The sequence below is a fragment of the Pteropus medius genome, unplaced genomic scaffold (assembly GCF_902729225.1).
Source record: "Pteropus medius unplaced genomic scaffold, Ma_sr-lr_union100, whole genome shotgun sequence".
Taxonomy (NCBI): Eukaryota; Metazoa; Chordata; class Mammalia; order Chiroptera; family Pteropodidae; genus Pteropus; species Pteropus medius.
In genome coordinates this window covers 812902-884990 of record NW_024342473.1, presented here as the reverse complement: position 1 = coordinate 884990, position 72089 = coordinate 812902, and the positions used below count along the sequence as shown (strand labels likewise).

At 40.9% G+C, this 72089-nt stretch overlaps 1 protein-coding gene across 1 annotated transcript; it reads left to right on the top strand.

Moving 5' to 3' along the window:
* Window positions 1-16867: 16867 nt before the first annotated feature.
* On the top strand, window positions 16868-64734 carry SLC7A14 (solute carrier family 7 member 14). The gene is made up of 7 exons (XM_039864993.1): window positions 16868-17171; window positions 38385-38621; window positions 40392-40609; window positions 48973-49119; window positions 51570-51778; window positions 53676-54553; window positions 64282-64734. The coding sequence occupies exons 1-7, from the start codon at window positions 16868-16870 to the stop codon at window positions 64602-64604; spliced, it is 2316 nt and encodes a 771-aa protein (XP_039720927.1). The 3' UTR covers window positions 64605-64734.
* The last annotated feature ends 7355 nt before the right edge of the window (window positions 64735-72089 follow it).

Here is a 72089-nt window from a genome sequence, read left to right as displayed (position 1 = left end):
TTCCAGTTTCAGGCCTTGGACACATCCCTCAACTTCTCCGATACTCAGTGTCCTCTTCTGTAAAGGATACTACTACCATTCTGATGTTGTTTTGGAAGTTAGTAAGCACAAACTCCAGAGCTGTGTTGTACAGTGTAAGAGCCACTAGCCACATGTGGCTATCTAAATTTAAATTAATCAAAATTAAATAAAATTTAAAATTCAGTTCTTCAGTTGCACTAGCCACATTTCAAGTGCTCAATAGCCACGTGTGGTTATGGCTATTGTACCGGACAGCAGAAGAACATTTCATCATCATAGAAAGCTCTGCTGGACAGGGTTGCTCTAGATGGCCCACTGCTTTGGAGCCACAGAGCCTGGATTCAAATCCCAGCCCTGCCACTTAGTAGCTATGTCACTTTGAACAAAGGCTTTAACTACTCTGGGCTCCAGTGTCCTCATCTTCAATTTGGAGATGGTTAAAAATGACATCTCACTCATAGGGCTGTTGTAAAAATTTAAATTGATATGTAAATCAGTTTAAATCATGACTGGCACATAGTAAGCATCATATAAGTGGTGACATTTTTAGGTGAAGGTTACCCAAGATAAGATATGGGCAGCATCTGGTACATAGGAGTGGATGGGCAAATATTTCTACCTCAGATGTGCAAACATAGAAGGCAGAGAGGGAAGACCCACTTTGTTTAAGCACTATGATTTGCATGTTAGACATATAACCATTTAACCTCTCAATTTCTAGACTCATAATAAGAGATTCTAGTTTTTGTCTATTTTACCCCTTATCTTATAAGTGGATAATACTTATAACAAAATGAAACCCAGAGTTCAAAATAACGATGGGACTGTTCCAACCCTGTGATGTGCCCCAAGGGGAGTTCTTCCCTTTTTATTGGTGATTTCAGACTCAAACCACAAGCAAGAAGGATTTACACTGTCGACACTTGCCTATGATTGGCGGAACCAGTTAAGCATTCTCAATCCCAGGCTATGAACGCAGACGCTCATCTGTTGGGCGTTCTCAAAATATGAAATGCAATTTGGCCCATCCCTTTCCCATTCTGCTTAGTCCTAGAGGGATCGTGCTTCTTGGGGATAGAGGTCTGTGAGCTCAAGGACCTCGCTGATGCAGAACATCTTGGGCTGATTCTAAATATCAGGCATCTGGGCCAGCATCTTCTGGGAGAAAGGAGGAGGTAAAAGGCACCAGAGAAGCAGGTTCACCAGCCTAGCTTGGCAAGGGTACTTTACACTTTCAGTCTGAGCTTCGGCTCTCATAGAGGGCAACAGTCTCAGGCAGGTCAACTCCAAGCATAGGTCAAGGGGCAAAAATGACCAAACAGTCCAGATGTACCTGAAAGTTTGTAAACCATCTGACCCTCTACCTCAAGGAATATTTATATTCTTGTTCATATTTGACAAGCAAATTTTCCTTTTTTTATTTTCATGTCGAACTTAAGAGCACTCAGATAGTACCTTTCCCTCTACCCAACTCTTTCAGCAAAGACATTCCGGGCATTATAACATAATGTGTTCCTGATGTTGACTCACACTGTCTAATACACGGTCACATCTAAATCTCATTCCATGATTCCATTCTGTGATTAATAGTTGTCATCATATTAAGGGCTAAAAATGTACCAGCAGTAAGGATCTTCTGGAGGATGTGTTATTCCTTTTAAAATTCCATTATACTGAAAAAGAAAAAAAATCACAATAGCTTATTCCTAAAAGAAGGATGGGAGAGCACTGTCAAGTTTGCACTTGACAGACACATACAAAACCCATGGCTCTCACTGTTATAAGAGGAAATGAGAGCATTTTAAGAGGGAGGACGTGACAAATGTGTTGAAGGCACTGGCAGATCATGTGAGGGAGATGAGGGCTAAAATACAGTCATTGGGTTTGGCAACATGGAAACTATTGATGACCCCAGCAAAAGACATTTTGGTGGCAAGGAAGATGTGAAGGACAGAATGGAGAGCGCTGATGACTGACAAGATAGGAAGAAGTGGAGACAGCCTGGAGGACAATAGCTACAGCAAGGCAGTCCTAAAGAAGGCATGGAGATTGTGAGAGGAGGGGCATTTTTACTTGTTTTGTCAGATGAACCTGTTGAGAATAATTAGAATTCTTAGAACAGTCCATGAAATTTTCAGAATTTGTTGCTTTAGGGGCATGGTCAACAAGGAAAGAAAGTAAACCAAGCTAAGAGGAACCAAGGTCATAAAAGTGAGGTGTTTGCTTTAAGGGCAGATCTTATCTTCCCAACAGGGATGTGGCAACTGAGAGAATCCCATCTCCAGGCTCGTGGTGATTCAAATGTGCTAAGGAAAGTTGATTCTGTAACCAAGTTAAAGCTTTCCCTGTGCCTGAAAATTCAATCTCCAAAGTGAAAAGAATGATAATGATAATGATAATGTTGGCTGTTCTAATTGTATGGGGGGAACAGATCCTAAAACAGTTCCCATAGTGGAGATGCATAGACGCATAAATATAAAAACCGAGGATTTATCTTCCTGGCTGGGAACAGAAGCATGCTCATTATTCTGGGATCTTCTGTGTTTTGTTTTTTAATTTTTTTTCTGATTTTAAAGGAATAGAAACTGGTCACAAAAAAAAGATAACAATAAAAATCTCCTAATCCCACCATACATAGATCTATACTTTTAACATCTTAGTGCACAAATGAAATTGGATTATACTCTATATACTATTCTATATCCTTTATTATTATAGTTGCTTTAATTTTATATCCTCAGTAGTTCTTATGTCCATAAATTATTATTTTAGAACAATATTTTAATGTTTGCTTACTATTTTATTCTTTGAATGCCTCATAATTCATGTTACTCTGTCCTTATTTTTGAACATTAGGTTGTCTCATACTTTTACCTCTATAAATAATACTGAATGGATGCCCTTGAGAAAAAAACTTTTTGCGCCTGATTATTTCCACATGATAGATTTACTTTCCAAAAACATTTATGTCCGTTCACACTCCCACCATCAGTGTATGGAAGTGTCATTTCTTTGACCCTTCATCAGCAGTAAGTATTTTTATTTTTTTAACCTTTGCCATGTTAATAAGAGAAAATGTCTCCTTTTATTTGACATTTCTTCAAATACTTGTGATAATGGGCATATTGTTCCATCTTATTGAATATTTAGACTTGCCTTAACAATTGCTCCTTACGATGCTCTATGAGGAATAATTTGAATTTAAGAACTTGTAATCTAGAAAATTTTTAACTCAACAGCTTAGAAGCAAACACTTTTCAGTCAAATAGCTTGGAGGTTATGAATGCATTTAAATGTCCCCAAATGAAATCTGGCATTCCTCTACAACTTAGGGCTATTGGCATTGAAATACGCTTTTCATCAGGTTTCCTAATGAAAAGACATGAGGATAGTCATGGAAGGAACTTGCCTCCAGAGAGGAATCCTCTAGGCTGTGGATCCAGAGAGTATACCCTGAGGTCCTACAGACTCGCAGATCCTGTGTAGGCGCCATCCTCAAAGTAAACTCTCAAGCTAGAAATGAAGAATGTGCCCACAGGGCAAAGCAGATCTATAGTTTTCAAAAATGTGTTAAATTTGCAGGCTGTCAAACGTCTGTGATTTAGGAGGTTTTTACTGCTATAATTAGATAAAAGACTGAGGTCTCCAAGGAACTACATGGACCGTCTACAACAAAAAGTACAACTCTAACCTTAACTAAAATTTACTATTAAAGATTTAATATTATAATACTGTAAATTTTTAATTATCTTCCCTTGCCTTAATGAATATAAAAGAATCAAAATATAGAGAGATAATTTATTTATAATGACATATACTATTTACAGACAATTTAGTTTCCCAAAGGGATCTGTGAAGGCATTCAATGAAAAGTGTTTTTACATTTGTGAAATCTGAGACTTGGATCGAATGATTTCTAAGGGTTTGTCTTCTTTGATTTTATGCGCAAAAAGTAATTAGCAAAGAAAGTCATCTTACATTGCAATAGATGTCTCAACATAGCAAGAATTATTATAAACTGCTATTGTAAGTGATATCTTTTATTAAAAAAATATTTATGCCCAGTATTCTTTTTAGCACTATAGAGGAATCTTTATTCTACAAATATTTGTTGATTACCTACAGTGTGCCAGTCCCTGCTGTGGTCACTGGGGATTCAGCAAAAAATAAAACAGGCAAAATCCCTACCTTCAAGGAATTTACAGTCTAGAGGGAGAATACAGATAATGAAAATATAAATAAATGTCTAATAAGAATAAATTACAAATAAATAAATAATAAATAAATAGGTAGATAGGTAAGTAGATAGATAAATAGATGGATGTATGGATGGATGGATGGATGGATGGATGGATGGATGGATGGATGGATGGATGGATAGAACATCAGAGAGGCAAGATGAAAGAACAAGGCTACTTTTAGTTCAGGTGGTTCAGGAAGGCCTTGCTCTGCAGAGGTGACATTTCTGCTGAGACCAGAATCATGAGAAGAAGAGAGCCATAAAAAGACCTGGGGCAACAGATTTCAGGTAATGGAAATCAGTGCAAAGTCCTTGAAATAACAGAGAGTTCAGTGTGTTTCAAGAACAGAACGAAGGTCGGTGTGGCTGAAGGAAGACAGGGTGGCAGGAGATGAACTGGATAAAGTAGACACTAGACTGCATAGGGCCCTGTAGGCCATGGTAATGAATCCAAATTGCATTTTCTTTGCAATACAAAACCAGTTTGAGAGTTAAGGAGATCCTAGCCCTCAAGTGTGTAACAATCTGTACAAAGCAATTTAATAAATGCTGAGTTGGGGGTCATCTAGGAAATCAGAAAAGAGAAGGCCCAAGTGATTAACATACATATAATAACAAACAGAATATCAGCTGAGTCCCAAAATAGCATGAAAATGTGAATAGCTTTGAGGGAGAAAGGTGAGAAAAACAGAGAAAAGTAAGGCTAATAAGTAAAATCATTGTAGTGAGTGGGGACACCTGCTGTGTGTGTCACACTAAATGGTCCCTTCATTGTCAGATTTATCTTCCCAGCCAGCCTGGGAGCTCCTGGTGGGCAAGGGTCCTCTTCTTCCTTTCCCTGTCTCTGCATCTTGTATACATGGTGCCAAACATTTACTAGGTGCTCTGAACACATTAAAGCAGAAGGTGTGTGTTGAGAACAGTACAAACCAAGAATAGAATGGAGCTGGTTGTGTGGAGTCAGGCTTTGTTGAGAACTGAAAGCTAATGGAACCTACATAAAATTAAGATTCTGTCCACTTGCCTGTTTATTGCTGTATCATATAAAAATGGCCATTATCAAAACTTGAAGGGTCTACTTGAAATTATTTGACTTAAAATGCAGATGATTTAGAATAGTAGAAATTTCCTTTGGGAGCAGTGGAAGGAATCTCAAAGAGACAAGTGGCAAGTGTCCAGAATAACTTAATCCAAAATTCAAAAGAAGCCTGGGTATATAGATTAAGACACAGTGAATAGAAAAGACAAAAGCAGTTTCAAATATGAGCTCCGAACACAAAATCACGAAGTCAGTTATCCAAATTGCAGTTATTGATGTGTGAGGGGGCTTTTTACATGGGCAACAATAGTTATCATATCCAGGGAGAGTAGCTTCAGAGATGCACCTATTTAAGGATTTTCCTGTGCAACTCTGGGGAAGCCAGATGGTAATAATGTCAATAAAAGCATTTAGAAGACTCCTGCAAGAGTCATGCTTCTCCAAAGTGAGACAAAGGAATTTCTATAAAGGTCAAGTCACTACGAAGAGCTTTGAAGAACATTAAACGCTCTTGTCCTTCCCTCAGCTCCTAGGAGGAAAATATATTTTAAAAGAACATTACCACATAGAAAACGGGAAAATACCTAATTTTCCTTTGGGGGTCATCCCAAGCTTGACATGAGAGTGATATTATACAAAGAAAATGTAGGCTTCATTCCTCTTCTTAAATACAGAACAGCAGGAGAGCACTGGTGTGGAAGTCAGGAGACTGCTATTACCTGGTGTGACCTTGGATAAGTCATTTCAGTGCTCAGGCTCCAGAGCTGCTCATCTGAAAGTAGCTGACTGAATTATTCTACCAAGGGCATTCTTGAGGAACAGTAAGCAGATGTAGTTTTAATTAAGTTTTTGTCTTAATTAGGGACAGAATTTTGGAGACAGGGTATAGAGAAATGTTGAGTCAAGTTTTTTCAGGCAAAGAGAGAAGAGTGAAGTTTGCTATAGAGTGTAGACATATGAAGAGAGATATTTCTAAAGAGTGGTTCTTAGAAGGTGTATAGGCTGAATAATGACTTCCAAAGATGTCCACATCCTAATCTCTAGAACCTGTGACTACATAACTTTACATGATATAGGGGCTTTGCAGAGGTAATTAAATTAAAGTTTTTGAGATGGGCAAATTATCCTGAATTAAATGGGTGGGCTTGATGTGATCACAAGGATTATTATAAGAGCAGGGCAAGAGGTCAGACAGGAGAGAAGGTGCTATGCTGCTAGCTTTAAAGATGGAGGAAAGGATGGAGTCAAGGAATGTGGGTGGCTTCTAATTTCCAGAACCTAGAAAAGACAAGGAAACACATTGTCCCTTAGAGCCTCCAGAAGGAACTCAATCCTACAATCTCAGAACCGTAAGATAATAAATTCGCGTTGTTTTATACCACTAAGTTTGTGGTCAATTATTACAGCAGACTCAGGCAACTAATACATGAGGGATTCTTTGTGACATGGGAGAGCATTTCTCTATTTCATCAGTAAGGCATCAGTAAAGTCTCCTTACCCTTCAGAACCTTAGGAGTCCAGTTGGAGTGTCTGTCTGGGGTGTGACGACGTGCTGAGATAGGCTTCCAGCCCAAGTGGGTGCAGGTTGGCTTCTGGAGGCTTAGCAGCATCAAATTAATTAAATGTGGCATGAAGGTGTTGCACTGGATGATCTCCAACACAAACACATTCCATGATTTCATTATTCAAAAAGGCCTCTCTAATCACATTTAAGGAGGAGAGATAAGAATTTTTGTGCAAAAATTTACCTTAGGCATCACCTACGAATGCATTTTGCAACCTGTAGTGTTGCATTAAAAAGTAACTCATCATCTTTTTTAAATGAGAAATTAGAATCTTCAGCAAGCTATGGCTTACTCGAGGTTTCTCCAATAGCTTCTGATAAGGCTAAGTACAATACCTGAGGTCTCCTGATTCACAATGTAGGCTCATTGTATGATGATGTACTCCTCACCTTTCACAGTGTTAAGTTTTAAAATCTGCATGCATCTTAGAAATGGCCTAAGGGCTTACCATATTTCCCAATAACTTTTGCATGCAGTTGAACTCCCAGTAACTAGAACACTTGGGAAATATGTTCTAGCTAATTTTTCTGGCTAACCAAATGTGAACTAGAAAAAATATTGTTGTACTCTTTTGTCCAGAGGTTTCACAAATTTTAATAGTTCACTATCCTATATTGATATGACCAGCAAGGCAAAGAGTTTTTAGTCTATTTTTTTTTCCTGGTGCAAAATATCTTTTTTTTTTAATTTTAATTTTTATTATGATGACATTGGTTAACGAAATCCAGTAAGTTGCAGGTGTGCAATTCAACAGTAAGGCATATATACACATTATATTGTGTGTTCACTGCCCATAGTTAGATTTCTTTCTGTCACCACGTATTTGACCCTTTACTGTGTCTCAGCCATCGTTTGAGGCATTGGTCACCATTTCAATGCCTACATTCATAGGCTGCTTTGAAGTTTCTAAACTTCATTCATAAGCATCAGTTCATTAAACCCTCATGACAATTCTACAGGGTAACTATTATTACTCCCATATTTCAGATGAGAAAACTGCAGCTCAGAGATTTTTGAGACTCACCCAAAGTCACACAGCAGAAGCAGAGTTCAGACCACAGTGTTCTGTTTCAAACCCAATGTCTCTGTAATTGTCCTGGATCCCTCCCAGCCCCAGGATGTTCCCAGGTATCAGTCAGAGTCCCAACAGGAAGCAGATGGAGCATGTGAATCTAGTAGTTTGAGGAAAATATAATGAAAATAACTATATACAAAGATGTGGGTAGAGCAATCATGAGTCACAGTGCATTTCTGGGGGCACCACACTCTTCCTGAAAAGACAAAAGGAGAGAAGAGTTATCAAGACTTAGAAAGAGAGAGCTGTGTGGAGAGGACCACCTGGCAGGAGCCATGTGTTCTAGTGGATGGACACAGCCAACCCACAGAAACCCAGAAGAGAGGAGCTGAAGATAAACACCTAGCCTCCCTCTCCTCCACCCTCCCAATTATCTGCTGCTGCCTCCCATTGAACAATCCAGCATAGGGCCAAGGAGTCTTGGATGTGTTCTTGGAGAGAGGTTCTGAAAAGACAAACAGAGGCTGCTTGCACCCCCTGAGGCTGCCTTGTGTCTAAATTCCTGATATTCTATGTCTAATAGTAATTTCTGGTATGACTATAACAGCTGCCATTGAGCAAAACGCACAGTAGGAACTCATTAAATACTTTTAATAATTAAGTTAATACAATTTCTTAGATCTTTTACAGTGGCACGGAAAGATTAACTGACTTTTTGTGTAGCTTGCCTAATTCTTAAAAAGGGGTTTCCCATTGAAATCTAATTAATAGAGAGTTTTTTCATTTCCCCGGGCTCTGGTTTTGTTAATATCACTAAATGCAAAATGAATAATACATACTACCATGTAGAGACCTGAGATCTTTGACCCGGGATCAGTGGGAGAAAAGAGTGGAAGGTAATGTCAGGCTGTGATTTTCTCCCTGACTGGAGTGCTGGAAGAGAAAAGCGGTATCTCAGTTCTAAATAACTAGATGTCTGAACAAGCTTCCCTCACTTCTCCTGCTAAGTAGATGCCAGACTTTCTCTTGAGAGTGTTTGCACAATACTTTCTGCCAAATAAATACACAGATAATATTCTCAACCCCTGGAGTGTTGACAAAGAGAGAAGCAGAATGGGAAATTTTTTAAGCAGAAATATTGTCTCGGACTAGGTAAAGATCAATCTTCGTAAGATTTTTAAAAAATGATTTGTTTATTTTGAGCAAATAAATTTTGAATGACATTGTTTTGTTCTTCTCGGTGTCAGAAACAGATGAATTTTAGATTTATGCTGATTGTTAAAGGAAATAAATATTTATACAGTTACAGAATTAATTGTAGAAGTACAGGAATGAACAAAACAAAATCTCTTTTAGTTTATACCTCAGACTTAAGCCCATTCCAGGAAAAAAAAAAATCCTCAAAAACAAAACACAATTGCTTTGCCTAGTACATAGCAGGGGTTCAGTGAGATAAGTTATATAATCATCACAGCTATTCACATCCTTCTTTATAAGAAAATTTACAACCTCACCCTTTGCCACATGACTCACCTGCTTTCTATGGGAGGGGTATGCAACCCACCCCATTAACTTTGGACTCAATTATTTAACTTACTTAAGCCAATGGAAAGTCCGTGCAAATGCCACTTCCAGCCAGAAACAGAAGAGGCATTGCATGTTTCTACCAGTCCCTTGTGCCTGGCCTGTGCCAGAAAAGAACATCATGCGTCAGTTAGAGCTGCTCCTCCAGCCTGACTTCCACAATGAGAAGACATGTGGAGACTCACAGTCCAGATTGGGGGAAAGACCCGAAGCCAATCCACAGCCTGGAGTAGAGTCACGGCAAGAGATAAATGTCATTGTTGTGACATATTGAAATTTGAGGTTGTTATTGCAGCAAAAGCTGCTTAATACACTCAATAACTTATTAGAAATAGAAAAAGAAACAGTAAGACTTGAAAAGGAAGCTGAATTTGTGCGACCTCTTTTGCATACCTAGTTAGTTGTCAGAGTTTAAAACTCCCCTTTAAAAACATTTCCAGCAAAACAAAGCCATCTGTGTCTGAGATTCCACATACAATATCAATGTGCTAGCATGGTGTTAAGCAATATGGTAAGTGATCAAAAAATACTTGAGATGGATTTGATCTATCAAATACTTAGCAAAGATTAGTAATCTGAAAATCAGAAATCCTGATTTCTGATACAATATATAATTGTATATCTGAGTGAATTTTCAGGCACCAACATTGTATGATTTAGGAGGCACACACACAGACACACACACACACACACACATACACACACACACACACACAGGGCAAAACATCTCCCTTACCACTCTGTCATGATCCAAAAATGTCAACCATGATAAACTGCAGTCTGCTCAAGAATTACAAATCAGAATGTGATTGATTTAGAAGCTATAACATGGGAGACACTGCCGAAGAAACTGAAGATGATTAGTCTGGGGAAAATAAGATTCCAAGAGATAAGTTAGTTGCCTTCAAAAATTTGTAGATTTTTCTTGTAAGCAGATTAACCTTAATCTGTATAGATATAGACAGCAAAATTGGGGACAACAGAAGAATTTACCAGGACACAGATCTCAATTCAATTGACTAGGGTGTTCTTTTGGGTTTGGGCAGACCCTGAGATTCAGACACATCTGACCTGTATCTGGCCACCAGTGTAAAGTCATGGAGACTGACAGACAAGCACATCCATAGTCAAGGTATAAACACAGCCATATCTGGCAAACTTGGAAGGACTAGAAGAGAGCAACAGAAGCAAAGGCCTCAGCAGAGACTCTGCTGTCAAAGACTGGCTGAGTGAGCCACAGGCATAAAGGTCAGAAGGTGTCATGCTTTGGGGCATAAGGTGGTAGCTGTAAGTGAACCTATCATGTCTTAGCCACCTGATGGTAGAAAAGTCAAAGGTATAAAAAAGGTATAAGCCCCTAATGGCCAAGCAAATCTTCGGAGAGGCCCTTTTAGGTAATGAAACACAAGAAAGGAAAAATCCATTCTCTACAAACATGAGAAAGGTAAGCATGAGCCCCTTGCAGCGAAAGTACCAGGGCATTCAGTCTTTAGCCAGAAGAAACTCGGGGGAGTTTAAGCAGAGAAAAGCCTAGGGCCTTCTGAGAGCTGCCTAGGGTATTGGAGGTAGTGGGAGAGGGTGTTGGATTAGGATACAAAAAGATTTGGTCGAGGGCCTGAGCTAACGCTCCTATGGCACTCATGCATGCTGTGCCAGGCACTGTGCTAACGCTTCACACATATTAACTTCTTCCCTTCTTAACACAACCCTGTGAGCTAGGAACTCTTATTATCTCATTTTATAGATGGCAAAACTGAAGCATACAGAGGCTTTGTCCAAAGTCACTTAGCTAATAAGGGCAGAGCTAGAATTTGAACCCCAGGAAACTGGCTGAAGAGTTATATGTTTAACCAAGAGCCAGGAGCTCTGCCCAAAGGAGGAAAAGCAGTGAAGCTGGTGAGGAGAATGGTTAGTGCAGGAGCCCAGGGTACAAGAGTGGGAAGAGGCCTCAGAAGCCTCCTTCAGACCCCATAGTCACCAGTGGGGCTCATCAAACCAGGTACCTCTCACTCCAACTGTAACCTTCATTTGCCAGAGGATATTGATTTAAAGAATTTTGTAGCAATCATAACTGTCCAATCATGTGAAGGGGCTGCTTTTGTCAATCAATGTTCCCTGCTACTCCAGATGTTCCAGCAAAGACTAGACAATTACTCAGGGAATGTCATAAAGGGATTTCTGTAATCCTTTAGTATGTTTGCAAAATCAGGCAGGAGTGATTTTTGGCTGTTTACTGTTTTGTTATCCTTCATTTCCTTTCTCTCCTCTTTTCCAAAGGCAGGCTCCAATCTAATTCGATAATCCTACCTCTTCTGTGAACTTCTAAGCCATAATCATTTTCATCCTTACCCAAACCTGCTTTTACCATCATTATACTTGGAGCCCACTGAACCCTAAAGCACCCCGGCAAACACCACAATGATGACTGTCTTCTCCCAGAGGCCTTGTAAGCCTTCTTTAGTTAAAACTGTGAAGTATTTTGAGAAACTTGAATTAAAGTGCTAGAGAAAGCACAACACACATTTATTGCTCATCTTGGAAAGACAACAACAGTGAGCTTCCAAAACTGTCTTTGATTAACATAATCTGGGGGTAATGAATATGGATATTGTCAATAGTCACTTAGAAGCATGTTTTCTTTTGTACATTTTGTTCTTCCCAGTAAATTTCCAACCAAGACAGGAAATGCCCTAAGCCCCTGCTTGCATCAATAAAGCAAGCACTCAGAATAATTACACGGAGGGAATAGAACCAGGAAGAAATTCTCACCATCCTCAACTTTTGTTTTAGTTGATTCTCTCTGTTTTCATCACAGTTTCTAGTTGTCTATTAAATAGAAGCCATCACCTCTCTAATAAGCCTTGTTCACTTCTCAATGTCCTTGTGACAGTTTCCAATGAAGGGCTCATCAGACAAATATCCCAGAGGGTGTCTCCAGACAGCACAGCATCCACAGTCGCTGCCAGCAGAAGACAGCTGCTGAGAGGCCCTGCTACCTGCCTAGGAAGATAAACAGGAAGGACCTGCCAGACTTGTGGCCCCCTGGGGAAAATGACAATGATTAGTCAGGGTTCTCCAGAGAAACAGAATCAATAGGATATATACAGATATATAAGAGGGGATTTATTACAGGAATTGGCCCACATGTTATGGAGGCTAAGAAGTCTGATAATTAGCTGTTTGTGTGAGAACAAGGAAAACCAGTCCGAATCCAAAGTCCTGAGAATCAGGAGGGACCAATGATATACGTTCCACTCTGACTCCAAAAGGTCAGGAACCAGGAACATCAATGTCCAAAGATGGGAGATGCATGTCTCAGCTCAAACAGAATCAGTGAATTCACCCTTCCTCCATGTTTTTGTTCTATTCAAGCCCTCAATGGATCAGGTAATGCCCACCCATACTCTTTACTCAGTCTACCAGAGACATACTCACACACATACCCAGAAATAATGTTTCACCACCTGTCTGTCATCCCTTAGCCCAGCCAGGTTGACACGTAAAATTAAATAACACAGGTAATATCTAGTTTTCCATACCCAGCACTTCAGTCATTACCAGTGGTGTAGGGCAGTGGACCCCAACCCTGCCTTGCTAGACTCACCTGAGGACCTTTAATGAATCCTAAATCTAGGCCACACCTCAGACCAATTAAACTGGGATTTCTGGAGCGAGGGCCAGGCATCGGTGTTTCTGAAAGATCCCGGAGTAATTCCACTATGCAGCCAAGGTGCAGAGCTCCTGCCTCCCTTGGCAGTAGGTGCACTCACTCATCTTTTTACATCCATCCTGGGACCAACCTATCATTGGGCATGATTCCTCAGTTAACTGCACAGCAACTACAATGAGCTTTTAAAAATATAAATCATAATGCATTGCTCATCTGAATAAAACCCTCCAATAGCTTTAAATTGTACTTAAGAGTAAACTCAAGGCCCTCGTCTTGGCTTGAGAGACCCCAGCAGTCTGACCCTACATACCTGAGGCAGGAGAGCCAGGAGTAGGGACATGAGTTCTGTAAGCAGACACCCCAGGGCCGAGTGCTGGCTCTGCCTTAATGGGCTCCACGACTTCTGAGAAGGTACTAGACCTCCATTGCCTCATCTTTAAAGGTAGATTTGTTGTAAGAATTAAATTAGTCGACACATGTCCAGCTTTAACACAGCACTCAGATCCTCCCCTCACCCCATTCCTGTCTCACATAGTTCCCAGAACAGGCTCCCTCTGTTCTCTCCTCTGAACCTGCTCTACAGGAAAACTCTTCCCTGACACCTGCCACAAGTGCTCCTTGTCGTCACTCAGGAGCCAATGCCATGACCACAGAGACCCTCTCACCCCTTCGTCACTCGATTTGATTTTCTTTATAGCCTGTATTCGTTAGCCACAATAACGAAGGGCTTTGAACTGGGTGACTTAAATAACAGAATTTTATTTTCTCACAGTTCTGGAGGCTGGAAATCTGAGATCAAGGTGTCATCAAGGTTGGTTCCTTCAGAGGGCCATGAGGAAAGATCTGGTCCATGGCTCTCCCCTAGCTTCTGGTGGTTTGCCAGCAATCCCTGGTGTTCCTTGGCTTGTAGATGCATCACACTGGCCTTTGCCTTCATTTTCACATCTTGTTCTTTGTGTGTATGTGGCTCTGTGTCTAAATTTCTTTTTTTAATAATTTTTTTATTTTTCAATTACAGTTGCTATACAATATTATATTATTTTCAGATGTACAACACAGTGATTAGACATTTATATAACTTATAAAGTGATCACCTTGATAATTCTAGTACCTATCTGACACCATACATAGTTATTATAATATTATCAACTATTTTCCCTACACTGTACTTAACATTTCCATGACTTTTTTTATAACTGCTAAGTCGTACATCTTAATCCTTCCTCTTTTTAACCCATCACCCAACCCCTTCCCTTGTGGCAACCATCAGTTTGTTCTTTATATCTAAGAGTTTATTCCTGTTTTGCCAAATCTCTTTTTATAAGGACACCAGTCAGATTAGGTGCCCAGCCTATTTCAGTATGACCTCATCATAAGTAATTACATTTGCAACAACTCTATTTCTAAATAAGGTCACATTCTCAGGTACTGGGGAGTGGAGCTTCAACACATAACTGTAGGGGGACACAATTCAACCTATAACATAGCCCTATCTCTCTCTTGAAACATCTGGTTCTATTTCTCTACCTGTGTATTGTATTTTCTTGTCTCTCCTCACTGAATGTCATTGTTTATATTGTCTGATTTTTCTGCAATAGCCATGCTATGCTTTTGTACGAGGAAAAAAAAGCTTTCCAGAAAAAAACAAACCTCCTCCTTTGCATTGTGACTTGTTTGTCCGTCATCTCCCATTCTAGACTTGGCGCTCCATGAGACCAGGTACCACATCTAATACCATGCATGGCATATCATCGATGCTCCATACATGCTGGCCGAGTTGAAATTAAATAGATGTATAAATTAATTTCCCCACAAGAGCTCAAGCAAAGCAATTGTTCTTGCAGCCTTTCTGATATACATGTGACACATTTTCTCACAAATCTGAAAATCTTAAAAAAAAAAAAGTGCTAACACTCTAGGTTTTAAATGACTTCGGCATATATAGTGACACTATCCTACTATACTGATATTTAAGGTGTTATCAAGAGTTAAAATACAGCCAAAATCCAGTATGAAGCATCATTGTCAAATCCAGGAGGAAATTAAACCAGCAGGGCCATCACCCAACCCCTGTGAACCAAACTGCCACATTTCGCATGACTCTTCTAATTAGTTAGTGTTTGCAAAAGCTTTAGAAGCATACAAGTGTTACATTAGGTGCTAAGTGGTATTAATTAATAATATTGGTAGATTACATGAACTGGTACTTACTATAAATGCAAATGTCCTAGGCTTAGCAGCACATTTAGCCATACCTCAAAATTTTCTTTATAGAATTTTTTAAAGCTTCTGGCTTCCAAAGAAAATCGCTTTATATAATCTTTGCATTTTTCTAACTGGACAAAACTTTTGAAATCATCTAATACAATAGTTCTCAACTCTATCAGACCCAATACCTTTTTTGTAATAAGTGTTTTCGTTACACCCCTCTTTAATGTTTGAAGCAAAATTCATGGGTAATCTACCTATATATAGCATATTTTAGTATGTAAACACTCTGTATATAGTAATCTACCTGTATATAGCATATTTTAGTATGTAAACACGCAGGCATGTCCAAATGAAGTTGTCAGACACATGCACTATATGGAAAAATACTGTAAATGGGCCAGTTCCAAACAGCAGGCTGCTACAGTGTGCTGCGTGGGAGATGCAGCAGCACGGTAGCATTGCCGTGGGGGCCTTGGTTTTCTGAAAGTGTGAAGAAGTCCTCTTAAGTTCCAAACTAAGGAATTTGCAATCTTCCTTCAATTTATTCTATAGTGGCATATCTGGAAATTTAAATGTACTTCTATATTAAAATCCTCCCTAAAAAATCCCGAGTGTTTATATGATAAACAGAGTTAGGATTTAGGTTCAGATCATCGCAACCAGAATTTTCGTCTACAAGGATGTCTGATGAGATACATTCTCACACATTCAGCATCTCCGGAGCCTGCTCACCAAATACCAAGGACACTCCCTCCCTCCTCAATCTTTGAGACCCCCCCCCCAAAAAAAATGCTCAAAACATTTTCATTTCATTGGAGAGCAAGGCTCCAAAACCTTCCAAAGTACTGCCCCTCTTGAGAGTCATAGATCTAATTTTACATCCTTGTGCAAAACAATGAGGCTATTGTGTCTCCAAAGAATATGCCCAAGGATCACAGACAAAGTCTTGGCCAAACCAGGTGAAAAATACTTAGAGTTTGGACAGATTAGCATGTTCCATGTGCCACACATTGTCTTAAGCTTGGTTCAGATATACTCTAATCTTTACTAGTCAGACTTTATTAGCCCCACTATATAGTTGAAACCGAAGTACAGAGAAGTGAAGTGACTTACACAAGGTCCCAGAGAAGTAAGTGGCAGTGTCCTGACTCAGACCATTCTCTTCAGAACAACTATGCAACACAGTGCAAACTACAGACCGTCATTTAGCGCTGGAGAGGACACCAAGGGAAAAGCAACCTTCCTGCGCGTGAGTACACAGGATAGACCGGTTCTCCCAGTGCAGTGCATGGACCTCCAATCCTGTCCCTAGGTCATGGTTTGTTTCCCACCTGGTCTCATCTTCTTTTTTCTTGTGTTTTTCCTACAGACATTCATGCCCAGGAGAAGGCCGCTTTGGGTCCCTCTGGACCTTTCCTAAAAGGGAGATCTCCGTGCACTAGATGAGTTCCAGAAGCATCCACTAAGGCTTCCATAGCCCTATTCCATCAGTTGACCTTCACTGTAACCCCTACCACTCAGGATGAGTGGCTTCCTCGCCTCCCTGGACCCCCGGCGGGTGCAGTGGGGAGCCGCCTGGTATGCTATGCACTCTAGAATCCTGCGTACCAAACCAGTAGAGTCCATGCTGGAGGGAACAGGGGCTACCACGGCACACGGCACCAAGCTGGCCCAGGTGCTCACCACTGTGGACCTGATCTCCCTTGGTGTTGGCAGCTGCGTGGGCACTGGGATGTACGTGGTATCTGGCTTGGTGGCCAAGGAAATGGCAGGACCTGGTGTCATTGTGTCCTTCATCATTGCAGCTGTTGCATCCATATTATCAGGTAAGTGTCTCGGAGCAGCAGAAGGCCTGCGGAAAGCATGCTTGCCGGGCTGTTCGTCCTACAATTCTAGAGTATTTAGTGATGAGCTGTATGAAGTGGCAGAAGACGGGTCATCCTGCTTCCTTTGTGCTTTGACTGCCAGGGAGTTCAGGGTTACGTTTTGGTTCAACTGTAGTAGCTTCCCTTTTCGCTGGTTTTTTGATACAAATAATTGTTCTGGTTCCCAGCCATCTCCAACTTCTCATTTCCCATCATGTCTTAATGGCTCTATTTTTATTATAATTCTCCCTTTCATTGGAAGATAAGTTAATTTTTTTGTGTGGTGAGAGGGAGGAGATAGCCATGATATAAATAATGAATAAAGACTAGGCAGAGTAGCAAAATGAGAAGTCAGTAAATCTAATATGATTGGTATTTGATGAGCCTCAAATTGGCACTGTGACTCTCAAAAGGAGGAAACCAAGATGAGAAATGTAAAGCCACTGCGAGACTCACATAGCAACATCTGCCACAGAACTTCAACAGACTGATATTCTACAGAGGTAGCTAAATTAGCACCTTCTCTTTTCTTCAGAAAGAATCCTTTTAAAAAATCATTGTTGTTTTTTTTTTTTTTTAAATTAAGTACTAGGACCTAAACATTTATCATCTGTGAAACAGCTTTCCTATTTCCTTTGCCTTTCCCTCCTCTTCCGTTGTGATCTATGGTACCTTCCCAGAATGCCAGAGATAGATTAAAGAACAATTTGAAAAAGAAGGAAAAAGAAAATTTTCTGTTTTTTGGTGGTTATAATGCAAAAGCATCAGGCAGATCATGTGGTTCAATCCATGAGCGGGAGAATGTCATGGTCTTTTCAAATGTTTCGTAAGAAGTAAGAATGCTAACTTATATGGGAAGATCTGTGTACTAATACATGCCATTGCAAGAAAAGTTCTGCACTAATATTGTATATCTAGACTAAATAGTCTTCACTCATGTGGGATGCACAGAGTAGGAACGTGTGACCAGAAAGTACATTGGTTTACATTTGACATTTTTGCAATTTGATGAGAAAAATATTTCCAGACTGATTTTATTTATCTCCTGTCATGGCTTATTTCCTTGTTGGTTTTACCATCTCCTTTTTCTGAAGCCATTCTCTATTATGCATGAATATCCTAATAATTGAAGTTGCTGCAGAACAGAGGATATTTTTTCCTTATAGATTAAAATAAATTATTCACCTGGATGAATTTCATGGGTATTTGAAATTCTATTAATCTGATTGCAATTATTTTCAAACTCATTTGGCAAAGAAATTATGTGGGAGAAGGTGACAGATTTTTACCACAAATTTGTAGATCTTAAAGTGTTATCACATGGAATGGCCCAGTAATGGTAGAACAAAAGGCAGACATGTAACTGGGGAGTCCCTACAGGGGTCACAGAGCCAATGGCTAAGAGTCCTCCTCAGTTAACGCAGATTGCTCAATCTTCCCCAGATCCGTCCTGTTATGGCCCATTCCCCAAACCACAATGATTCCTGAGGACGAATCACCCAAATGTTACCCTTCATGATGTCACAGTACATTTAGAAACCAGAACAAGACCCAGTCTCATTCTGCGAGGCTGCCCCCTGTCACAGCGCCCATGAGTGCTGTATAACCTAGGCTTTTCTGCTGCTCAGATGGACCTGAGCTTGGACCAGCCAGCGTTGTACAGGAGCCTGTTCCTACCAGCTGCCAAAGAGCCCCGATTGTGCACACTTCTCAGCTTTGCATTCAGTGAGGTCATGTTAACTTGAAATTGGTTATGATGGGAGTATTTATACCACAGAAATTGGCAAATGCTACAAACCAGAGTTAGTTTGTTTTCAGAGAGTTGGTTGTTTATGCCACTGAAAGCCACTGTACTGCCCAGTAACTGATGACTTCACCAAAGCTCCAGGCACCAAAAGAAAAGACTGCACCTTCCCCAATCAAGGACCCCTCCTCCACATATGGCTACGTCCATAACACTTCTCTATGCTTTATGACTGATTCATCTCCTTGTCGAGGCCAGCCAGAATCCTCCTAGAGCCCCAGCCAAGGTCAAGACCAAAATAGCTTATGCCAAAGTTAGCATATTTATAGCCAGTTTCTTCAACCAGACCTCTTACTCGGTGTCACTCAACTAGAGAAAGTCCCCTCCACTGTCTTCTTTCCACTCCTATATCATCATCTCCATATTGCCTCTTCCTTGACAACTTCTCCATGTCGCAATAATCTAACTCTCTTCAACCTTCAGACTTTTTAATACATGGTCTTTTTCTCTTTCTGGCCTTAACTAAAACTTGGATCAAACTTAAAAACACTGTTGCCCTGCCACCCAATCTGGGAAAGATGTCATTCCCAGCCTCCTGGCCACTCACCAGATCAGGAGGGTCTGCCTCCCCACGGCCCTTCCAGAGCCCTGTCCTTCCACCATCACATCAAAGCTCCACCCTGTCTCACTGTAGTGTGGCCTGCAGAAAGCTACTAAACCTCTCAGAGTTCTCAGTTTTGTTTTCCTTATCTGCAAAATGGGGATAATAATAGTGCTTAACTAATGGTGCTATTATAAAGAGTAAATATGAAAATATATGCAAAGCTTTTGGCACAATGCCTGTCAGTGACAATCGCCTTCCTGAGGCTCATGCGCCCTGACTCACAATGCATACATACCCTGATGTCTTCACTTCCTCAGTCACTCCCTCTCACAATCTTTCTCTCCAGCCCAGCTTTTGTCATAATCCCAGACAATTTGAACATCCAGGTAGCCTAGCTATAACTGGATATTGTTATGCCCATGACCCTCGCCTCTACTGGTGCCACATCAGTCACCATGCTCATGGTCACACCCTGCTGTTGTCATCACCCAGAATGGCTTTGTGTCAAGAACCTTAAACTAAAACTCCACTCTCTGACCATAGCTCATTCCTTCACTATACATGATCCTAAACCTTATCAAAAATTCCCCCCTCTCCCTTGACTCCCTGTCCAACACACCGCCTCTGAAACTGCCCAGTAAAATCCATCCCATCCATCCCAGAATCTCTGCCTTCTCAGGTCTGCACCTAGGTAAACAAGAGCTCTTGGAAAAGGTCACTCAACCCCACAGAGTTGTGGTCTCCAGCCTCCCTCTGCCGGGCCCATGAGTTCTTTCACTTGCCCTTTGTCAAATCTTCTCAATGAGTTTTCTACACTTTCACTGCTCTCTTCAAGCCCCGCTCCATGCATAGTTCCTAACTTAGAGCAGACAACCTTTATTCCTTGAAGATAACTGCCATGAGCTCCCTAAACATTCCACCACCAAATCCATATCCAATCATCACCCACACTTGCCACCTTTCCTCTCATTCCAGAAGGTAAAATGCCCTCACTTTCAGTTCTTTGTTCCCTTAACTCTATCATCGTCTACTCTCAACAGTCCCCCTTTCCAATTGTATCTTCAGCCTCTCCTCAACAGTCTTATTCCCCTAGTCAAGTCTCTCCTATTCTAAAATATAATTCTTCATTCTCTTCTATCAACTTCCAATCTTTCTCCTCTCCTCATTCAAACTCCTCAAGAATTCTCATTGATGGCTCTTAACCTCCATTTCATTCTTCATCCTGCTACTTTCTGGCTTCTGCCCCCACTATTTAATGAAACTAACCTAAATGAGGTCACCAATGACATCCTCTTTGCCAAGTCTTATAGATATTTTTTAGAACTTATGTCACTGGAACTCTTGAAACATTTTATATTCTCTAGTTTATTCTCTTCATAACTCTGATCATTTCTTCTCTGTCTCCTTCATGTCTTCCCTTTCTCTACTTTTTCTTCAAATGTTGGTGTTTCTCACTCTACATTCTCTCTAAGGTAATTATGTTCTCTCTCATGGTTTCAACTGCCATCGTTAACCCCACGCTTATATTGATTCATACCTCAGCCATATACATGTCCTCCAAGCTTCACACTGCCTACCAAACATCTCCATCTGGATGTTCCAAACATAGCTTCATTCAACATATTCCAAAGGTATCCTCTTCCTCCACACCAGGTTCCTCTTTCTATTTATTCTCTCTCCTCTCTCTCTCTCTCTCTCTCTCTCATCCAGTATCCACATATCAAACATCAATGAAAGACTCTGATTGGCTTTTCTTAGGTCAGGTGTTCACTTTTATATTGCTAGAATATTAAGATAAACACAGCTAACACCTTTGCTAATAGATGCCTAGCAGAGTGTACTAAATCAACTGCCCATTTAAGATTCATGGTTAAATTTGAAGGTGAGTCCAGTCTCCAGAGTCTGCACTTATCTTCAGGATAGATGTCTGCTTGGTTGCAAGAGTGGAGTAAATAAAACGTTGAGATTAACGGGGTTTAGCTTTTTCGAGGCAGAGAGGAAAAAGCAATGAGGTTAGGGGTGTTTTCCAAGGAAACAGTGCAGGACCACACAGTCTAGGTTGAAAGTGAGAACATAAGAGTAGTAGAGATTCATGAGAAGTGGTAAGGTCAATGGAGATAGGTGCTCTCAATGAGTCCAGGAAATTAAAATATTGAAAAAGTGTGCTAGAAGAGTATAAATGAAGTCAAAGAGTGGGATGTTTGAAATTAAGATTTCAGAAGTGGTACAGTAATGAGTAATGTTAATTTTAGATTTGAAAACTGGCTCAGCCACTGACCTGTGAAATCTTAGCAAGTTCCATAAGTTCTCTGAGCCTCACCTTCTCCACTTTGAAAATGGTCATAGTAATAATACTTACTAGAGTTGTGAAGACTAAATGAGATGTCTATAAAGTGCCTAGTACAATGCCTGATATATAGTACTAAATAAGTGGTTATTACTGTTTGGTGCCAAGTTCCACATTAGGAGTTTGACATATGTTATCATATTTAAAACTCATAATATCTCTTCAAAGTAGGTTTTATTGTCTGCAGTTTTACATGTGAAGAAATTAAAATTTAAATAACAGAACCTAGATTCAAATTTGTTATGCCAACAATATCTTTCTACCTTGACTATGAATTTAAATCACTTGGGCAACTTTTTTTCTAAATAACAGATTGGGGAAGGCGGAGTTAGCTTTATTGAGTTATAATTACATACAACAAAATTTACCCTTTTAAATATACAAATCTATGACTTTGACTAACACATACAATTGTGAAATTCCTACCACAATCAAGATACGGAAAGTCCCATCACTCTCCAAATAATTCTTTCATGTTACATCTTTGTATTTTTTCTCTCCTCCCTCCCTCAACCCCTGGCAACTACTTGTCATATAAATGGAATTATTCAGTATATAAGCTTCTGAGTTTGGTTTCTTTCACTTAATATGATGCAACATAAATTCATATTGTTCATATCAGTGGGTTGTGCCATTTTATTTCTGAATAGAATCCCCTCGTATGGATATACCACGGCTTGCTTATCCATTTACTAGTTGAATGACAATTGGGTTATTTCCAATCTGGGGTCATTATGAATAAAACCATTAATAAATATTTGTATACAAGTTTTTATGTGAACACAGGTTGTCATTTCTCTTGAATAAATACCTAGAAGTGGCATTTTTGGTCTTTGTGGCAAGCTTTATAGTACACTGGCAAACATTTTTCCAAAGTAGCTGTATTATTTTTCATTCTCACCCTCTATAAGTGAGAGTTCCAATTGCTCTGTACCTTGCCAGCACTCACAATTGTCATGTGTTGTTTTTTTTGTAATTGTTTTGTTTGTTTGCCATTTTAAAAGTTATATTGCAATGATATTTCAATGTGGTTTTAATTTCATTTTCTTAATTACTAATATTTTGAACATCTTTTTATGTGTTTATTTGACATTCATCTGTCTTCTCTGGGGAAGTGTCTGTTCAAATGTTTTGCCCATTTTTTATTTGGGTCTTCATTTTCTTATTGTTGACTTTTAAGAGTTCTTTATACATTCTGGATATGAGACCTTTATTAGATATGTGTTTTCGCAAATATTTTCTCCCCATTTATGGCTCATCTTTGAATTCTTTCAATTTCTTTTTAAAAATACTAATGCTCAGGCTCCACCCAGATATTCTAATTCAATTGGACTGGGGTAGAACCCAGGGGTTGGTATTTTTTTAAGTTCTCCAGAGGATTCAAATGTGCAGCCAGAGTTAAGAACTACTCTGTTATGGGAACCAAAACCTACCTTCTCTGCAGCCATGACCTACAAGAAGAGGAAACGTATGTTAGGATAGAAACGATCTGGCCAACAGGTTTTTATGGGATTTTCTTAGCCTTGTGGCATCATCCCCTATGCCATGTAAACCAGCTTATAACATGAAACAAATCTGATGAGGAGAGAGAACCGCTTTCTCTACAATTTGACAAGATCCAAAGTTACAATAACTTTCTAAGTTCCTCCTACCAGTCCTGCATCTACACCAGAACTGCCCACAGCCCTATCACAGTGGAAGGAAACTTCAGATGCAGGAGCTTGTGCTATAACCTTTACCCTTTGTCCAAAATGTCTTATCCACACTTTAATAGCTCCGCGACCATAACCAGACCCCAAGCCCATTACCAAACCTGAAAAAGTCCTTTCATATATACCAGATGAAGTAAACTAGGTGGGGAAATTGTTTTTCTTCCTAGTTCCTATCTATAGCCTTGTTGAGAGACTGAGGGATGGAGGCAAGATGGTTTACAGAAATTCTCTAATTCACTTGGCTAGGATAAAACACAAAGCAAAGCTCTCATGCCAGTGATATCTGACAGTTAAAAGCAACCTTCCCCAGGATGCTCCTATGAACTTGAGTTTGTATGAAGGATTGCCAGTTTAACTTTTTTTCTAAGTTTATCTCCAGTTCTCTTTTAATATTATTAAAATTGAAACTCAGAGAGAATATAGGTCTGAATTACTCTTAAGTTTATTCACTTTCTATAATAACCCTCTAAGCCCATATCCCAAATGGTTTTGGTAAGGATTAAATGACAGTATGTATTCACAACATCGGTCCCCTGCCTGGTTCACAATGCCAGTAATTTTTATCACCTACTCATAATAAATAGTTGGCAAAAATCTAGTAACATATAGTCCAGTAAAGATGTGGTAGGTACCCACCATATACCAGTCCTGGGAGAGCACCAAAAATAAATAAGAATTATCTCTACCCTAAAGGACTCATTGCTTATTAATGGGTCTTTTATGAACACCAAACCTGGCAAGTAACTATGAATATAGTAGTAATAATAGTAATAGTAGCAGAAGCAGCTACCATTTATTGAGCACTTACTATGTACTAAAAGAGTTCTAAGTGCTTAGCACATTGTTTTGCTTAAACCTCACAAAAGCCCTATGTGATAAGTGGTATTATCATCCTCGTATTAAAGATGAGAAAGCAAAAGCTTCTGAAAAGTTTGGCAACTTGCTTAAGACTACTGCTTAAGAGGTGACAGAGCAAGAAATAGAGTGAAAGCAAGGAATAGAGTGACTCCAGAGCCCACTCTTTAATCACTTTCTAATTCTGCTACTATATTAGCAGATAAGGATTAGGTTCAATTGCATACAATAGAAAACTAAAAATGAGAGATAACTTCACTTGTCTTTATGTAAAAGAAATCTGAAGGGAGGCTGCTATTGTGCTCCCATAGTCATAGGGACTAAGGCTATTTGATCTTTCTGCCCTACCATCCAGATGCTTGGCTTCCATCCTCAAGGTGACTTCAAGATCCAAAATGGCTGCTGGAGCTCCAGTCAGTATGTCTCAGTTCCAGAAGGCAGGAAAAAGAACAGAAAGTTGAGGCAGGTCATTTCCCACATCTTTGTCCTCTTTATAAAAAGGTTACTCATAAGTTTGTTCCTACAACTTCTACTAACATTGGCTAAAACCTGGATACTCAGCCACAACAATCGAGGCTGATAAATGCAGTCTTCAGACTGGTTATATTGCCAATCTCAGTATTACAGGGATTCTGTTGATGGGAAAGAAAATGGAAACTGGCTGTCACTGCCAGATCTACAATGGATGCACAACCCTTAAGCCCTCCGGTTTGCTGAGGTCAAATTGTTCTGAAATATTTAAGTAAAATTTGTTTTGATTCCCAGTAACGCACAAATAGAAAATCTAGAGCCCCTAGGGAGTTGTGAGGCTTCCTTTCTCCCAGCTCTTCCAATTCTAAATGTCTATTTCTACAGAGTCTCTGTCTCCAGCCTGCATTTCGCTTCCAGATGTCCCTTTTCTTCACCTCACCATCCAGCTAGATGACACCCAGATCCTTCCTCCTCAAAATATCAGGAAGGCAAGATTGTATGTGCAGTGGACTTTATGGAAAGTTTGGGCCAGAGATGGAAGATACAATGCAGTCCATTCCAACAGACAGCAAGCTTACAATTAAATATAAGACATTCCAATTCTCCCTGCTTTTAGAGAATGGCCACCAACCCTCTCTTCTTGGCTCTAGCCTCCAGCCCCACTGATGGGCAGCTGTCTTCCTTCAAACTCCCTAGCCTGTTCATTGTCAAGCTCAAAGACTCTCGTCCATATCTTATCCAGAGCAGTTTGTATATGGCTATCTCACTCCAAGTTCATCCTGGCCATTCTCCAAAATCTATTATCTTCTAAACAAAATGGTCCATCAAGATATTTCACTAAATGAAACAGGTTCTTAGAGAAGAGATTTGGGGGCTAAGACAAGAAGGTCAGATACTATTCCATAGGCACTGAGAAGTTCAGTGACATGACCAGATCTGTATTTTAGTAACAATGAGGAGAGAAGAGGGCTGGAGAAGCTGGTTATGTGCATACTGTATAGAACAGGCAAGAGATTGTGAGGTCCCAGGCCCTGACCGTGGACATCAAAAAGAAGCTTAGGATGGAGAGGATTCGGGCATGGGTGGATGAGGAAGGCTGAGTGGAAAAGATATGTGCTTTCTCTAGTTCATAATAAATGAGAATGTTTTTGAAATACTGTCATTAGAATGATGGATTTACAACACCATTCTGGTGACAGACAGTGAAAGTAGAAACAGGAAACACTAGTATAGAGGATCCCCACAGATGCCAAGAGGGGGAGTAAACTAACCCTGTGGGCAGGACACTGCGTATGGTGCTGTCAGGTAGCACCTCCTTTCCACTCTCACCAACCCGGTGGAGGGAGGGGTGACTTTAGTTCCACCCTCAGATGAGGAGCCAGACAGTCAGAGGTTAAAGTAACTTTTTGAGAAGCAGACAGATATTTAGTGGCAGAGCCAGAACTAAAATCTAAGACTAGTAGACTCCAAAACTCATGGTCCTCTCTTCCAGCAAGCCTCCTCTGAGATCTTCGAAGTCAGTATTTCTCACTAAATGTGGATTAATAAATGCAATCAATGAGAAGGATCTAAAAGACAATAAAGAATCACCACACTGAGCGGCATTCTGCTTGGCACTCTTAGTTTATGGTTTAGCACTAGTGTTTGTAATTCATATTTCCTACCATCCTCATTTGTTCTTTAGCATCTTCTAATTCATTATCGGGTAACTGAATCCCTGGGGAGGTGGTAAGGGAAGCAGAGCTCTGTCAAACAGATGGCTTTCCCCCAGGTGAGGCTCCCAAGTTCTTCCCTGGGCTGGTTCTGTGGACGTTCGCAAAGCTTAAGCAGAGTCTCCCCATTCCTGTATTCATCTCATGTCAGATTTTCATGATCGAGGAAGATTTGTAAAGATTCAGAGTCTATCTAGTTAGTCTAGTGAGTTTATTTATTTTGTTTTTCAGAACAAACCAATTTCCCCTCCTCGAACCGAAGCCAGACTTAAGAGGTGAACACCAGGGGGATCGGTCCTTTCGCAACCTATTCAATGATCTAGATCACTCCTTCATTCCACAAATTTGCATTTATTTGTTCCCCCAAATATATCTGAGAACTGCTTAGAACCACCATACTGGGGGGTGGGAAAGGCAGAAACATTGAGAGGGTGGGGAGGAAGTGCACACCAGTCTTCAAGCCTCTGAAGATGAGCTCTCCAAAATAGTATCCAAATACACAGCTACATGTTGAAATTTTAATAATGATAGCAGCTCTCCCTGATGTTTATAAAGCCTCTAAGCCGTAACTTATTAAACACTCCCTAAATGTTAGGCATTGTTATTATTACTATTGTTTTTATGATTATTAGACAAAAACTATGCCCTAGGCACTGTGCATACATCAACTCATTTAATCCTCTCAAACTCTCTGCTTGGTAGATATCAGTGTTCCCATTTTGTGGTGAATCATAATAGCTAAATCATTGGGGACTTATAATGTGCCTGGCGCTAGCTGAACACCAATGACATAACCCTTCCAACAAATCCTACAAAATAAGTGCCATTATTACACTCATTTTGCAGATAACAAAACCAGGGCTCTCAGAGGTTAGGTGACTTGTCCAGAACCACAAGGCAGTCAGTGGCAAAGGCCGAGTCTGCCTTGAATTCTGCTTAGCTCCAGAGACTATTATTCCCAAGCTGCTTCATGCAGACACATACACCCCAAAACTTAAAAACTTGCTGAAAAGAATCAAACGAATCAAGGAAACTTTCGCTCTTATTGGGGTTTCAAAAGAGCCTACCGCTCACTCTATTATACTAATTAGGAGAGCACTTTTCTAGCTCAAAACTTCTATAACCCAGGTCACAGAAATGACTTCTAAGCTCAGCACCTTTCTGTCACCTGTCAGCAGTGAGAAGGGTGTTGTGAAGTGCATGTAGCTCCTCTATACAGGGCTGATTGACAGCCCTGTAGGAAGGCTGTCAGTTACCAGTTCAGAGAAGGCGAACATATTTTTATAGAAACTTGCAAGTTTCTCAAATTGCTAATTGTGAAAATGAGTTCCCTCCTGCAAACCCAGGAGAACCGGGGCTTCTTTCACATTTTCTACAGCACCTGGTAGAGTGAACAGTACATCCCAAGAGTGCCTAGCATGCTGGCCACTTGCCCTGGGCTCAGCATGGCAGAGGTGCTGAGGAAGGCAGGAAAGAACTTCAAGACAAAGAGCTTGGCATCGATGCGAAGAAACAAGACAGGCACACGTGAAACGCTTGTGCTGCAAGAGACAGTAGGGTCTAGGTCAGAGGTCAGGACACCTGAGATCTAGTTCCAGCTTTGTCCCTCAGCAGCTTGGGACCCTTGGGCAAGTCATTCACATTTCTTGACCTCAATTTTCCCTCTGTAAAATAAAGAGTTTCAATTACATTTTCTGTATGAGTTAGGGTAGAAAAAGAACCCAAAGAGGGGGAAAATTTATAAAGAAATATCCAATGTCTCAACTCCCCATGGCCCACACACACACACACACACACACACACACACACACACACACATGCACACACGCACGTGCATTTCCCAACCCTATATAGTAATGAGTCCCTGTAGCTGATCTCCCTCACATCAAGCCTTGCTCTGCCATTTACTACTTGCATGACTTACAAAATGTACCTAACCTAGAGCTTCCCAAAAATTATAGATGTGCCAATATGTTGATTCCTCAGCCTTCAGGGCAGCTGGGAAGTGGCCAAGGCCCCAGGCTAGTCACCTCTACCTGTGAGCATCCTTGCCCCTTTACACATGACATCCTTCCCATATCCATACAAATACTATTATTCTCTAAGTCTGTTATATCAGATGAAAAAGATTGAGAAGTCCTGATAACCTGTCCAGATCTTGGATTCATCATCAGTAAATGGAAATAACATTAGCCTTTTCATCATAACCATCTTGGGAAGATTAAGATCATGTATGTAAAGTGCTCAGTATAACTGGAGTGCATAGTTAATGCTCAGTAATGTTTGTTCTTGCTATTAGCACAGCTGCTGTGACTACTGGCCAGGTCTCCAACTTAACAAGGCTAGGTGTGTCCTTAAAGCAAACAAGCAGCCCTGGTTCAGGTTCTGAAACCTCTCAGTACATACCTAGCAAAAGACCCAGCAGGTCTGCCTCCTGCTCACTCTTTTTCCAATGAAACTGGTGCAAAGATCATACTTTTACTTTTGAAGGTATTTGCCCAAGAGGAATTACCATCCCTACCGGGACAGCCCTTTTCAAAAAAGCTGTGCTTCAAAACATAAATAGGCTGTGGGGCAGAAAACAAGCAAATAAATACATATAATAATTACAACTTGTGCTCAGTGCTATAAGAAAATGAATCGAAGTACCATCACAAAGTACTCTCTCTGAACAAGTAATATTTAAGCAGTCTCAACGCTGTACACTGAAATAAGTGCTAGATATGTGTAAGGCGCAATGGACATGGAACGGCCACTTGAGACAGGAGTGCTGATGGAAACCCATGAAGAGAAGTTATGCCAAGCACCAGCCCTCACCCTTAGAGACCTGGTACAAAGCAGACTTTGTGCCTAGAGTCTAAATGGCTGACCACAGCTGCTCAGGAGCTTTGCACGTGTCAGCCCATTTGCTCTGAACATTCATGCCCCTCTTCATATTGCTAGGTCACAGAGGCTGGTACTAAGGGACCATGGCTATCGAGGGAATCGGAGAGGTCCTGGAAAATTCCACTGGCCCTGGCCAGGGGGTGATATCACCAAAACAAAGTGTGTGAGCAGAGAAAAGAGCTAAGGGGAGAACTTTGTTAAATGGCTATCAAAAGAGGTGAAAATAAGAAGCAACAAAGAAGAAAGAAAAAATGTGGGCAGAGGAGTAGGAGTAGAATTGAAGGAAGAGCAGCTCTTTATACAAGGGAACGAAGGTGTAAGCATTGGTGTCACAAGCTGCAGAAATACTCATAAAAGGTCATTCAAGTTGATAGCCTATGGGTTGGAAGTGGCCGTTTCTGGGATGTAGTATAAGCAGACATTACAATGCAAAGGGTAATAGGCGTGGAGAAGAGGGAACAGCAAGCAACAGAATGAATCTTTGATTTAACAACCCAAGAAATGCATTCATCCTGGACCCAGTCTGTACTGTGCTTTTCTGAGTGCCAGCGAGTGGCTGTATGTGTGTGAAAAGCAATGATTTGCTAATATGCATTACAAATGTTTCATACTGTACTTCACCACTGTCCATTTTCATGGATCTGGACTAAAACAAATTCCTTTGCGAAGTAGTCGAAAACATATATACATATATGGGTACATTTACATGTATATGTACATACGTATATATACACAAGCATATCTTTAGATCCTATCAACTCTTTACGGACTTTCTATCTTGCAATAAATTTAATAGCCCTTGGCTGTATTTATTTATTTTGAAACTTTATTTATAAAGACCCCAGCTTATAATTTCTCAGGCTTTTTAAGAAAATACCCAATTTAATGAATTTCTCTTAAATATGAAACATAGATACAAATGCCTGCTCCTTTGCAAACATTTCTAAGAATGTTTTCATTATGAGAGCACTCGATACTATAAACCCGCCTGGAGTACTTGATGTTTGCCTTGGAGGAATTCCTCTTTCAAGAAGCCACCAACATATCTAAGGGAGTCGCTATTCACTGTACAAGAGTTGTCTTGCAGCAAAGTCAGCTCATATCCCACCGTCACCATTGCATTTACTAGGCACTGCCACTTGGAAACAATCCATCGGGATCATCTAGTTGAGAACTTTAGAAAGAACAGTAACCAGCATATCCTTGTCAGCTGTGCACAGACCCTGTACACATTACCGTTTACCGAGCACACGGCATCCTTCCGTCCTCATAGACCAGTAGGTGGCAACACTTACTCCTTAAAATACAAATTTCATATTTATACCCACAGAAGGCCAAATTCTTCTAGAGTTTTGAGAGCCAAGGAGTAGAAAGCGGCAGGGGAGAAGGACAGAGGTGAAAGTGGTAGGTGTTTGTATGGGAAGAGGGAGCTGAACTAGAAGTAGGAGCAGTAACCGAATCCCCATACCCAAAAGATTCTCTCCAACAATCTCCTAAATCCCTGGTTTCTGGCTCTGCACCACCCTCCTTGTGTGCTTTGGAAAGAAGTCAAGATGGCACCCCTCTTATGAGGGGTGTCTAATGTCTCTGAGAAGGTCCTCAGAGAGCAAATCCAGGCCCACAAAAGATTCTCTGTGGCGCACCCTCCTGGCATCTACTGGGAGTGCAGCCTATCCCTGTGGAATCGAGGATACCACACAGGGCTCAGGTGTGTTCTCCTGACGCTACCTTTACCTCTGTTCATTGTATTCTCAGAGCAAGGGAGTCATGGCCTGGTCCATTCACAGAAGCTTCTTAGGTCTACCACCTCTGTCAGTGCCACTTTCATCTGCTTTAGAAATGGGGGCACCGCCTACTCCTGGAGGGTGATGAGCTGCAAAATATTTGGGTGAGAGAATCGCTGGTTGTCACTTCAACGTCCACTCTCCTTTTCTTTCTGCACAAAGCCTTTTTACTCCAGTTAAGCGTGAGCTAGAAAACAGGAAATTTCTCTTCACCTCACAATTTCTAACTAGATTTGTGGAATAGACAAGATGTTTCTAGATTAAAGATTTAAAACCTAGGAAGAAACTTTTCCATGTTCTGTTTTAGAAGTGAATTGAGCACACATAGGGTTTGGTCCAGACTTCAGATAATTTCTGACATCCCTGCCAGTGCTGAGTCTGCGAAAACATCAGCCAATAGTACTTGCTTCCAACCTCTTTTATCCCACTTCTGAGGCAAAGGCTCTTGTATAAACATTCCAGAGGCTACTACTGCTAAGTAAAGCTCTCTGAGATTCCTTTTCCTTGCATGTAATAATAGCCATAGCTCCCACTGGAGGAGGAGCTACTGTATGCTGGGAACCATATATGTATTCCTGAAGATCTGTAGCAGCCTGCACAGTAGACATCATCATCACCATTTTGCAGTTGGGGAAACTAAAGCTTAGTTTTAATTAGACGACTTGCTCAAGGCTACAGTTGGTAATAATTTTAGTTGCTATTTATTAAGCATGTGCTGTGTTCCAGGCACTAGGCAACATGGTTTATGTGCATTATCTCTCCTTAGAGGCTGTGTGGCTCCTATGACACCTCACTGCCTGTCCTAGAGCAAAGAGGGGCTGCTTATAGAGGTCTCAGCATTCCCTCACTGTTCATCTGAACATCAGATGAGGAACCGTATGTAATAGGCTTGGCACAGGTAGATGACAAAATCATGCCTTTGCTCTTCTCTTTTGTAAAGTCTTTTCCCCTCCAAGGTTGCTTTTGGCATTAACTGAGGTCTTCTCCATATAAATGTTAAGAGTAGAAAAAAGGCAGTGCCAGCCTCTCTGCCCCCCGGGTACTGAAGAGGGCCAGGTCTGAATGGGAAGATGGCCTCAGGGAACAGCTACCCCTGTAAATGCTTCTGTCTTCATCATCATGTGATAAAGCAATGAAGTAGAACAATGTGCATTAATGAAAGTTAACAATAGCGGGACCACACAAAATGATACTCAAATTCATCATATTATGGAAACTGTTATGGATCGAACATCGAGTCTCCAATAACCTCTAAATATTTTCATAGAGGGAGATGTAGAGAAGGGAGTAAATAGTCTGGTCACATTTAATCAGCAAATTATTAAACTTCCTTGACTTGTTTCAGGGTTCACATCTCTGACCACACGGACAGCTTCTTTCCTTCCTGTTTATATGTTGATATATTGGCCCTGCGGTTTGGGGAACTTTAGAGTTCTCTATTCCCTCCCCAACTGTAATTGGAGCCCTGTCAGGTTTAGTAACTAATGGTATCACACACACCCTGATTAAAGATGCCATCCATCCCCTAAACACAGGCTCCTACTGTCCACCCAGGGCCTGCTTTGGCAGAAAAATTATGTCTCTTCTTAGACGCAAAGAAACATAGGCAGCCCCAGACAAATTGCTTTTCTTCCAGACACATTTGTAAAAATTGCCTGGGCTTCACTGACAGGTGAGTGGCCAAGGTTGCTCAGGGAGAAGAGACAGTAGCAGTGAGATGGGAGGGAGAGAGAGCTTGATAGATTAATCCCTGAAAAAGAAACCTTCAATTTTCTGGGCTAATCAAGAACATTGGGAAGAGGACATCAGTGTGGATAACAGGGTCCCGTAGCATATGATAGGGACCTAAATAGATGATTCTCAGGATTCAAAAGCCTGCTTCTCAAGGAGGACAGCCGTGGTGGGGACACTTCATCACCCACCACCTTGAATTCAATGTCGAAGAGAAAGAAAATATTCCCAAGAGAATTCACACTTTATTTCTCTCTGAGGTCCTGTGATTTCTCCTTATACCCCACTCTCAATCTACATTTGAGCAATAGTAGCAACCATAGCAATAATATATGACATTTCTTAGTCCTGCTGTGAATTTACAAATGAAACAAGGATGCTTTAAGAAGACTAAGAAAATGAGAAGGAAATGAGTATTAACCATTTCAGCAAAATGCTATATTTGGTGAGGACTTTCTTAAAGATATGTTTGGGCCTAAGTGGTGAATTGCACTGGTGTAGTCCAACAGTTGATTCTATCCTATGTCTGGGAGATGACAGATAATTGACACTCAGGAGGCACTGCCTTCATGGTTGAGGAATCAGTGACCTCATCCTTTTGCCAAATCAGTTCACCTGAACCTTCCTTCCTCCTCAGTATGAAGTATTATAGATACAGTATTTTCAAAATAACTCATCACGCCTGATGTCTGCAACTCATGCCCATCACACAAAGCAAGACCTTCTGAGAGTGACCCTCTTAACAACACTCAAGACATTATTGATCCCAGAGGCCTGAATGAAACCTCAGAGCGGGCAAATTGTTTTCTTGGACACCCCCTCCTCTTCCTCTCATGTCTCCTGATTTTTTCTTTCCCTTTGAACAGTCCTGGCTGTCCAAAGATCTTTCTTCAAAACTCAATTCTGCAGCTTTAAAGCAGTTCGTGCATTTCCCGCCCACCCTCTGCAACCAAATCTATCTTCCTGTTTTATTTTAATTGTTGGTTTTCTGGTCTGTCTTCTCTAGCAGACCATAAGACCCACAAAAAAGGGATAATATTCTTTTTGTTCATCTTTTAATCATTAAAGGTTAACATAGAATCATAGAGATGGTACGTTATGAATGGTTTGGATGAATGAATGAATTTAAAGCTCTTTGAACGGGATATTCAGAGACCTCTGGTCTAGCCCCAGCTCCGTTATTAATTGAATATGCACCTTCAGGTCTGGGGCTCAGTTGCATCATCTATGAGATAAGAGAATAAACCCAGTGAAAAGTTGACACCCTTTCCCAAGCCATGTGAGTCCACAGAGGAGGGTTAGGGGCTTTGGGGACGTGTGGGATGAGGAAAACCCTGGACAGGCCAGCCTCAAGTCTCCTGCCCCTCTTTAAAAGAGCTACCTCGCTCTTACTTATTTATGTATTAGGCTCTCAAATAAGACTGCCTGCAAAGAGGGTTTTACAACCAAGACAAAGCTTTAAAACTATAGAAATAGATAAACTGTCCAGTCCTTTTCAGTTAGATTCCCCCAATCTATTTAAAAGATCCCACCCCCTCAATCACTTAATTCTAGTCCACCTCTGCGGGCTCAACTTCCTCAGTCCCCAAAGTAGCCTTCATGTGTCAGTCCAGCTATGCCTTTTCATCTGCCGGAAACCATCTTTTCCCATGTTTTTCTGCCTGGCATCATTCAGCTCACCCTTAAGATGCAGTTCAAAAGCTCCCTACCCCGTTCCTTTCCACTCTCCCAGCAACGAAAGACCCATGCTCACTAAGAACCACGCTCATCCACAGAGCTCCAAGAGCACCCTGTAAACAATCTACAATATTAAGACTGACCATGTGGAATCACCTGTATATTAAACTCTTTCCTGACTGAAACGTAAATGCTTCACAGACAGGAGACCTGCCTTACTTAGCATTTGTGTCTCTGGTATTCACTAAAGTGATCGATTTAGTAGGAACTTAACCGTGTGTTTCATCTCATGTAAAGGAAGGAAATTAGGAAGTCAGAAGTTATTTAGGAAATCGGCAAGTTAGTTGATAAAGTAGGTTAGGGAATTAGCCTGTAAGTTGAACTACATGTTAATGAGGAAATCTCTCTTTATCTGAGTAATTAGCATTTGAGTGTGAATAACCACTAGATTTAATATTTCCAAGTGAAAGTACACTTTTAAAGAGTACTTATTTATCTAATGGCTTTCTTTGGTGCAATGTGGAAGGAAATACATTTCCTGAGTGGAGAAACCGTTCTCTGTCTTTTCCCTACTCTCAGCTGGGTCTTTCTCCTTTACATCGTCTTAGGCTAGAGAATATTGGCCTCCTAATTCCAAAAGAATAATCAAGAGCCAGGGCAGGCTGTGAGTGACAGGTTGAAAGTAGAGAAGAAGAAACATGTAGTGATTATCTTTACTATTGGGTGGCACTGTCTAAGGCACAATTGAAAAGTTCAACATTGTGTGTAGGTTCTCTGGGAGTATTTAACTGAAGGCCGGCCCATTATTCCAATATATGATTGAACCACAGACTCTCTAAGTTGGAAAGAATTAACATTGAAAGGCACTAAATTTTTCTTAACCCCAAATTGTTCATGGACGCTCAGTTACTACATAATCTAGGATAAAAACCAAGACTTCCCTTTCAGTGATTTTTATTTCTTATTGAAATTAGAAAGATTCTCTCTGTGTTTACACACCAGATATTTGAAGATAGTTGAATGATTCACAACATTTTCCAGGATATTTGGGGTTGAAGTCATTTACTTGTCACCACTGAGCTTCAATGCCAGGTAGGATACTCTCTAATGTCCACTGAAAGCCTGGATTCTCACATACAAATAAATAAGAAGGATTTTTAAAATATTATGATATCCCTTACAATGTATCCAAAAGAATGATTCTTGAGAGCAGAAATTGTCTTACATGGTTATCTAATTGATTTTCTCACCGTTCTCCCCAAACCCCAGTCATCAGCATCTAAGCGAGACCCTGGGAAATGAATGACTAAGATTACATGTGATCCTGCTCCGTGCATAGGACAGGGCCTTTCCCTGCAAGTCAGTACAGCAAGGGGCTGGTCCCTTCACAAGGCCTACTGAAGTATTGGCTACTGGGTTCTGATGGTCAATTGGGCATTTTTTAATTTGATTGGCAGATCAAATATTAAGCAGAAAACGTATTATTGCACAAACCACAATACTAGCTTTCCAAATTAAATTTGCGAATTGATGCCTGTTTCAAAATCATTGCTTGGAAAAGTTCTATTTATAAGTCTTGTGTATTATCGAGCATAAGGAAGGGTGAAGATAAGCTCATAGCATATAAGAATTATTGGGGAAAGCTGTGGATTCTACATCAGAGAAGTTAGTTACCTCCTAATCCCTTCCTCACTCTGCACTAAAAGAGCAACCTGCTCTTTATGTGCGAACTCAGCTCTCTTCAGGAGGAGAGAACACAAAAAGTCCTCCAAGCAAGAAAACACCAAGGTCCTTGTATTTAGTGCTTACTCACTTCTATAATTTCCTCACTGAGGAGTTCCTTAGGCCTTCCTTCGAAGACCACTTCCTCTTAATTTTAGATTCACTCTAACAATTTAAACATCGGCTGTTGGAAGCAGCAATCTAGAAAAGGAAGAGGTCTGACAGCAACAAGGAGAAGCGACTGACAGTCTGACCTCCAAGAAGGAGATGGAAAACTGTTTTACAAAGTAGAGGGAGGGGGGCTGACATAGGAACTCAAAATAATAGCAGCCCAGGCCGTTTAATGTAGGAACAAACGGCTTTGATGTCCCTGAGAGCACCTCTATAATACAGAACAACATAGTAATTGATGTAAAGTTAGAGTATGCTCAATATATTTTGCAGCACAATTCCATATAGCAGGTAGAATCCTGCCATGACAGAGTAGAAAGATCCTAAAGAGAGGATCTCAGTCTAATTCCTTTATTTTACAAAGAAGGAAACCGAATGTAAAAGGGTAGAACAGGTGCAAGGTAGAGTTAATACAACGGTGCAGCCCAGTTGTCCCAGTGCTTCTTCCATATGGACACGCCAACAACCCACACCACTGAGAGGGAGGAAAAGAGATATTGTATCACGTTTACTCATTCGTTGTCATTACTTTTGACATCTTTGTTTTTGCTTCTTTGCATTGATTTCTGCCCCCTTCAAAAGGAAAAAGAAACCTGCTCTCTTTTTTCACAAAAGACTGAAATATTATTCCCTGATTTGTGATGAGAGAACCTCAGGGTTAGCCCCTACCAAAATTGGGACTGAAAGTAAAGTTTACTTTGAGTTCCCTCCTACATCCTCCTACATCCCATTCCTTCTGTGTTCCCTCCAAGCTGTCCCATGTCTGTCCTCCAACTTGCTACCCCACCCACTAGCCCCACACCCAGAGTTCCTAACACAATGTAGGAAACTCAGCTCTCAGAAGTTTTGGTGTATTCTTGGTCTCTTTCTAATTTGATCTCTGATTCCATCAAACAAAGAATGAGGCAGTATACCAGTGTTTTTCAAATGCAAGCGGAGAGCTCATTAAAATGCAGATTCCTGATCTCCATCTCCTGAAATTATGATTCGATGCATGCTTCTGATGGAAGTGGCCATGGCCCATGTTGAAAAAGACATGGCTTCTGGGGCTTCTCCAGCCTCGTCTCCTCTCAGTCCCTCAGGCATACTCCCCTTCACCCAAATACTTCATACTGTCTCCCTCTACCTTCTTTGTCTAGTCAATTCCTCCATATACCTCAAAGTGGCTGATGCACATGTTTCTTATCTCTGTTCTCATTGTTCCTGTATATCTCTACATCATCGAGCTTATACAGCCTACCATGTATGCTGACTTTCTGATATATCTCGCCTTGATAAAAATTTCCATTTTTATCAACCCCTCCCACCCCAGACATAGCACAGTTCACTCAAAGTATCACTCTCAAATGAGAAGCACCTTCCGCAATACATAAAAATTAAAGAAAAGAATGTTACCCTAATCAAACCCTGGTGACAGCAATTATGGGGGTCATAATGAATTAGGCCTTGTTTGCTTAGGATACCTGACACCTAAGGAACAATGACAGAGACACACACAACAAATGGGAATTTTTCTAAATAAAGATTAGTTTAGAATAGTTTATTAGAATTAGTTCCGATTGCTTCCCATGGATTCAGGTTAACAAGTGAGATTGGAAGATATTAGTACTGAATTCGAATTGATTCATATATATTGAACTTTGTGTGCTTGTTCTAAGATCCCAGAGATTCCCAATATTTTCTACCCAAAATGGTTAGTCACCAAGAGGTTAGCTCATCTTTTAAAGTCCACCATCCATGTGTGTTTGTCCCATACAGGCGTTTGCTATGCAGAATTCGGAGTTCGCGTCCCCAAGACCACGGGGTCGGCCTACACCTACAGCTATGTCACTGTTGGGGAGTTTGTGGCATTTTTCATCGGCTGGAACTTGATCCTGGAGTATCTGATTGGCACTGCGGCCGGTGCCAGTGCTCTGAGCAGCATGTTTGACTCGCTGGCCAACCACACCATCAGCCACTGGATGGTGGACAGCGTGGGAACCCTCAATGGCCTCGGTGAGTCAGCCACATCCTCTTACCCCAACATGCAAACTTACTGAGCCAAATAAAAGGGTTCCCCTTTCAGGATGCAGTTTGGAAAAGTGAATCAAGAGCCTTAAATATGTCTTTTTTCCCCAAAAGTAATTCATCCTCTGTGACTCTATCCAGAGGAAATCAGTCTAATTTCCATAAAAGTTTTCAACAAAAAATATATTCATCAGAGCCTTATTTATAATAACAAAAAATTAGAAACAGCTTCAATATTCTACAGTGGAGCAAATGATTGCTTAAACTGTGGAAGTATTATGTAGCTAACAATTAAAAGAGAGGCTAGAAAGACTGTTGTAATAACATGGAATATGTTTTAATGTAATGGCATGTGACAAAGGATGCAAATTGTACATGTGTTATATTTATAACTGTATAAAAATAAAACTAATGCAAAAAAAAAAAAAAAGAACTGTAAAGAACATCTCCAGGGGTATTATCAGTAGATTTTTTTTTAATTTTCATAGATAAGCATGAATTATTTTTGAATTAGAAATATATTTTTAAATATATTTTTTACAATGAAACAAAATGGATTCCAGTCTAGCAGTGGTCAAGGACAGGTAATGGAACTGAGCGAATACTAAACAATCAGTAGTTCACATAACAATTACCTTGAGACTTCAGGCTCTGTCCATCACCTGCTACCCACTTTCCACCCCGATGTCTGATTTTATCTTTTTACATTCATGGGAAGCTACACATTAGTTGAGGAAGCGTTAGAGTCTTGCCCCAAAACTTCCAGGGACTGATTCAGGTGTTGGTTGTGTGCAAGTCATTTGGCTTCTTTGTCCCTATATCAGAAGAATTGACATAATGCTGAGCATCCACATACCGTGAGAAGATAAAAAGTATGAAGACCAAATGTCCTCAGTATACTGATTTCACAAAATTTTTGGTCCGAAAAGGTCTTCCAGAATCAAGTAGTCTAACCCCCTTGCTTCACAGATAAGGCCCAGAGAAATGAGGCACTTGCAGAGAGAATCAGACTGTTTTGGCTTTGGGTCTGTGTGCATATTCGCATTGTGTGCTTAATAGCAATTTAATTTAATTTGACCTCTCTGGTTATGGGCGAAAGCGCAGCTGAAATTCAGGAGCCTGACTGCTAAGGCAGTGCCTTTTCTGCTCTATAGAGGGCAGGAGTCCACTGGCCAACAGACAAGACCCAGCAGGCAGGGCAAGTTCAACGGTCCATTTTCTGTGCAATCACACACATAAAAAGGGAAAGAATACCCTTCTTCCAATAGTTTTCAAAAACACACATTTTCAAATTTTCTAATAATGAAAAAATTACTGGAAGGGAAAGAAAAATTCATGGACTATAAACTGAACAACAATGATGATAAAACAGTTTTCAAATAATATGTTGGACCCATATACACATCCCAAATGTCCCAGGATGGTTCTGACCTCAGATGTTCTGTGCCATGGTTCCATAGGCACTGTTGTAATTGTCATATTATGTATCCCAATTTTTAGTGCGGGACATCAGGTCATCTTACCTATATACCAATACATCGCCGTTTGCAAATAGACACTTGTGAACCACAGCGTAGGCACATGCGCACAAACGCACACACGCAAACGCGCACGCACATAGCTCCTTCTCCTCCCACGGTGGCAAACTGACCACGCTTCCCAGAGCTTAGTGCAGATGCCCTGGGGCGGCTGGGGCTGGCAGTTTGCACGGCCCTTTTTTCCCTCTGGACGGTATTAACTCATGTCTTTCCCTTCCAGGGAAAGGTGAAGAATCATACCCGGACCTTCTAGCTCTGGTGATCGCGGTCGTCGTCACCATCATCGTCGCGCTGGGGGTGAAGAACTCTGTGGGCTTCAACAATGTCCTCAATGTACTGAACCTGGCCGTGTGGGTGTTCATCATGATTGCAGGCCTGTTCTTCATCAATGGGAAATACTGGGCCGAGGGCCAGTTCTTGCCCCATGGCTGGTCAGGGGTGAGTTCATTCCTAAACCTGTGCTGGCTCCACCTTCCACCCTGTGAATGGTCTGAGACATATTTTCAGGAAAATGCTTCTCTGTCTCATAATCTTCATGGAGCTCTCTTCATCACCTTTCATTGGAAAGTTCTGAAGAAGTGGTTATTTTATTTGTTTCACAAGTATTTAATAAGATCCTATTATTTAACTAATAGATTCAGTGTTTTTGGTCCCCAACAATACACCTAATACCATACTAAGTGCTTTACATGTAATATCTCATTTAATCTTTCTAATAACCTTACAAGGAAAATATTTACATTCTGGTCTTACACATGAAAAAACTCACACTCGGGGTGATTAAATGGCTGTGGAGTACACAGTGTAAGTAGGCACACAGGACCCAAAGCCAGGACTGTCTGAGTCTAAAACTTGCCCAATCCTATAGAATCTCTCTATAGTCTATTCAGAATAGAGACAATCCATAAATAGACAAGACAGTAAAGGAGGCCAAGAGTGAATGAGTGGGGAAGGGATGTGTGTTGCCTGGATATGGAACTAGAGAAATAACTGTTTTTAAATCTAATCCCAGCATTTGACCCAAGGTGGAGAGTCCATCTGGGGCCTGAGGGCAGTTGAGCAGGCCCAGTGGATGCTGGTTATAAACTCCATTCCAGTGGCATTGTTCACGCAGAGAAATTCACCTGGCACGGTCTGGGGGTTGAGAGTGGCCTGAACCACAAGGACATTTTCAGATCTCACTCCTGTCATCAGGGTGATGTGGCTCATGCTAAAGAAAAATGGGAAAGTCCTAGTGGCAAATTCTTTATACTGAGAAGTAGTTGTAAGTCGCACCTGGATTCTTCCTCTAGGATGACTAAAAATGCTTACTTTATGAATTGATTGGTAAAATTCACCAGCCCATTCTTTTTTTTTTTTTAATAGTAGAACATAAATCAGAGAATTTTGAGCTAGAAGGAATCTTAGAAGTCACCTGGTCATATCCCCTCACTTAACAGGTGGAGACACGAGGCCCAGAGAGGCAAACCTGCCTAGGATGGTGCAGAAACAAGTCTAGGATTCCACCAGTTTTGCTTTTGCAGCTTTTGCATAGACTGGTTTTCCTCCAAGTTGTTCAGGGACCAGAAATGTCTCTTGGAGAACACTCAAAATAGCGTCTGTTATTCTGAACCATGCCACACTGTTCAATGCAGAGAAATAAGCAAAGAAGCAATTTCAGCCAAGATTTCTAGTCTTCTGCTTATCTATAAGAATTCCAAAGAATCACAAAGTTCATGCCGCCTCCTTGAAATAAATAAATCTTGAAACTGGTTAAAGCCAGAAGAGACAAAGAAACACTGTTGACCCCATTCTGGATCCCGAAATCTATATTTTCTTATGATACAAATTGTTCCTTTCCTATCAAATAAAAGAAACAGCAGATTATAAGAGTGACAGAGAAAAAATGTTTTTCTGGAACTCCTTTGCATTTTCATCATAGCACACAAAAATTTCTCACTATTTTCTTAACAATGTAAGAAATTATTGGGTCATGGACTTACTGTAAGACTTTGGCCAACAGCTAACTTGTGCTTTCAGATTTTCTTACCTATGAAGTTGGAAAACTAATTATACCAAATGTTAGCAAAAGAATAAAAATTTGGATTTTTTTGTGTGTGCACATTGTGTGGTTAACAATAGTGATAATGACAGAAAAATGGAGCTAGAATTTATCCACTACCTGCTGTGTGCCCGCTTTGTGCTCTGTGAATATTATCTCACTCTTATAACAAAACTTTAAAGCAGGTACTGCCATTCCCCCACCCCCACCCCCACCTTACAGGTGGAGAATCCAAGGCTCAGAGAAGTTGGGTAACTTACCTGAGGTCACTTAGCTAGTTGGTGCCAGGCCTGTAATTCCTGCCCAGGTCTTCGTGGCTCCAAAACTTTTTCTACTACATCAATGCCTTGTGTATGTTGACTCTCCCTTCTGAGTATTCTTTAAAAAAAAGGAATAAGCTAATTCATCTGACATGTTATATTTTCATTTCCTTTAAACTTTCCCAAAGTCATAGAGTCTTGGAACTGGAAAGGCCATTAAGAGATGGCCTATCATTTTTTTTATCTTCAAAGGAGAGTATGGTTAAACCAGTCCAGGCCAAACGTGCATTGCTTACCAAGACATCATGTCAAAGCAATTCAAAAACTTTTCTTAATTACTTGAATCATGTTTAATTTTCAAAATCTTCCTAATAGCTTACCTAAATGGCCCATACTGTAGTCTATGCTCCATGTGAAAACTGGAAAGAGTTAACATCTCCAAGTAAATACTCTTTGTCCATGCTGAAGAAGATGAATCTTTTAGTCTTTCCCTTTGTGCTTTGTTCTGTGGCCTTTATTCTCTTTGAGGGGTCTCCTCTTCCCTTCTTAGGGCCTCCACATCTTTCCTCAGTCAGGAGCCTCCTTCATCAAGGAAGGAGCTAATCAAGCTAGCCTTAAAGGCTCTCCATTTACACATCCCAGGTTCTCACTAGCTTTTGCAGCAAGAAACGAAGATCAAAAATCAGGCATAAAAAAAAGAGATGCCATTTCTAACAACATTTTCTTTATGACAAACCTTTCCATATATACTGATTTAATTTTCACAATAGCCCTGCAAAATAAGTACAATGATCTCCACTTTTACATCGAAATAACCAAAGCTTAGAAAAATTAAGGCCACAGATCTTGATCATAAAAGAGTTGAAATTCAATCCCAGTCCTGCATGAGCCAAAGTCCTGATTTATGTACTCTGCTACCCTCTGGTAGTAGACACATGGGACCAATTGGCTTTTTTGTACCTTTGGACACTGACCTCACTCCAACCCAAACCTACTACCTTGAGCAGGCATGTCATTGGCCACCAAAAAATCTTGGCTGGGAGTTCGGATTTTTTACTGCAAACCCACTTTTCTCTGCAGGAACTTCAAAATATGTGCCCTATTGGCTGTGACTAAAAGCATCAACTGAGCACAAATGGATATCCCAGTGTGAAGATGTTGCTGATTCATTCTCTCTGCTATCTGACTGGCCTTGGATTTCTGCATAGTAAATTTCCTCCCTGGAGAACTGGCCTGGACCTGTTCTTTCTCAATTTTGGTTTCAGGTCACTTTTCCAGTCAAGCAAGGCCACTTTGAATGTAGATCCTACTTTTTAAGGTCTGACACTTTCTCATGAGCACATCACCCACCAAGTTGATAAACACACTCTCTACTCTGTTATCTAACAATCATCAGTAAAACTGAGTTGCCTACTTTACAACCGCATGAACTTCTTCACTCCTTAGGGAAAAACTGACCCCCACCCTTGATGAGGGACTAGTTCAGAGGTCCGATTCACTTTATTCTTCAATCACTTTAGGTAGGCTGGGATGGAGGAAACCATTGTGTAGGAGATGGTTTATAAAGTTACCATTACATGACTTGAAACACAATTCTCAAGTACTTTGAAAGGGTTAATGAGCAATCTGGCGAGCCATGGACCCCTTATAAGCCTACTCTTTCCCTGCTCCAGCTACTTCCTTCCAAAGAAAATAGCTTAAGGAATGGTTTACTCACTTACAGGTTTTGGGTCAAATGCTTCTTTGGTCTTGATGAGCTTAAGAACAACAAACATTTTTTTCCTATATCAAGTAACTGCTGGCCCTCAGCTGAACCCCTGCTTCCATCTGCAATCCCTCAGCCCCCAAATATTGTTGGATGTGTATTCCCTGTATGTTATTTGTTCTTGATGCTATCTTATGGTTTTTTCTTTAACCAAATAAGACACTACCAGCACAAATAGCTCCTAGGAAAATGGTCAGTAGCAAGTATTTGTGAGGAATGCTGATAGCCTCCAAACAAAGGAAAAGTTCTTTTCCTTTGAATCCATTTTTTTGGATCTATTAACACATTCCACCATCACTGTAAACAGGCTGCTAATAGATCTGGAAGTATGAGCGAGGTAGAAAATGCAATTAAAGTTGGAATTTTGTTACCTTGGGAGTAAATTATATAAAGATGCCTAATTATCTCCTAAGCATCTGGCAGATTGGCTAAGGCAGAATATGAAGGCCGCCTCATCCTACTGCCTCTCAAATATCAGCAAGGCATAGGGGCCAGCTTTTAGGGACCCCATACACTAAGTAGCAGGCCACTAATGACATTGCTTGTGACAAATAATTAAGCAGCAGTCCTCCAGCAGCTGCTTTCCTGCAAAGCTCTATAGAGGCACAGACAGATCTGGATCCCCTAGCTGAACAGCTATACGGGGTTTACTTTGGAAAACAATTTCTGCTTATGACAGCAAATTAAAAGTCAATGCTTTTTTTATTTATGTAAAACATTAAAGGCAACTTAGAATAAAGTACGAAGCCAGTAACACGCAAACACATGCGCACACACACACACACACACACACACACATTGCCCACCAGTTTTATTCACAGATGCTCACTGCCAGGTACCTCACAATCTTTCATGCATGGAAAGGCATCCTAATCACAAATTCCAGTGGCCAGATCTAAGATCTGGATAGAGAGGAAAGCAGGTTTCGTGGTTTCTTGAGTTGAGACACACCTATACAGTTTACTTCATGACTCTTTTGTATTCACCAATCAGGAATCAATTGTTTGCAAGAAAGAAAAATTCATTCAAACTAACCCAAGTAAAAAGATGACCTTATTTGCTAATCATATTAGCTTCTCTTTGATAATCTGTTTATTTAATCTATATCTTGTTAGGCCAGGGTCTGTTTGATCTTGGCAGGTGGGCTGGTTTTTCTCCCTTTGCCTCCACTCCCCAGATCCATTCTCCACCCTTCGTGGTCTGTTCTGTGCTCCAGAAGACCCCTGCTGGTTGCTTCCTGTTAGGTTTAGCCAATGGAAGATACTATCAGGAGATCAGAAGGTGAGAAGAGCGCAAGGCCATGGGTATTTCCTCCTCCCTCCCTCCCAGCCTTGGCTCCTAAAATCCCTTCGTTGAAATCATTTCATTTGAATGATCTAAGTTAAATTCTGTTTCCTGCCTTATGCAGTAGAACTTCCAAATGTCCTACCTTTGACCTATGCAGTCTTTCTTCAACTATAATTGCTTTCTAGTTCTACACATGCAAATTCAGCCTAACAGACATTCTCTTTGCAAACTTATTCTCTCTCTTCCCAACTTGATTATAGTTAACTTTCTGGTATCTAATCATTATCAGTAATTGCCATCTACTCTTTCACTCACTTGGAAAATAGTAGAATTCGTGTTTTAAAAAATAATATAAATATGTATTAATATTATTCAGTTTGTTATCACTGTCAAGGTTGCATTTGGATTATGCAGTATCCCTTAGACTATAAGCCCCACAAGGTCAAGCTCAGAGTACTTCTTGCTCATGACTATCTCCACATCACCAAGCACAGTGCCTGGCACATTGGAACAGTTAATAAATGTGGGTTGAGGAGAAGGAATTTGTTTGTGCCCTTGGGTTTCATCTGTTCTAGAAAAACTTACACCATTTATAAAAATACTACTGGTAAGAGTTAGTATTTATTGAGCATCTTCTGTATTCTAGGACTACACTTTATTTTATAATCTCATTTAATCCTTGTAACAACCCCATGAGCTAAGGACTATTATTCTCTCTATTTAATTGATGAAAAAACTGGGCTCTTCGAGATTAGACACTTGTTCTAGGTCACCAAGCTACTATGCAACAGAATCGACCTAGATCTGACAGTCCACAAAGTCTACACTCCTAATCTAATCCTATCCTGCTCACATGCACGGTCCTGGGATTCCCTCTGGAGCCTACGGTATCCTTCTCCTCCAACTGCTACATGGTCTTTGCTTCAAATCGAAAGCCATGCTCCGTGACATTCACTGAGTCTTCTCCAAGTTAGACATCCCCAGGTCCCCACCTGTTCTTCACATGATGTGATGTACAAACTTTTCACCTTTTTCTAGGGTAAATTTGCCCCAAAATTCTTGTTTAGGACTCTCTCACCCTCTTTTCCTCATGAGCTCTAGTATCTAGTATCTATGACCTTTCAGTTCAGAACTGATGGCATGAAATAAGCATGACACTGTAGCACTGGGACATGCTAATTGGGAGTGACACATCTTCATACTTACTGTCATAGCAGGTCACTGTATGACTTACAAGAGAGGGGTGTGTGTTTGTGTGTGTGTGTGTGTGTGTGTGTGTGTGTGTGTGTGTAGAACAGTGTTAAAGGTATAGAGCGCAGAACCTGTTTTCTGGAAGCTGTCTTAAAGCAAGGCTTCTCTTGATTTAGAACAGCTTCGTGAGCCTGCAATCCCAGCATTGTTCATCCTTGCAGACCAGAAACATTTTCTAGACAAGTGAAAACAAACTTATTTCTAAGTCTGTGAGCCTCCATGCACAATAAAGTGAGATATGTTTTCTCTCCTTGTCAGAAGGCCAAAGACATTTTCCATACCCTGAAATGAAGGACTTCATTGAATTGAAATCAGGAGTTATCTCCTCTCCCAAAAAGTAGCTCTCTAGCAATGGAACTGCTTGTTTGAGAAATTCTTTCTACCTGAATTATTAGGCTAGACCAGGACTTCTTAGATTTCTTTTGTGTGTATACCATTTGCCCCATTGGCAGTCTGGCAAAGCCTATAAACCCCTTTTGAGAATTATGTTTATAAATGAATAACCTAATTACATAGAAAATCAAAAGGAATCAATATATTGAAATATAGTAACAAAAATATTTTTAAATTGTGATAATATAATATGCTTCTTTATTAGTACATTAAATATTAATATTTATGTCTAATACTATCATAATTTGAAACTAGCAATAAGAATAATTGCTATTCTAAGATTTCTGCAACAACTCTAATATAGTAGAAAAATGTCTGATTGCTACTGATGACAAAATTATAGGTACAGTCAGTTTACCACCTACTTTCACAATTAAAAGAAATGCTAACAGTCAGAGGTTAATAAAAATAGAGATGTCATTTTTTCTCAGCAAAATTCACAGGCTCTTCTGAGTCACATTGACCTCAAGATAAAAAATCCTGAGTAGGGAATTGAAACATTAAAATCCTAATGAGAGAGACTGTAGAAGAGACCAGCTCATTTTGCAGATGAGCAAAGATTGTTTTTGAAGGTTTGAGAGATCTTCAATATTGTGATGTACTTTGAAAGTTCTGGTACTTAGTATTTTGGTTTTTACTTATTAATAAGTCAATGGGAAAGCTAAGAGTGAAAATTTAGAAACAGGTATCTGCTTTGCATATGTTTTGAATTTCATCATTTATAAACTAAACGTGCAGAAAAGAGGGAAAAAGGCCTCGTCTACAAAGAGCCTCACTCTTGGATCCCCACTGAAGCTTGTGTGCATCCCATACACACAAGTCCAGAAAAATCTCTCTCATCTTCTGCTAAAAAGATATCCCCAAGCATTCAAAGAGGCATAGTTTTTATTTTCAGCTGATAATGAAGATACCAAGGTGGGGAAACTTCATTTATACTTCAGTAGATTCTTTGGAAGAAAGTAACACACTCCTCACTAGAAGATTTTCACTGACATCTTGACTTTATAAAGTCCCAACCATCCTTGGAGCCAAGTACTCTCTTGTCAGACATCCAGCAGATGTCACTGGATACCACCTCCCGGCTTTACACTGCCTCGTACCTCGTCTGTTCTCCTGCCTTAAAGCCCAAGTAGGTCAGTCACTGAAGCCTCCAAAAGAAGAAGAAAAATGAAATTGTCTTCACCTGTTTTCCCATGGAAGACAGCAGAGTATCTGAAGATCTGAAAATCTTTTCTATTATTTTAGATCTGGAAAGTTACCATAGAGATGCTCTATCAGGGGCACTAACAGTAATTTGGACAGGACACTTCTTCGTGCAGAAGCATCTGAGCTCCTTAGACTAAAGCAGAAGTGCCCACCCCATGTCTCTGTGACAGTCACAAGGACCTCCCCACATTTACAGACATCTCCTAGGGGTAGTCATACAGTCCCTGGTTGTGGTTGCGAACCAATGGATAAAAAGCACAGAGAGGTAAATGAGTTCCCCCCAAGACAAAGGGATAGCCAACTTAGTGATCTTTTTTTATAACCCAACTTATTTCCCAAAATGGTTTGTGTGTGTTGAATGACCTAGTTTTATTTGGGCATAAGTCTTCTTATCTCCATTTTACACATGAGAGAATTGCAGTGTCACAGTTAGAAAACAGAGGAGATCAGAACTCAAGTGTGTAGCACAAGTTCAACAGTGTTACCCCCTCTGCCACTCAGTAATGTCTGCAAGGCATTGGCCAATTGTGGGTAACACATGTAAGACTCCGGTGCTATCGTGACACTCTGAGTCTGACAAATATCATCATCCTTACAGGTGCTGCAAGGAGCAGCCACGTGTTTCTATGCTTTCATTGGTTTTGACATCATTGCCACCACTGGAGAAGAAGCCAAGAATCCTAACACATCCATCCCTTATGCTATCACTGCCTCCCTAGTCATCTGCCTGACGGCATATGTATCCGTAAGTACCAAATGTTTGCAGACCCTTCTCATGACCTTTTCATATTTGACCTTAAAATGTAGCTCTAGGATTGGGTTCCTTTCTGTCAAAAAGTGGTCTTGTCTTTGTGCGTTCTTGGTGTTTTTATGCATGTGTCTATGCTTCTTGTATCACCACCTATCCATGACAAGAGGAAAATCAGGACTCCAAACTGAAGATGGGAGAAGCCCCAGGCCCTCACTTCAGCCGCGGCCTTCGAGCCTCCATCCCTGCCCATTCTGCACACAGGCTCTTGGTGTCCACTGCCGCCCAGGGATGGAGTGCTGGGAGTGGGCTGCCGTCCAAGGAGCTCAGATCATAGGCTGGCAGTAACGGGTTGGGTGTGCGAGCATTGTGGGCCTCTGTGCACCCTCCTCAATGCTCTTCTGTCTTCTGGGAGCTTCCCGGCAGCAAAGAGGCGAGGCTCCCCCAGGGTGGGGAGAGAGTACACCGCCTAGAGATGCTCTTCCCCTTAAATCCCTGGGGAAATGCAATTTCTTCCTGCTGTTGCTTCCTTTTTCACTGGCTCAAGCTCTCCCCTTAAGGCTTCCCTGCCAAGGGCAGTCCTCAGAATAAAGTCCCCAGGGTCACATCCTCAGATGCTCCTCACACTTTTGATGTGTCATCTCTCAGCTCCTGTCCTAGAATTTCTATCATCACATGAACACGCCCCACAGCCCCCGGCAATGGACAGAACCAGCTGACAAGCCAACAGGTGTGCGTTTACACAAATACCCCCAGGCTCTGAGGGTCCCAAGCACTCAGTCATTGCAGTTAGGAAAGAGCCGGAAGCAGAGGTGCCCTAGAGTCCTGCAGTTCCTGCTGCCACAGCCTATGAAAACACCTCCTTCCCTTCCCCCCAGGGAAGGGAGTGGGGAACATCTTTAGCAACTAATTAAAGAAGCCAGATCAACTAATCATAAAGACAAGCTGCAGAACAAGATTGTCCTGGAAACCATAGGAAAACACAAAAGCAGTTTTAGATGTGGTCTTTAGATGTGGTCAGTTCCCCACCCAAACATTTATGGATAGATCAATTATCACCTCCCACGGTCACACACATACAAGTGGCTTCATCTTACCCATATCCTGATTATCCCTGCAGACAGAGTGTTCAGAGAGTGATGGTGATATGAGAGGAGCATCAGAGACACCCTGCTCTGCATTTCTCGTCCTATTCCTCCCTCATACCTCCTGCTACTCTGGGGTTGACCCTTGCAGCACAATAAAGTTAATAATCACAGTTTCTCCCTTAGAGTAGCACTGTATAGACTACAAAGTACTCCCGTGCATCTACCAACTCTTCGCCTATCCTGATTGAACGTGGGAAGGAGATTCAACAGAAATTGCTGTAAGATCAGTCCCACTCTCCTCCAGCTCACTCCCAAGGGGGACATTGCAAGTGATGACACTGCTGGGAAATATTCTTTGAGAATGCACAGGCCGTGCCTCAGGAGCTGTTTGGCCCTGTGCCGATCAGCGGTCTGCCATTCCACTGCCAGAAGAACCAACTTGCTAGACCATGGCGGTTCATCCTGCTGGCCTCCCTATGGCCCATGGCTTCACTGGAGGATCCTGGCTCCTGACGAATTGGCAAAGAAGTAATCTAGAAATGCACCACTCTCTCCCTTTTAGGCTCTGAACTCCCTTCTTGATGCCAGCATTAGCTTTTGCAAGCCAAGGGGCTTTTTTGCCTGGGGCTGATTCTGAAGAGAGGGATGGCAGATCTATGACATAAGAAGGGAAATAGTTCCTGGTTAAGTTATTCCTGGTTATGCAAAGCCATAGTGGTCTTATAGCCCAGAGCAGGACTGGATTCCATCCTGATGCCATAATTAGTTTGTTGGCCTGCCTGGCACCTGGGACTGGGTTACAGAGAGGAGATGGAAATAGGAGTCCTCATCTGGGTCCCATCAGTTCATTGGCTGTGGTTCTCCTCTGCATTTACCTTTGGAGTTTTGATCTCTGGTTCAGGGTAAGAGGGAGTACAGTTAAGACCATGTAGGACTCTGAAAGCATAAAAAGAAAAGAGATTCTTGTCATGGTCACTGTCAGGCCCTGGCTCCAGTGCCTGTGGCTGCAGGTCCTTGAACCTGGTAATATCCGCCCTTCACTGAACTGTCAGTGTAGCTCTGCTTTCATGGGGCTGAAATACCTGCAGACTTATTCCTCAGATACGAAAGGGCCACAGAGTGATATTAGAGATTTTCTGGTATAGTCTACTAAATCGACATGTGGGGAGAAAATACTGAGACCAAGAGCTCCGAAGGCCAAATGACTGGTCTAAAGTAGAGGCACATGCCAAGAAGGGGCAGATCCAAACCACCATGCAGGCCTCTGACACCAGGGCAGGGCCCTTCCTCTCCTGTGAGGCTTTCACCCCCGCTGTCAGTCCCCTCTACCTCCAGCCATGTTTTCTCTTGTTTCAACAGGTGAGCATGATTCTAACTCTGATGGTGCCATATTATGCCATTGACACGGAATCCCCACTCATGGAGATGTTTGTGGCTCATGGGTTCTATGCTGCAAAATTCATAGTGGCCATCGGGTCGGTTGCAGGACTGACAGTCAGCTTGCTGGGCTCCCTCTTCCCAATGCCAAGGGTCATTTATGCCATGGCTGGTGATGGGCTCCTTTTCAGGTAAGGGCTGTTCTCTGTGGAATGTATTCTGTTCTGCTATGCCTATCCAGGGAGAATGTCACCCGCTGTCAGCCTGACTGTAATTTTGATATGAGTGCTGTGGAACTTGTCACATATCCTGGCAAAGAGTTTGAGTGGAAAGAGCTTAGGCCCTGAAACAGCCCCTCGGTTTGACTCTGGATCCCTCGATCTAGCACAAACTGCTCTCTTCCCCTAACTGCCCCTCTCCTCCTATTTGACACTGTGTGCTCCTTTGTAAAGATGCCATCTTTACAAACTGCTTCACTGGGTGGCCTCCAGAAGGAAGAACCCATCTCAGGGACACGTTAGGCCTGCCCACATGCTGAGGCCTGACAACCGCCCCTCTCTCCACAGCCCCTCTGAAGCTGAAAAAGTTCAAAGTTACAATCAAAGAAAGAATATGGCCCTATGAACAGAACTTAGTAATCATAGCAACAATAGCTGCCGTTTATCAAATATTTGTGTATTCCAGGTGCTTTGTACACAGTATCCCATTTAGTTGTCACAACAACTCTATTTTGCAGATGAGTATACTAAATGGGTATATTCAGAGAAAGGAAAAAAACTTGTCCCGAATCTCCCAGCTGCTGAGTTGGGGGGGGTGTGGGTGGAGGGAAGGCAAGATTTGAACTCAGGACCGTCTGAATCCAAAGACTAGATTTTTAACCAGACAGATATATTGACACTTCCACCGCTCTACGTTGGCCACATAGTAGCCTATCTGCTCATGATACAAAAAGGATGTAGCCCCATCTCTTGGTTCCCAGTGCCCGTTGTGTGAGGGGCTGGCAAGGAAGACATACTTCCAGTGCACAAGCAAGGAGCAAACCTTGGAAGCCAAGGAGCTCTCAGGGGTACAGAGGGATCCATCCAGCTCAGGGACTTTATTTCTGCCATAGGCTGTCATCTTCTCTGGTTCCTCAACCTACTCCTTGAAGTCATTGCCAGGTCAGAGCTGCTGTGTTTGGAAAGCTGGACAGATCAAAACCTGCCCATGGGGGAGGTGTGGCAACTTCACGCATCCCAAAGGTTTTTCTGCTGTGAAAGAAAATTAAGAGGAAAGATGCTGGGCATCCGAGCATAGTTTATAGTCTTGTGTGAAATCTGAAAATAAGAGAGGAATGGAAGAGGAGGGAAGAGGGAGGATCAGGAGGAGAGAGAGGAGGAGAGCAGGAGCCGAATTAAGGCCCACAGGGAACTGCTGAGGCCGCGGCTGCCGTTCGACCACCCTTGTTGGGCTTCTCCACTTGGTAACTGGCTGGATTTAGCCTGTACCTATGAGCTGAGCACAGGTTCTTAATTACTGTTTTATTTTACCAACTTGCTTATCAAGCTTTGGCATAAATCAAACTCCAGAGGTTTTTTTAAAGCATAACTTTAGAAAAACCATGAGCTCAACTCCCAAAGATTCTGACATAGTAAAGTAGGTCACAGGTGAAACCTAAAAATATGTATTTCTCACAAGCTCCAAGATGATGCCGGTGCTACTGATCCATGGACTGTGCTTTGGGTGACACAAGGCTAGAGGACCCTCCAGCAGGTGTATGATTTCTCCAACTCTCACTTCTTCCTGGAAAAACCTAGACTTCAATATACATTTCTGAAATACCTCCTAGATTCAATTCAACCCTCACATGACATAATGAATTAGGAACTTTAATTTAAAAGTTTGTCTCAAAACTAAGGAATGAAAGTAAAATCTTTTTGAATTATATTCCAGAGATAGGAACTAAATCCCGGGGTAGGAACCACAGCTGTATTTAAAGCAGTGAATCCAAAAGTGAGTTGTAGAGGCAGGACAAGGGGGCATTAAGCCACGTTACAGCCGATCACCAGCCGTAGCCCAGTTAACCCTGTACTTTCATTAACCCTCCAGGTTTCTGGCTCATGTGAGCTCCTACACGGAGACACCAGTGGTGGCCTGCATCGTGTCGGGGTTCCTGGCGGCTCTCCTCTCACTATTAGTCAGCCTGAGAGACCTGATAGAGATGATGTCCATCGGCACGCTCCTCGCCTACACCTTGGTCTCTGTCTGTGTCTTGCTTCTTCGATACCAACCAGAGAGCGACATTGATGGTTTTGTCAAGTTCTTGTCTGAGGAGCACACAAAGAAGAAGGAGGGCATTCTGGCTGACTGTGAGAAGGAAGTGTGTTCTCCTATGAGTGAAGGAGAAGAGTTTTCCGGCCCCGCCACCAACACGTGTGGGGCCAAGAACTTACCATCCCTGGGAGACAATGAGATGCTCATAGGGAAATCGGACAAGTCAACCTACAATGTCAACCACCCCAACTACGGCACTGTGGACATGACCACTGGCATAGAAGCTGATGAATCTGAAAACATTTATCTCATCAAGTTAAAAAAGCTGATCGGGCCCCGTTACTACACTCTGAGGATCCGGCTGGGCCTTCCAGGCAAAATGGACCGACCCACAGCAGCTACAGGGCACACGGTGACCATCTGCGTGCTCCTGCTCTTCATCCTCATTTTCATCTTCTGCTCCTTCATCATCTTTGGCTCTGACTACATCTCAGAGCAGAGCTGGTGGGCCATCCTTCTGGTCGTTCTGATGGTGCTGCTGATCAGTGCCCTGGTGTTTGTGATCCTGCAGCAGCCAGAGAACCCCAAGAAGCTTCCTTACATGGCCCCCTGCCTCCCCTTTGTGCCCGCCTTTGCCATGCTGGTGAACATCTATCTCATGCTAAAGCTCTCCACCATCACATGGATCCGGTTTGCTGTCTGGTGCTTTGTGGGTAAGCAACTTCCTTTGGAGACTTGAGAGTTCCCTTTTAGGGCCTTGAACAGGCTTATCCCAGAATTACTCCCTTGCTGGCACTGCCATGTCAACAGAAATGTGCTGGTTCTAGGGACCCCCGCTCTCTGCTTTAGAGTCAATAAGGCCAGTCATACCCTTTCTGCCTGTATGGTCTTGGTTGTTGGTTCTGAAGAAGGATATTGATCAATCCACCTCTTCATTGATTCTCATTACTGGGCATTCTTCTTATGGATAAATAAAACCATAAAAAGTCTACTTTAAATGAATTTAGATTGAAAAGGAAAAATAGCATTGTAAAAGTGAGGGCGAGAAAGGTCGATTAAAATTGTCTTAGAAACTAAAAATTATGAAACTAAAAATCATGAAACTAAAAATTGTGAAAAAAGTATTTGTCTTACATATGATAAAACTGAGTTAAAATAGTGACCATGCCCTCATTTTTTAAATGAGCTAGGTATGAACTAAGTGTGGATTTTTTGGCAAAATTTTTTGGACAAAATTGCATCATGGCACCATTTAATATCTCTGACTTCACATCAACTTTTATAAAATATTCAAGAGTCTTTTATTTTTTCCCAAAGTCCTTTCTTCATCCTTTGATATTTTAATCATCACACTATCATCCTTGTTGATTTTCTCTCCTTCTGCTGATAACTGATATGATTCTGTCGGGTCCTCAATTGCTCACAGCTGTGGGTGCGGATGAGAGTTGCTCTCTTCACACTCACTTTTACTGCCTTCAAAAAGTTCTGTACCTTTCCAAAGAGTTCTAATTTTCCTTTGTGATCGATTTATATTTCACTCTCATTATATGTTTATTGTATCTAACAATCACTGATGTTTATGAGATGACTGGGAATTGGTGCTTGTGATAACTTGAAAGGGGTGTTTAAGTGAAGACTAATTTTAAAGTTTCTTAGTCACTATTTTTATGTTTCTTATAGAACTTGGTAACCGTAAATAGGGTCTTTGGTAACAAATACTTAGCTAAAGAGGATCCTTAGATGCTCTGTGGAATAGGAAAGTAATAGAATAAGTAATCTCTGCCTTAAAGAGAAGCAAGACAAATGCACATGAATCAACTAGCCTGGACAAGACTGCATGGATACTCATGAATTAGTAGTCCATCCACTCCCTGAGATCAGGGATATGGGTGTTCAACATTTTTTCCTCTGAACCTCCAAGATGATAATTGCATGCTCAAGGTCAACAGGAGTAACAGGAAGTTATTCACAGAGCTTTTACTACAATATCCAGGATCTCAGTGCTAAAATCCAGGCCTCCTACTTCCTTTCCAGGATGCCTCAGAGCAGACCTTTTCATTCGACCAGAATGGTTGATATGTAGTTTGTGCAGATTAACACATAACATCAGGGCTGGTTTCGTGAGCGTATGCCCTGTGCAGTTACATAGGGCCCTGCACTTGGTTTAATGCTCAGCTGCTGCATTCTTGAATTCTTAACAATTTTTAACAAGAGTCTCTAGGATTTCACTTTGCACTAGGATCTACAAATTAAGTAGCTGGTCCTGAATAATATCTATGGTTTCTGGAATACCAAAGGCATTTTGCAAAAGTGGTGAGGTGGCAGGGGCCTTTGTCTTTGGAGTCAAATCACAGCTCTGCTACCTCTGTGTCTTGTGACCTTGGGAAATTCACTTAACTACTTTAGGCCTCAATTTACAGTTTACTCATCTGTAAAAATGCAGATAATTTACTAGCCTTGATCTGGTTGCCGTTTGGTGCTTATGTAAAGATATATTGGTGAAAGCAATAAGAATTATTTCTTTTCTGCCTTTCTTTTAAAAATCTAAAATGATTCATTGTCCCCCAGACTAGCTATCACATGCCAAAGCACAGCGTGAACCTGTTCTGACTCAGACTGCCCTCCCAGTTATCAGGCAGAAGAAAACTCCCAGAGAGCCTTTTGCAATCTTGCTGATAGCACAAACTTCAAACTTGCTCCAGAAACTGATACTCCCTGACATGGAAGGATGCCACTCTGCAGCTTGGGGCTGGCCACACAGAGGGCACAGGAGCCCACAGCTCAACAAGCACCCAGTTACGAGCTGCTTGCTAACTGCTTTAGTGTCATGCTCTTTGAAAGCTGGTGTTCAGTTTCACCTAGAAAAAGATTCTCAACCCTGACTACATACACGTCAGGATCACCTGAGTTGCTTCTAAAATATTCTATGCTCAGGATTCCCCCTACCCTGAGTTTTTCTGATTCAGTTGGTCTTTTATGGCAAATCTGGGGTATTTTTTAAAGCTCCTCCAGGTGATTTTAATGTGCAGCCAGGTTTAAAATTATCTAGAACAATGGTTCTCAAAGTGTGCTCCCAGACCAGCAACATCAACGTTATGTGAAAACTAGTTAGAAGTGAGTTTGGGGCGCATACACCTACCAAATAAGAATCTCGAGGGCAATTTAGGTATTAACAAGCCTTCAAGGTGATTCTGATGCATGCTCAAATTTGTGAGCCAGTCATCTAGAGAGAAGAATAAGAAGACATTAGCAAGCAAGGCAGATAATTTAATTACAAAAACTCCCTAGTTTTCAAAATAAATTTGTTTATGTATAAAATATACCCATCCTGCAACCCCTCAAATTGATTATAAAATTTTTAATGACCTTATAGAATAAATATTCCACCTCTAAACTTCAGAGTCTCCAAAATGTCAGATTTTTCTCCTTAATCTCTCTATTCATAGTATAGCTTTCCTGGGAAGAATAGTAGAGATATTTTTAAATGGAGCTTCTTATGAAACATCGGCTACTTTTTAAAAAGATTTACATGGTTAGGCTGAGTCATCACTTGATAATCTGCTTGGATACATTTTTTTACCCAACCTTCTCTAAGGGAATTTTAATTACAGCATTTTTGTCACAATGTTTTCTAAGCATTGACCTTCAGAAGACACGACTCATAATGTTAAAGAGGCACAAGTCTCAACAAGATTTCCTTCGGAAAAGAGAAATAATACAATAGCAAATGGTTAATAATTGCAACAAAATAAGCACAAAGCAACCTTTGTTTTCCTTTTCTCTTAGCTGATGTAGTTTTGTAAAGAACACCTCAAGGAATTGGGCAGAGTCTCAGGAGACATGAGAATAGCAAGGACCAGTGAGAACCCTGTACAATGGTATTTTCATGGGCATCTTTCAGATCTACTGTTCCCTATGGGCGGTTATTATGAATTAATCATCTGTTAGACCAGTGTGCGGGGCCCCTTACACTGGGGGCTGCCAACTTTTTATCAGGAATATTTTCAGTCCCCCTGAGGAAAACAAATTCTTATCTATAGATTTAGAGAACAGTTAGAACTTGCAATTTGGGCAGTGGACCCCCAAAAATATTGCAAAGAGAAGACACCTCTTACGGTCTTTATCTGAGCTATCATCTGAAATCTTATTGGAAATTGACAAAAGCAACCATTTTGATGAAGGAAAGAGGAGAAAAAGAAGAAGGCCATGAATTGGGAGTTGAGGGCACTGAGATTTAAAAAATTCCTGTTGATTAATCCCATAAATAAGTTTGAAATTCTCCTTATAGTCAGAGGAGAAAACCATTGGCACCTTCAACATCGAAATCATGCTCAGAAGAGCAAGGAAAATCGTGAAGGCCAGGTTGAGGGTGGCAACAGGGCCAGTGGGATTCCAAGAAGGAGGTGAATCCCACCACAGTCAAGGCTGCCTGCTGGCGGAGGTGCTGTGCTAAACAGGGAGACCCGTGGGGAGGAAGGGAAGGGCGATCCCACAGCTCTGCACCCGGAGGCAGCCGAGAATGAAGGGAGGATCATCACAGAGGTGGAAGGCCCTGCAGAGGGCGAGCACAGTGCGCCTGGAACAGACTTAGAGCCACGAAAGAAGGGGTGTTGGGGTTTCTTTCTGTCAACATTACATTTGAGAGATTCATCTACAACGTTGCCTGTAGTTTTAGTTTATTCATTCTCCTTCCCATCTAGCCTTCCACTGTGGTAATATACCACAGAGTATTTATCCATTCTAGTGTCCTTGGATGTTCAGCTTGTTTCCAGTTTGAGGCTATAAGAATAGAGCTGCTATGAGCATTCTTGTCCAAGTGTTTGGCGGTCAAATAGACACATTTCCCTTGAGGTCTATTGAGTTAGAAGTGGAACTGCTAGCTTGGATTATTAGATCTTTTAATATTCTTTAACAAGATTGAATTCAATCTCATGGCCATTATACCCCTCAAATGATATAAGGCTCCCAGTCCCATTTGCAGATGGGAAACTGAGGCATAAAGTAATGTGACTTTATGTTAGATCAGTTGCAGGGTCAGAGAGAGAAACTCTCCACCTCCCCCAATTCCATCCTAAACCTGCTCTTCCTGGCTACACCTCGTTAAACAAACCCTGTTGTTATTACAATGTGGCGGTATTTTAAAAAATAATCAGCAAAGTTGATACGGATTGCATTGGGTGGGAGGATACCTTATTACCATCGGAGTCTTCGTTTCTACATTGGCAAATGTCTGTTTTGGAAAATTAATCCCAGACTGGTAAAAATAAAAAAGACTGGGCATAACAAAGCACCTCAGTTATCTGCAGCGGGCAGGGCTTCCTGCTGGAAAGTGTACCCCTGGAAGAGGCAGCTCCACCCAGCCTGAGGTCAGGTGGCCCACCTCTTTTCACCCGGAGCATGGAGCTACATGCAGAGGATAGGAAGCCCCAAGGGGACTCCAGAGATCAAAGACCTGCTCCATAACCCAAGTTTCACCCACGCAGTTGGAAATCGGCTGCTTTGTCTATCTCCAGGTCACTCAGTCTCTTTTCAGAGCTGAGTTTTCGTTCCAGATTTTCTCCTATATGATCCAAAAGACCTCCTCCTCCCACCCCTCTCACTTGTAGGTTTGGGGTCATTTGCTTAACTATCACAGGATGGATCAACACAAGTGAAGTAAGTAGGTGTTTTGCCAGCTGGTGCCTAAGTGCCCAGTGTCTGAATGCAGGCTTGGAATTCCTAAACCTCCCTGGAGGCAGCTGGGTGGGATGGGAACAGACTCAAGAGATGCGAGTTCCAGTACTATTCCAATCACTGATTCATTGTGCAGTTAACTTCTCTGGGATGATGGATAAAGAAGTACTTTTTTATAAAGATTTTATAATCCCACAGTGTTCTATTACATCAAGAAAGCCCATTCAATTGTTGAAGATATGACTTTTCATCTTGTCTAGCCCAAACCTCTCATGAGCACATTCTCCACTAGAGAACTCTAATCGGAAAAGAAGCCAAAGCTTCCCTTTGAATATTTCCCTTTGCTGCAAACAGCCTTTCAAAGGACTCGTTGCCATTACCTTTGACCAGGGCTGGCATTCAGCCAGTTTGCCCTTGTACAGCCAAGTCTATCGTTAAAATATTGAAACACTTCTGTGCCTGCTGCTAACTAGTTGCTGCCTTGAGTGCCCCTTCCCACTAGGATCCACTGACTGAGAAAAAAAACTCCAGCCCAGCATGTGGGGCCTCCAGGGCCCCCCTTTTCACACTGTAGCACAAAAATTGATTCCCTTCTGATTTTCATCATCACATCTGCCTTTCACTTATTATAGGTGTAAGATATGCAACTACAAAGCAATGGATTGAAGTTTTTAAAGGAACAGCAGAATTAAATATGCAAATAGAATAAATAATATTATTTATCAATTAGCCATCTTATTCTCAAGGCTTGGGTCCAGATGGTTTGGCATACGCCAAAACCAAATCCACTCTCAAAAGTAAAACTCTACCGTCTATAAGGGTTTGCAAAAGGATATGATACTAGTCCCATTGACAACCTAAATAACAGTGCCCAAAAACTATTTCAGGCAATGAAAGCATCATTGAAATAAGTGTATACTTCCATAAGGTGAATAATTTTTTTCCCCACAAGTATAATATTTAGGGAAATTTTAATATTGCTAGATATCAGATGACAAGAATTATTATTGGTTTTTAGATATGATTATGATGCTAAGTTTTTTAAAGGAATCTATTTTAAAAATATATACTAAACTATTTACAGATGAAACAGTGTGGAAGGGATTTGTTTCAAAATAATCTAAAGAGAAGCGATGGGGTATAGGTTAGTGTCTGAGGAAGCTAGTGATGAGCACATAGGGTTCTTTATATTAGTACATGGGGTTCTCCATTTTTGTATATGTTTGAAATTCTTCAAAACAAAAACTTAAGCAAAGTTGTTTTCAATCAGTCTATGCCTCATAGCCACCCCTGGTAGATGGGAGAAAAAACAGATTTGGACATGGAGAGACCCGGAAGCTTCAAGGTCCTGCCACTAACTGTGTCGCCATGGACAATCCTTGATTTCGTCCTGTGTCCAGTTTCCCGTCTGTGAAATGCACATATTCAAAACCTTACGCACCACACCCACACACACACACACACACATACACTCCGAAACAGGTTAAGAGGAGTCTAAACAAGATAACATTTGCGCTCCGTGGGAGAAAGGTGCAACATAAATGTTGCATCATTATGGGACCTCAGCACTCAGTGCTGTTGTGTGAAGTCTAGTTTAGACAGTTCAGGATTCCCAGAATCCCCACAGATTTTTCAGAAACTACCTCATGCTTAGTTCTCTAAGCCAAGTGAAAGAAGGAACAGAAACAGAACACCCTGCTCTACACAGGAGGCTTTTAGCAGCTCTGTTTACTCCTCCTGACACAAAGCCCTTGTCTATGTGTAACAGATGGTAATACATGTCTCTTCTCTCTCTCTCCCTCTCTCTGGCTCACTTTCTCTCTCTCTCTCTTTCTTTCTCTCTCTCTCTCTCTCTTTCTCGCTCTCTCCACCCACCTCTGTTTCTTTGTACTCCTCCATTTTTCCTTTTCTCTGATCCTTCTCTGCCTCACACCACTTTTCCTGAATTGACTCAAGGGCCAGCAAGAATAATAAAGGCAGACAGAATGCCAGGACCTAGGAAAATGCCTTTGCCCAAGCCGACTACTTATTCTGTCAGGCTGCACACACAGTCACCTCTTGGTTCATAGCACTCATATTTGAAATGTGTTTTTGAAAACAGAATGACATACCTTTGAAACTGTAAGAGGCTCAGAGCAAACATTAAAAGGCCCATAAATATCTATGTGGCAGGTTTCCATGGGTTGCTTTCCCAAAGTAATCATAGTTGATGCATTTACACAAGCACATGTGTGCACGTGCGCGCGCGCGCGCACACACACACACACACACACACACACAATGTTCCCTCCAGGACAAGCCACTCCCAAAGAACAAATATAGACCTAACCTCTTACTGAGTATTTACTGCAATAAGCATAGACTATAAACCAGCCAGGGGAAAGGAGGTGTGAAGGATTAGATATGCAAGAGATTTTCCTAGATCCATATGGAATGCTGGTTCTGCCCCTCTCAGACCCAGGCAAGTGACTTAGTCTTTCCCAGACTCTGTTTCTTCTTCTGTAAAAGGAAGGTATTCAAATAGATAATCCATAGACACATTTCCAGTCCTAAATATCCATGATTCTATGAGCAATCATACCGAGAATTCCCATAAATATCAATTTACCTGACACCCCAATACCTGGCGGGGGCAGGGGAAGGTCTGTCAGAATAGATGCCAAACCAGTGCTTGAATGAGTTGAGAAGTGGCAGAGAAGTTAGAGGCAAAGGGAAAAGGAAAAAATGGCATTGAATTCAGCAGGGAAATGAATAAGGTCGAAGAAGGGGATCAGAGAAGAAAGAACTGGTACCTGCCTTGATGTCTAGGAGAAAAGATAGCAATAGAAATAGAAAATTGAGCAAAAGGTGTGTGTCTGCTAATTCTACTTAGTCTCCTGAAATTTATTCTCAGGTCTCAGACATGCTCCCAACAGAAACATTCTCCAAGAAACGGCATAAGCCCGTTAGAAGAGGTTTTAATTTGATGCCTCCTTCTACACAAGGATAGTAAATATCCCCTCTGGCCAACCTGCACCCCCAAACAAGAAAGAATAAAGATCCATGCTCAGAAAAATGAAGTCGCTATTTGAGAAGTAATAGCTGCATCTGCAAGTGATTAACTCTAGGATTTATTACCAATTAGGACTATAAATCTCTGCTTACTTTGGCTCCTGAAAAGTTGATTTCATGGGGCGGTGGTGGAAGGGGAGTACAGGAAGTGACTTGAGACAAGAGAGGAGAAATCCAAGCTTAAAAAGACACACTTCAAATTGAAAAGGGAGCAGGATTTCTCAAGTACCAGAGCAGAAAACAGGCTTGACCTTGCCGTTCTAAACAAACAGCCCAGCAGATGCCTGCAGGGGTAGCCAAGTCAAAGGGATTTGTACCACTCAGAAGACAGTGTTAGGGGGTCCTGGAAAAACGTTGTATACCTGAGTAGCCCCCAGTGGCCAGGCCATAACATGACCAGAGTTGGCAGTAGAGTACGTGCATCAGGAGCTTTACATTCCTAATCTCAGCAGTTTTCAGCTTTGGCTGACTATTAGAATAACCCTGGAACTTTAAAACCATACCTATGCTTGGGTCTCAATAAGTCAGTATCTCTAAGGGCAGAACGTGAGCATCACAGTGGTTCAAAAACTCCCAAGATGACTCTCAGGTACAGCCAGGGTTGAAAACTATTGCTTAACTGGTATCATTCTCACAGCAACCCCATGTTACAGGCACAATAACTCTCATTGTTTTACAGAAGAGAAAACTGAGGCACAGAGAGGCTAAGTAACTGATCCAAGGTTAGACATCTAATAGTGGTGGAGGCAAGATTTGAACCCACAGCTCACACTCTTAATTACCATGTCCTATGATCTCCCAAGGATATGGTTCTCAGCTTTCCAGGCTGTGAGCCTTCATGGGCTTTTCCAGGTAGAAAATGGGGGCTCTCAAACTATTTTTATATATTATTTCAAAAAAATTCTAATAGAAATGAAACATTAGCCCATATTAATGGTACATATTAACTAAGGAGGCAAGTTTCTTTCCTTTGCTTGGAGTGACATCAAAACAGGGAGTTGCAATGGATATTTCATGCTTATTAGGAGTTCTCATTCATTCATCCAACAAACATTAAGTGCCAATTTTCTGTAGTCTATAAAGTAGAACCACACACAACAGATGTTCTAAGGGTCATAAGAGTGGCATGCACTAGACACTCTGAGAGGCAACAGAAGAAAATAGACAGCTCTGAGTGCCAGTAACATATTATGCTTTCAGTGAATAGCAAGAGAAATTGTAGGATAATATATGCATGCTGCTAAGTAGAAAAATAAAAGATGGAGGCATAGGATAATAAAATGTCATGAGAATGTTGGGAATACACTGTTGCTGATCCATAAATATTTAACCCAAGGCAGAAAAAAAATGTAAATTCCTGGCACTTACACGATGTACTGAGCTGGATGTCAACAGGGGAAGTGGGGACTGAGGTGACCTAGAGAACCCATATCCTGTCTAAACAGTCAGCTAGTTCTTACCTCAAGCCTAAAGATTGCCATATAAGAATGTGAGTGTAGTGTTGTCAGACCTTCTGATTTTTTAGGAAAAACTATATACATAGGTTGCTTAATGCAAGATCTCCCAATTTTAAATGGCCTCTAATTTGAGTCATTTTCAAAACGCTGTATTTTGAAAGAGAACATATCCATCACAAGCTCTGCTTACACCATTGAGGGTGATCTCCCATGGATCCCAAAACAACTGCTCATTCACCTGTGCCTTTCCCCTCCTGCAGGTATGCTCATTTATTTTGGGTATGGCATCTGGAACAGCACCCTGGAAATCAGTGCCCGAGAAGAGGCCCTGCACCAAAGCACCTACCAACGCTACGATGTGGATGACCCTTTCTCAGTGGAGGAAGGTTTCTCCTATGCCACAGAGGGCGAGAGCCAGGAGAACTGGGGCGGGCCAGCTGAAGACAAAGGTTTCTATTATCAACAGATGTCAGATGCGAAAGCAAACACCCGGACAAGTAGCAAAGCAAAGAGCAAAAGCAAACACAAACAGAACTCAGAGGCTCTGATCGCAAATGATGAGTTAGATTACTCTCCAGAATAAGAGTAAACACATAAGAAATGTGTAGAAATGGTGGTGATTTATTTTCAGTAACTTAACCTGTGGGCTAGAGGGTGAAAACTTTTTTGCCTCTCATTTCAAAAATCTAGCCTTCCCCAAAGTCAGTCCCCAGTCATAGCCTATCATTTGCTACTTTTGCTCTTCGGGATAATTCTGTCTAAGGGTTTAACCTGGCTCTCCTAACTGGTCCCCTTGTTTAAAAACAAACAAACAAACAAAAAAAACCTAAACAAGAGACTACAAGAAATTCTAACTTGGGTGCAACCATCAAAGCTGATGGCAGCAAATGTTTCCTAGGCCTTTGTTTTGCTGGTTGAATCATTTTGCTTCTTACTGAGACCCCAAAAAGCAAGGAGCAAACTTCTTGGACCATACCGAGGCTGCAGCTTATCCTGGAGGTGTGCCAAAGCAGGTGAGTGTGGACACAAGGCAGCGTTTCCACCACCTGATACCACAAGGGCAAAGCTCTGTGCTCAGCATGCCAGCTGAGAGCTGCTCCCCAAGTGTGGGCAAGTGGCATTGGCACGTCCTCAACAAGCAACATTTTATCCTGAAATCTCACAAAAGCAAATTCATGGAAAAGATATATGCTTCTTTCATTTGCCAAGGTTCTCATGGTCTCCAAACTATAACTTTAGAATCCATCAAAGGTCAAGGACTCTGAGACCATTTCCCCTCAGGTTTCAGATTCACCATAAAGCAGTCATGCAGACCCAGTAGCATGGTGAGAAGCACCATCAAAACTCTACTTAAATGCCCAGAAAAAAATTTAAATAACCATCTCTTGCAGTGAAGGCCAGAAGGGCATTGGCAGAAATTAACTCTCTGTCATGCCTTTTCTTATATCAGATTCTAAGCTCCTGCTGATATAATGAAAAAGGGCAAAGTTGGAGCATGATTTCATGGCACTAATATGCCTTGAAGAAGGAGGCTGTTTGTTTTATAATCAGATAAAAATCTTTACAAGAAGTGACCCAGCCACTGAGATCATATTGCAAATTCTATTTCAGATTTCTAAAATTATAAATTCTGTAGTTTTTTGAGCTACACCACCACTTGATTGGTGGGCGCTACTCTGAAAACAAAAATGTTGAAGCACAGCTTCTTAGGTAATTGCATTCCATGAGATCACATTTCACTTCTGAACCTTATCCTTCTGGAGTAGCTCACTTTTACACACGTATTTTTCCTGCTGTTTTCCAGAACAGCTTCCCTGAAGCCCAGAGAAATACCTACCTGCTAATGTCTCAGTCTGGGCTATAAGAGGAGTACTTTCTCTGAAACAAGGTACATGAGAGAATCTGCAACAGAAAAAAGTAAATGGTCTATAAATTCTACTTTTGGGTTACAGGGAATCCGGCACTGCACTGAGATATGTAAGCATGTATGTGAAGGCACAGTTCGAGTTAAGCTAAAATCTTTGTGAGAATTTCCTGAAAGGGGGGCAAAATGGCAAGTTTCTTGTTCTTTCTCTCCTGGATCTAGCATTATGCCAAACGTTTTCCAGGATACACGGACTAATATTTAAGTCTATTCTTTCTTACAAGTTGAGGCTAATTCCATTTTGGCGTTCTTTAGGGTTATGGAGAGGAGGCAGAACTTCATTTTTTCACTCAGCTAACATTGATTGAGAATGTTCCAAGTGCTAAGTGATGGGATATCTGCCCTTAGAGGCTTACAGTCCAGGGAATAAGCAGCACTGGAGCCTGATAACTGTAGATAAAACAGCAGAACCTGACAAGTCTCTAGGCTGATGCACTGGGCTTTAACATTGTATTAAAAACAAACAAACAAACAAACAAAAAACAGTCAATTCAAACTACATTTTAATACACTCTTAAATAAATTGTATATCATACCCATAGCCAATGTATGCCATTTAAATTCAGATAACTACTATTTTCTAGTTTTATTCCTCTGTATTAATTGTTTTTAACTCTAGTTTCCTGAGGTTATTTTAAAGTAAATCTTGGCAATGCCATATTTTCTCTCCCCTAAACTTAACCATAAAGTTACAGTGCCTGGTCTATGAAATATATCCTTGGGAATAATTGCAAACTAATTTTCAATAATTTTTGTGAAAACGAAGTTTTGAACTGGTTTCAGAACTCAACAAATCTGCCTAATTTAAATATAATCTGTTAAGCTTAAGGTATATCCAGATGGAGTGGGGCTATATTCATTAAAAGTGTTCAAAGAGAAGTATGAATGCAAAATAACAAAATCTTAATGTGAGTGAAAGAGCTTCCTTTTACTAATGAGGGTTAGATATTACATTAATAATCATCTGGTGGCAGATGTATGTGATTTCTGTAGCATAAAAAGAGAGAACAAGCTTTGGTAAATGTTGTGGATATTGATTGCCTGAAGATGCTATGAACCACTCTCATTTCAGGAGTCACTTCTCCCAAATAGTAACTCTATTATTTTTTTCAGCTTTGCTCTCTTTATTCTCTAAAGTTGATTAGTCATCTCCCTAACAACCTTGGCTTTTTAAAAATTACTCAATATGATAGAAAAAGGTTTCTTTTAAGATAAATAGACATATTTTTCCTCATGTTTCCCAGCCTCTGTGAAACAGTCTTAGACTTTACAATATGTTTTTAAATAACATCAATCACTAGAATAATTTTCTTAAGACTACATCTGTGAAACTACATTAAATGTAACATCACCTTATAAATAATTACCATAGGAACTTAGCCCCCTTGAAAGGAGTCCAAGGAAGACCTATGTTTTATTCAATTCAAAGAGGTTTCATCATGTGGATCTGTGATTTGGAGCCAATCATTCGAATTTTTTTTAATTGTGCCTCCTACAAGGGAAAGAAAAAAGCCAGTCTAACAAGAGCTTGTGATTTATGCATGATTTATATATGAAACAGTAAGAAATCATGCTGAGAAAGCAGGTTAGGGCTCACCCACAGACAGATGGGAAAGTAGAACTGAGCTGGCTGGCTCTCCTTGGGCGGGGAGCGTTGGGGCAATGATGAAAGTGTGAATCAGGGAAGGCTGAACTTTAAGAAGCTGGGGCAGTGGCTTCATCTGCCTATGCAAAGAGTTAATAAATCATATACACACTCCAAGTTGATTTAACATGTTAAAGGACAAAAAAAATATCCATACTGAAAACAATATGTAATTCTCCCTTTGAGTCTCACATCTGGTTTGATCATTAACCTAGGAAGAGCGTAAGCACTTAACATGTCAACAGACAGCATGATGTTATTTGCGGCCACTTTAAATTTTCCAACAATAAGTTTAAACAACCAAACCTAACATGAAAATTTTCATATCTCTCTAATCTAAACAGTAAAACCTCAGCTCAAGATTTTGCTCAGCTTAAGCACAAGGCCACTTAGAACTGGTAAAAGGAATGAAATGATAGAATTAGGTCCAGTTCTACTTCTTAGTGCAAACTAATATCTAATCAAATGTCTGTGTAATGATCGTGAAGAGCCCGTTTAAATAAACAGGAAAGAAAGTTGTTGGTTTTAATTATCCCTCCTTCTCTAGAACCTGTGGGCCAGTCAATATGTAAACCTAGTAATTATTGGGAAACAAAACACAAATTCCTTCAAAGAAATATCTTTTCCCTATTCTTCTGAAAAGGGTTGATAAATTTGACCTCCTCTACATCACACTTGTTGGAAGTCTACCTTACAAGAGGCTATCTCTTCCCTACATTATAAAGAGAAGCTACAGGAGTTTGCAGATGAGCCTAAAAGACTAGAGGAAATTGCTGTCGCCTTTCCCACCAGGTTTTACCGGGTCCTCAGATGTCAGTGGAACCCCACTGAGGGTCAATCACACATTTACCTATTTTGTATCTCAGATTAGAATATCTTGCTGAGTGGAGTCCCCAAGAGAGAGTTGCCAACTGGCAAGCAATGGTGGCGCAGCCGTGAAACAACCAATATTTGTAATTAAACAGCGCGCGAGCACAGAAACAGCATCCCAAACCACAGGCTCTACCACAAACAGGAACCAGGATGCTGGTTCACCAAGGAGTGTATTTCATATTTTTCAGTTGGAATGGTAATGGGTAGTGAAAAGCCCCTCTCATGTACATAATTGTTAGTCTTGTGTCTACTTTTATTTTCTCTACTTTAGAGGAGAGGCTGTTGTGACTATTTTTCCTCTCATTTTTTTTTTTTTTTTTTTTTAGGGCTTAAAGCCCAAAAAGGCTTTAAGTTTTTGAAGCCACCAAAAATGAACATATATTCTGCATTATCAACTAAAATAGTGTTAGAAATCATTAAACAATATTCTACATGCATGGAATTACAAAATACATATAAGGCCTTCACAAAGTCAGCTTTGGGTCTGAGGTCTTCTGAAAGAAGACTAATTTCTTACTCTTTGGGAACATTTAGTACGTTTTGGTATAATAAGGAAAGAAAACAGCTTTGTATTCAAACTAGGAAACAGGAGCAATGTGGATTTTTTCATTAGGAACTCCCTCTGTGCTTTTTTTTTTTCTATTACACTTTCCTGACATTGAATTGGTAACATTGGCTAAAGGGAATTGTGGGTTATGTGAATTTCCCAGAAAGTGCAGACTATGAAGGATTGTGTTCATTCCAATATTGAGATGAGGAGACTGTTCCTTGCACATCTCCTCTTGATTGGTCTTAGCAGTCTGCCAATACACTTGTCTCACTCACGCTCCCAAAGTCGAGAATTTACACTGGAAACCATAAATCCCACTTTCCAAAGCAAAGACACTGTTACTGCAACGATGGCGCCTAAATACCTCAACTATCTGAGCTAACAGAAGGGGCTACAGGTTTTTAAGAGAGCAGCTATTGTTATCCCATGTAGTTACACCATCAAATGACGGGACTTGACACCCAAGCTTTTTCTCACTGTGGAAAAGAAAGATTACTGTTTAATTCATATCCGAAGTTATAAGTACAGCTTGCAAATTTTACTAACTTGTTTCATTTTTGTTTGGTCCTTGAGAAGTACAACTTGCTTTTTGCAGCTGGTAATTTCTGGTGTCGTTCTCTGATACATACATATATATATATATATATTTTGATATGAAATTGCTGTATTTGTTAAAGTTTGTTCGCTTTGTGGTTTTTAATTCCCATTGGTGCACTGTACAATGGGGTGTCGTAGTGTATCATGAAGAAAGAAATAATATGCAGATATGTTATGGAATATGTTTTATTTTCAAATGACTGTGGTGTAACAATATATTGATTTATCAAGATAGTAAGGAAAAATTCTAAATTTACCAAAATGTGTATATTTTAATAAATGCATAAAGCTTTATTGCGTGCCTTTAAGTTTAAAAATGAGTTTATAAAGAAAGTCAGAAACAAAAGTGTCTTATATATAAAATGTCCATAGTAATATAAAGCTTTTACATAGGAGACTATCAAAAGAACAAAAGAAAAGAAAAAGAAGCTTTCCCATATTTTATTAATTTTAACCAGTACCTGAAGTCTGGTACTTTTGTTCCATTCTAAAATGGAGATAAATAAGTAAATCCTGCCTTAAATGTTTCAATTGTCCTTTGTAGAAAAGCCAGATAAATGAGCTCTTTTTTTTTTTTTTTTTGGAACTAATTGCATTCTTGTGGAAAATTTGTTTTCAGAATAAAAATATTTTAAAAATTACAGCTAATCGACTATTAAAATTTAAATTTTAAGGAAGTTAGTGCCATCCTACATTTTTAAATTCACTTTACATCCATGAGGAGAACATAAAAGTTCAGCTTTGGTGAACTCTTCGGAGAACACGAAGCGATTCAATCTGCCTCTCGCCATTTTCTTCCAAGGTGCAGAGCTCCATCCGGGACCCAACTCAACTATGCTGCATCCTGAGTTTCCCCTATTCCCTGTGCCTGCTCCTAATCACAGCCACACCCTCCCTCCAGCCTCAGCACCACAGAGCATTCCATTCCATTACCCCTATTCATTTTAAGGACAAATTGGAGGAACATTATTACCTGCCTATAATCCAAAACTCAATTATAATAGCCTTAGTGGTGGTTTAATTATTTTACTTTTTGATAGTACAGGTAGTGACATCTGAAGAAAAAATAGAGTAGTGGAACAGCGTCACATATTTACATACCACATGAGGTACAAAGAACTGCCATGTCTTTATTTCCTACAACTTATGATCATCCTTGCAAAAGTCCACCTGCCTGAGGAGCAAGAGAGAGAAAAACAAACTTTAAATGTATTAACTTATGAATCACAGTTGTCTTCCTGTTCAGTCTCTTTAAATGATTGAGTTTCTTTGGGATAAATGCTCTGATTCTGGATTTCCTCCCCTCCCCCTTGCTTCTCTCCGAAATGGCACCTGGGAACAGAGCCCATATTATCTCATAAGTTGGGGTACAGATGAGAACTAGGGGGCTCTGACAATAGATGCTGCTGCAGAATGGCTACCTGGACCGCTCCCTGAACAGGCGAGCACTGAAGAAAGACTGGCCCATCTAGCCAAGCGGGTTTCATGATGGCATTCACTTCTAAAATCCACAGGTTTGGCATTTAATCCGCAGCAGTCCAGCACATCACTGCTTATATCCTTTCCAGCTAAGTATACCACTAACCCAGCCAACGTTTTCAGGCTTTCTCACTCCAGAAGTGAAATTTCTGTACATTGACACCTCTTCCTATGGACTCCAGGCCTTTGTGGGTCCACTGAGCCCTCAACTCTTCCCATTTAGATCCCACTGCATCCCCCCTGAGACCTAGGGAACCAGGAGCTTGACTTTGGGATCAAATATACAGCTGCTTCCTTCACTAATGATACGCTATCATTTCTGGGCTCTGCTCATAGAAGCTTATAGCCAGTGGTGTGCCGCAGCCTGCTTATGAGAATTATTGTTAAATTTTTATGATTTTTATGAGTCAGTTGCTAAATACAACCTTTATTAAAATTCAACTTCTATAAATTTACAATTAATTATATTGAAAACAATGCTAATAAATAATCAAAACTATTTTACTACATTTAACTGTTATCTATGTTCTCGAGGTTATTTGCAACTATTATATCTGTATGGGAGAAATGCTATAAAATGGCATACTATTCACATGTTTTTCTCAACTCTGTGTTCAGTGAGTTAGCATAAGTAGTTTGAAATCAGCCATGGTGGGAGAATTTACACCTTGTAAATTGGTAAATGATACAAAAATCAGGGTTTTATTGTTTTTGTTTTTATTTTTGTTTTTGTTTCTTCAGAGAGCTGTTTGTTACATATGTAACAGCACATCACTGCTTACATTCTTTCCAGCTAAAGATACCACTAACCTAGCCAATGTTTTTGGGCTTTTGCACTCCTATCTCACCCCCACCCATAGAAGGAGAAAGCCTGGGCAAGCATTTTTCCCTCCATCTTACCTCTATTTCTTTTCCTCTCCCCACCATCAAATGGGGCCTTCAGGGGCTAGCTTCCCACTTTTCTTTCAGTCTGACAAGGATTCCCTCTACATATTATCCT

What these genes read in the sequence shown, in the direction of transcription:
- SLC7A14 (XM_039864993.1), top strand. Translation starts at nt 16,868, where the DNA reads ATGAGTGGCTTCCTCGCCTCCCTGGACCCCCGGCGGGTGCAGTGGGGA. An exon ending in TGTTGCATCCATATTATCAG is followed by an intron (nt 17,172 to 38,384) that starts GTAAGTGTCTCG and finishes TGTCCCATACAG; the next exon opens with GCGTTTGCTATGCAGAATTC. An exon ending in GGTGATGGGCTCCTTTTCAG is followed by an intron (nt 51,779 to 53,675) that starts GTAAGGGCTGTT and finishes TTAACCCTCCAG; the next exon opens with GTTTCTGGCTCATGTGAGCT.